The sequence below is a fragment of the Grus americana genome, unplaced genomic scaffold (assembly GCF_028858705.1).
Source record: "Grus americana isolate bGruAme1 unplaced genomic scaffold, bGruAme1.mat H_61, whole genome shotgun sequence".
Taxonomy (NCBI): Eukaryota; Metazoa; Chordata; class Aves; order Gruiformes; family Gruidae; genus Grus; species Grus americana.
The window spans coordinates 1-67,840 of NW_026561384.1; the positions used below are offsets into that span (position 1 = coordinate 1).

The 67,840-nt window shown below is 38.1% G+C and overlaps 1 protein-coding gene and 1 pseudogene across 3 annotated transcripts; one reads left to right on the forward strand and one right to left on the reverse strand.

Annotated features, from left to right (window-relative positions):
- Positions 1 to 236: 236 nt before the first annotated feature.
- Positions 237 to 25,658, forward strand: LOC129200349 (MAP kinase-activating death domain protein-like). 3 transcript variants are annotated; one of them, XM_054811679.1, is made up of 13 exons: positions 237 to 780; positions 2,473 to 2,581; positions 3,134 to 3,196; positions 3,578 to 3,698; positions 4,817 to 4,922; positions 7,357 to 7,467; positions 8,392 to 8,499; positions 8,583 to 8,747; positions 10,034 to 10,106; positions 12,004 to 12,110; positions 17,417 to 17,486; positions 22,381 to 22,427; positions 24,116 to 25,658. In XM_054811679.1, exons 3-13 carry the CDS (start codon positions 3,178 to 3,180, stop codon positions 24,221 to 24,223), a joined length of 1,035 nt encoding a protein of 344 aa, XP_054667654.1. In that variant the 5' UTR covers positions 237 to 780; positions 2,473 to 2,581; positions 3,134 to 3,177; the 3' UTR covers positions 24,224 to 25,658. The 3 variants fall into 3 exon arrangements, with proteins under 3 accessions (XP_054667654.1, XP_054667656.1, XP_054667655.1); XM_054811681.1 differs by lacking the exon at positions 17,417 to 17,486 and having other exon boundaries at positions 24,116 to 24,390; XM_054811680.1 differs by lacking the exon at positions 3,134 to 3,196 and having other exon boundaries at positions 24,116 to 24,390.
- Positions 25,659 to 42,233: 16,575 nt separating this feature from the next.
- On the reverse strand, positions 42,234 to 67,775 carry LOC129200350 (myosin-binding protein C, cardiac-type-like; annotated as a pseudogene).
- Between the last annotated feature and the right edge of the window lie 65 nt (positions 67,776 to 67,840).

Genomic DNA, 67,840 nt, shown 5'->3' on the forward strand with positions numbered 1-67,840 from the left:
AGGGACTGGAGCATCTTTCATGAGAGGAGAGACTGAGAGAGATAGGACTCTTCAGCCTGGAGAAGAGAAGGCTCAGGGCGTATCTTATATCTTCTATGGCTATAAATACCTGATGGGAGGGGATGAAGGCAAGGGAGCCAGACTCTTCTCAGTAGTCCACTGAGCAGGACAGGAGGCAGTCAACACAAAAAATTAAAGCACAGAAAATTCCATCTGAACACAAGAAAACACTTTTTTTCAGTTTGAGGGTGGTCAAACACTGGAGCGATTTGCCCAGAGGGTTTGTGGATTCTCCATCTGTGGAGACTTTAAAAAACTGACTGGACATGGTGCTCAGCAGTGTACTCTAGCTGACCCTGCTTGAGCAAGGGGGCTCATTTATAGGTGATCTTAACGGATCCCTTCCAACCTAAACAGTTTTGTGATTTTTCTGAAGGGCTTTTTGAGTCTCTCTTCATCTTTTTCTGCAGATGAAAAGATAATGTTACTGAAGGAGAAATGGCAAAAGTGTCCTTCAGTTGTACTGCTTCTTATTTTGTGCCTTAAGAAGAAACATTTTACAACTTTTCTCTCTGCGGTGTCTTTCACTGTTGAAGGTAACTGCTTTATTTTTCTCCACAGGTTAGTAACAGTTCCGGAGAGACATTAGGAGCAGACAGTGACTTGAGTAGCAATGCTGGTGATGGTCCAAGTGTGGAAAATGGTGGCAATTTGACAGGATCCAGAGGCACTGTGTCAGACAGTGAAATTGAGACAAACTCTGCTACAAGCTCTATCTTTGTAAGGGCATTGCAGACTTCCTTTTTTTTTTTTTTTTAAATTAAATCTTGTACAGTAATCATGTCAATGTGTGTGCATGTGTGGAAGAGGATCTCTGATTCTGCTCTAAGGGTTAATCAGCAATGACTTACAATATTAAAATATTAAAGATGTAATTTTGTATGGATCCATGTACCTTTCTTCATTTCCTGTGCAATACATGGTTCTTTGGGAACAATAGATTCACATCTTGTACCATGTTACAGGCTCTAGCAAGATTTAATACCCCCTCATTCAGTATTTCTCTCAACCAAATGGACATTTAACTGCACTTCAGAAGCAAAACAACATTGATGGGCATTGTTCAACCTTACCTAAGTAGGAGGAATGGTTTCCCCTGTTTCTTAGGAGCCACTGTTTGACACAGGAAAGGGATGACCCATTGTAGGTTTAGCAGCTGTTCTGTTTCTTTAACACATTACTTTATTCCTATTTGAAGTGTAATCATAACTTTTAAATATACTTTCCTAGTTGGAAGGTCTGTATGCAGTAAAATTCAAATGATCTGAGAGCACTTCTTGTTCATTTTGTATTTTAAAGTCCTTGATTATTTGGTATAACCTCTAATATACATCTTAGCAAGAAAATAATTTTATACTCCATTTGGCTAAATTAAGCTGTATGAAAACAACTTGCAATGCCTTAAGAGTAGTTTCACTGTGTTCATTATTTTATAAACCTGATAAGATTGTAAAAGGATTTTAACCAACAAACGAAATCATTGTGCTTCATTGCAGACTTACTCTAAAAGCATGAAAATGATGTAACCATGTCTGCTTATTTAGCTGCAGGAGGGCGTCTTCTCAGTTACTAAAGTTGGACTCCTTTTTTTTTTTTTTTTAACACTTAGTTTTCTGTGGCTTTCTACTTAATTAATGAAACTAAGTGGAATTTTAAGAACCCTTGCAACATGTTTAGAACACAGATGATCGGTCTACATGATGTATGATGAGTGTCAAGTATCGCACCATAGTTTACCTGGTGGTAGAGAAATAGATGGGCCAGCTTTATTATTACAGTTCCTGCTGGCTGATAGTCCCAGCACAGAGTTCTTCCAACCAATGATTTTTAATTATTTGCTTAATGTCATACCTTTATGAATGGTAAATGAAAGAAAAACCTGTAGTCTGAATATGAGATAGAGCTCAGGTAATCCTATTCTGCTTGTGAATATTAATTTTCTGTGTAGTCCTGAGAAGGCTGCATATTTCTTCCTCTGTTCTTCACAGTCTGTGCAATGACAGTGCTATTCAGCTATTTCCTAAACAAGTAGGAAAGATTTACTATCAGAATTTGGGCAAACTTACTGCATAAGCATGAAATATGGGTGATGACAGAAGAGGTTGAACTGTTCTTTCCTTTAGTCTGGGATTTGCATGTTTTGTTTTGTCTGTTTTCCTTCAGGGAAGCATTTTGCTTCCTCTGTGTTTTGATTTGTCTGTCTCTGTTTTTCTTTTGTCTGACTCTGGACTTTAACGTATATTACCTTGCTCTTTGAACAGAGTAATTTATTTGTTTTGTGAATATTTGTGGGAGAAGTGTCTCTGAAATACAGCTTGCAAACTGCATCTGTTAAGCACAAGAGTGGACTGCAAGAAACAGCCCTGCAGGGAGCAGAGTTAAATTGTCTGACACCTCTTGTATTGCTTTCAGGCGAAGTCTCACAATCTGAAGCAGAGTGTGAAGGATAGCAAAGGCAGTGCTCCAGGGAGAGGCCCAGAGGATGGGAACCAACGTGTCTATCTCTATGAAGGACTTTTGGGTAAACTATTTTTTTTGCAGGGAGGGGATCTTTTAGACTGAAGTTCAGGTGGAGTCATGTCTGTGGCAGACTGGAATTTTTACATTCCCAGAGACTGTTTTTAACCATTTACTGCTGTCTGTACTGGTGGAGTAGGAGGGCGCATCAGGCCATTCAGAGTAAAGCCAAAAATTTGCTGGGGAGATTGAATAAGAGTAAGAGGAGATGGTGTGAGTGGTATTGTTTGCATAAAATATAGTTTTTCCAAGTCTCTTGCTGTTCGTAAGTATGAATGCTTTAAACTGTTGGAAAAAGGGGAGAAGGAACTTACTTAGCTATGCATGGAAGGCTAAAATGTATCACTGATCTTGAAAAAAGATCCTCAGCTTAAGTCATTGAACAAAGGGCTACTAAACTCAGAATACTAATGGCCTTCAAGTGTATCCTTGAATTAGGAGTATATTGGCTTTTTTGAAATGTATTTCATCTGGACTTGCTGTTAATCAAGAGCTCTCTCTTCCTGTGTTTTTCATCCTTTCCATTTATCGTTCCTACCTGCTTGGAATGGTGCAGGTAGGGATAAAGGATCTGTCTGGGACCAGCTAGAGGATGCTGCAATGGAAACCTTCTCTATGAGTAATAATCTTATCTTTCCACTTCTCTGTGTGTTTGCCATTATCTGTGTTTGTGTGAGATACTCCTCTCTCTTTTTGGCAATGGTAACAGTACATGGAAGAAGATAGACTCCTTAAAGAATAGAGATGAGAGGCACTTTTGTGTAAAGGTTTGAAAAGATGCTGTGAATTAGAATGAGAGATATGTCTTGTCTTCTCTTCTACACTTTTCTTTGGTTGCAATATTGCTTGTGGTTTAAAAGTAACCTTTTTTTTTTTAAATATGGATTAATTGTGTGTTGGCTTATGGTATTTTCAAGGAGTGGGAAGGAACAGGAATTAATCTTGAAGTATTTGACAGGAGTAAATGGAATAAATGCTCAATTTTGTATACATTGCATAGGCAAAGAGCGTTCAACTTTGTGGGACCAGATGCAGTTCTGGGAAGATGCTTTTTTGGATGCTGTGATGTTAGAGAGAGAAGGAATGGGGATGGACCAGGGACCTCAGGAGATGATTGACAGGTAAAGTTTTTTAGTACACCTCTTTCCTCCTTATTGCTTCACCTGGGGCTGAAAGAGTAAAAAAAAAAACCAAATTATTTTAATTCTGCTGAGCATGCTATTGTCACTTTGTAAACCTTGTTACTATACCTGATTGTTCCCAAATGAGCCTTTTTGTCTCTGTGCTGGCCAGTATCTCCTGATACTGAGATATTATCTTCAGTTGTGACGTACATTTTTTTAACTGTTGTGGAGAGGTAGTATTTCTAGAGAAATGGGTATTGTAAGCATAATCACAGTATGAATAGATGGAATAGACTAGATTAGTAGCAAAGCAAGAGATTTCAGTGGCAAGACAACTATATTCTGGAATAAAGGAAGATATCAGTGTGTTGAAAAAAATAAATGTTTTCAGAAACTGCATTTTGAGCCTTCTCAAAATGCAAAGTCACTTACAGGTGTTTTTACTTTACTACAGTTTGTAGTTAAAAGAAACAAACAAAAAAACCAGCAGGGAGCCACTCTAGAAATATCTGCGTGGTTGCTTAAAGCTAGACTACTTCTAAGATATCAGTCTTCACTACCTGCTTGCCAGTTTGGTTTTTTTTTTTCCCTCAGCTCTGTTAATATCTGATCATTCTCTGCTCTGTATACCACCTGCAGCTGTACCACCTACACCTGTGCCATCATGTAATGTTGGATCTGGTAGCCAAAATAAGAACTAGTTTGGGGGGTGCTAGTTTGAAAACTGTTTCCTTTTCCACAAACTACCTGGACAAAGGGAGTGCCTGGGCGCTTCCTTCATCAGTTCACTTCTGCCTTGCAGCTACTTTTAAGCTCTAAAGGCGGGTAGCTCTTACACCAAGTTTATGTTCCTCTTTGGGCAGTTGTAATTGTCATGGAGCTGCAACTGCAGAAAAGAGGAAATGGATAAGCCCAGTGGACCACTGAGAACTTTCCCAATGGAAATGTTTAATAGTGATCGCAGTGTTTTACTGGAAAATGCCCATTTGGCTTAGTGGTTTTGGAGGTTTTATTTGCCATACACTTTACAAATAGTGATCTGTCCTTTACCAGTGCTTTAGTGAATGGGATGAAGAATGCCTGTGAATCTGCTTCAGATCTAGCTCTTCTTGCAGGTATCTGTCCCTGGGAGAACATGATCGAAAGCGTTTGGAGGATGATGAGGACCGCTTGTTGGCTACACTGCTGCATAATATGATTGCTTATATGCTTATGATAAAGGTGACTTTTTTTCTTTCTCTTTTTAATAGATGACTGCTCAGATTTAAGCAGTATATTGTTTTGGTGTTGTCTTGAAACCATACTTCTCTGTTCACAGAGCTCAGAATACTGAAGTATAAAAGAATGTTATAAAATGTCTCCTAATTAAAAAAAATGCTTCAGTACCTGGAGATTCTTTGAGATTGTTGTCTGAGTTTACACAGGTCTGTGTGCCATGGGTATGCATATACATTGCCACTTAAAATAATAGAAATTTACTATTTCTACTAATAACTTTAGAGGATATTCTTATTTTTAAGAGTATGGGTTATAAATTAAGTAGAGAGCATCTTCTAATCTGATTTCCTCACAGCTGCAAATTCCGAATGTGGGCAGATTGTGATTATGCATTTCAATAACTTCACATGAAATTTGCCGTTACTAGTAAGCAACCTTTTTGCTCATTCAATGTGCTGTCTGTATGCACCTTAATGCTGTAGGTGGCTACTAGCAATATCGTTCTTTTAGTCTGAATAATTTCTTAGATAATCCAAATCCTCCCTCAAAGTCACTGGAAAATCTGTCTTCTAAAATTTTTGTCATGTTTAGAACCAGCTTAGGTGCATGGTTTTACCTGTAACAGATTTGATGCACTGTGCTGTCCAGTGCAACAGCTTGACAGTAAGAATAGGTGATAGTTTGATAACTTTCACTGTTTAAATGATGAGGTGAGACATCACTCCATAAAGAATGTCTGATACCCAACCAGTGGAAGAAGTTGTTGTATGTAATTTTTTGTCGGGTTTTTTTTTTGGGGGGTGGGGAGGATGAGGGCCGGGGAACTGGTGAGAGAGAAAGAAGGTAATGATTTTTCCTGACATAAATGGAAACTGAAGTTGAGTTTTAAGATGGGATTTGAGTATATTTGGAATGAGTTTATTTCAGAAGACCACTGTGGGATTTGATCATTAGGACATTCATTGCTGCAGTACTTGAAGTAATAATAACCAGTGCAGTTACTCTCATCACAGGATGCAAAAGAGGAGAAATAATATTGGTTCCAAAAGGCTCTCTCATGACAGATGTTGACAGAGTTAGTCCCAGAGGGGAAGAGTGTCTTTTGGTGTGGTGAAAATAATCAGATCCCCAAGAAAACAGTTTTCGGGGGAAATGATATCACTCTGGGCCAATGGGTTACAGATGCAAAGGGAATACAGGGGATCTGAGAGTTGTGATAAAACGATTGTTTCTTTCAGTGCATCTTCAGAGATGCTCGAGAGTGAGGATGGGATGAAGAACTGGGCAAAACAGGGGTTGCATGGTATTGGGTTTTCTTTTGTTGTGGTTGCTTTTTATTCCCCCCTGATTATCAGTTTTGGGATAAAAGGTAGTGGATCTAGAATTTGGTATATATTATTTGTATATAGGATTTTTTCAAGCAGTTAGAGCGAAGACTGTAAGAGACTAAAGAATGTACCAAGGTATCTCATCTTAGGGCAGCTTTCTAGTAGAAACTGCAAAGTTGGAAGGCCTTCTGTTACTAGAGAGGTGAATTATTCTGAGCTGTCAAGGGAAGCATAATCCTCCTAACCCAACACCTTGGTATTTTAATTTATTTTCTTGTTTTGGGAAAGCAGAGGTTAGTAGTTCTTACCTAAAAAAAGTCTTGCTTTCTTTCAAGTGCAAAGAATTTTTGCCAAAGGAAGGAAGCAGGTTGAGTTTGTTTTGTATGCTTCATAGCACTAAGGTTATAATCGCAATATCATTAAAAAGAATGTCCGATCTAGCTTGAAGTCAGTGCTTAAGCATGAGTGTACTGTCTTGAAGCCTTTAGTATCGATGGCTGGCATTCATAACAGCCTTTTGAAATGGCACCTGGGGCAGAAATGATTTGCTTTGCTTCTGAGCTTCCCTGTAGTTAATTTTCAGGAGGAATCTGCTGCTGTTTGAGGACTATCTGGAAATGTTTGTTAGAGCCCTGGCCTAGTGACCAGGAAACAGATCATGAAAGAGTGAGAATTCTGAAAGATATGATGCCTTTATTTTAATATTTCTTGTGTTGAGGGCGCCACAGTTGACTAAACCAACTCTTTGCAGAGGAAAAGGTGGAGAAGCTAGCCTGGCACATGAGACCCATCATCTAAGTGGCAACATGGGGAACTGATGCTTTTGATGTCAGTAGGTGGAAGTGGAGGGTAGTGGAATTGCTGCTTTGTTGTGCAAGAGTAGGCAGAAAATCTGTTGCGCACAGTATCGCTTGCCCAGTACCTGGGAAAAGTGGTGTACGTGCAACTTCTGCTTGTACTGCTGGGCTGAAAAGGCCCTAACATGACTGAGCTGGAGATAAGTTGTTTTGCTTATCGTAGTAATGGAAACCAAGTTATGTTGATTTGGGGAGATAGGAGCTGCTGCCTGTGAATAGAGAAGAGTAACTGTCTTTATATCTGCTTTCTAGGTGAACAAGAATGATATTAGGAAAAAGGTGCGTCGTCTGATGGGAAAATCGCATATTGGACTGGTGCACAGCCAGCAAATAAATGATATTCTAGACAAGCTTGCCAATCTAGTAAGTAAAACAGTGATGAGTGATGTACCTGTGGGAGCTACAGTGGAGGAAAAAAAATCTGAAAATTCTTCTATAAATGCTCTGCAACATTAATTTAAAAATATTAAAAATAATTAAATTTAATTGTTAAATACTGCCTTCACATGTATAGAATAAAGACTGTGATTGTATGACCCTGTTTGATAACTGCATAATATTATAATTAGAACTGCAATACAAATATGTATAAACATGACATTTCAGTACCACAGTTCTATGCAACCCTAATGTTTTCTTAATATCACTTTTGTGGGCAGGAACCTTTATTCTTACTATGACTGTAACAAGTATTTAGTTTTCCACTGGTTTCTATGTCATTACAAGACTTACAGCAATCAGTTTCTATACAAAAATGTTTCCACTATCACCTGCCATGCAGAATAAACCTTACATCCTGTAATGCTCATTAAGAATATAGGTTAACACTTAAGTTAATAAAACTAGCCAGCCTTTAACACAACCATCACCACGGTGGATGCAAGTTAGGCACTTTGAAAGCTAATATTTCAAAGCGTTTTTACATTTGGAACTTAGTTTTATGCACAGAAAGAATACAAAATTATCTTACAATTAATTGGGAAAAAGCAGACCGATTTACTGCAATGTAAATGTTACCTCGCTATCCCATGCTGAGTACAGTACCAACGTGAATGTTGTTGTTTGCTATGATAACTCATAGTCACACTTGTTGAAACTAAACTTACAAGAGTATCTTGCTTAAGGCTTTCTCCAAAATTACCTCCAGTCAGCTGTGTTAAAAATACTTCTTTTTCCTTCATTTGTTGAAGATGTTTCTAGTGTCACCTAATGGACTTTTTTCAATAGATCAGGAGAAATTTGTTTCAAAGTTCATTAATGATTGCTTTTTTTTTTTCCCCCCTCTAGAATGGACGGGAACTCCCTGTGAGACCCAGCGGCAGCCGTCACATCAAGAAGCAGACTTTTGTAGTACATGCTGGGACAGACACAACAGGAGACATATTCTTCATGGAGGTAGAGACAAGAGTAATATTAATGCAACTGGTAGCATTCAGTAAGTAATATTAGAAATCTTATGTAATATTTTGTGCTCCCAGGTATGTGATGATTGCATTGTGCTGAGAAGCAACATTGGAACTGTGTATGAACGTTGGTGGTATGAGAAACTCATCAACATGACTTACTGTCCCAAAACAAAAGTGCTGTGCTTGTGGCGAAGGAATGGGCAGGAGACACAACTGAACAAGTTCTACACAAAGAAGGTACGCATCTTGTTTAATACACACAATACTGAGGGAAAACTGCATAGAACAAACAAATCCTTGGTATGTCATGTTACACGTTTAATCAAAAAATAGCATTCTCTCTTCAGCACTGGTTACTGAACTGCAATAGCTGTTTAACAGCACTGACATCTGAAGCTGGCATTATGCCTTGTCATTTACCCAAAGAAATTACATGTGTATCTTTTACTTGGGTTTTTTTGGTAAGAAGAAGGAAAGCATGACTATTACTAAGTATTGCATGAGCTTGCAGGCTTATAAAGGTAGTAAAAACATTGGGATAGATTTGTGGGGAAAAAGCTAAATAAAACTATGTCTTAGTAATTGAGTTAATTGTGTCATTTTTAATGGCAAACCCAAACTGACAAAATAGATAAAAACTTTTCTCCGTGGGCCCATGTTTGATTTTTATTTAATATATGCCTACATTATCCACTAATATGAAAGCCCTTTTCTTCTCCATATGATTAATTGCAAATACAAAGAAAAAGCTTAAACCTACTAGAAAACTCCAGTAACTCTTAGAACTCTAGTAACTCCTACACAAAGACCAATAAACAAGAGGTAAAGATTTGTAAATGCACATAATGTAATGAAAGGTTATTATCTTTGAGATATATAAAGGGATTTGATTTCTGCTTCAAAAAACTCATTTTACATAGACCAGATCATCATAATGCAGGTGTGAATACAAAGGGAGGGAGGACAAAAGCAGTGTGCTACAGAAATTACTTAGAAAATTAATTGCATGTATCTTGGGATTCAGATAGAAAATTTTCTTAAATTTTACTCTGAGATTATGGCTTAACTATTATTTGATACTAGAGGGGGGAGCTGGAGAAGATGAATAGAAGAAATGGTGTAAGGAAATTGATATGAATAACAAAAAGATAGATCATATGAGTATGACTAGTAACATTGATTGCTGGAAGCGGAAAGAAAGGGAGGGATTGTGATAATTGTTTTGAGGCTTTTTCTACGCTAGGAAGCTTGAGTAAGCTTGGTTAGATTGCTCATGAGCATGTGCCAAGCCATGAACTCTTCAATAGCTTGTGCTATAAAATGATATGAAATCGTTTCTCTGTCAACTTGAAAAATAAATGCAAACACTATCTAGGAAATAGATGTGGTTGAACTTTTGTAGGCTTTTTGTCATTATGCACCACATGGAGTTTGCTATTTTTGTAGAATCTTAGAATTTTGCTGGTTTTTTCCCTTAGTAATTTGCAAAAATAACATTGTATTACTCTTCTTTTATATGTTAGTGCCGGGAATTATACTACTGCGTAAAGGACAGTATGGAGCGAGCAGCAGCAAGACAGCAAAGCATTAAACCAGGTACAAGATTTTGCTTGTTGGGAACATATGATGTTTAATCTGCAATCAACGATTTTTTTTTTTATTAATAACTTATTTGAACATAATCTCCTTTTACTTGGAAATCTGAGGGTAGCTTTGTACATCCGTGTGTATGTAGCAGATTTAGTGTTATCATTAGCTTGCCTCCATATGCCTCACTCTAAGTACAAAACCAAAACACCTACATAAAGAAAATTTACAGGTAAGGAGGACTAACTGCCAGTAGAATGATAACTAGAAAAGACTATGAAACTTCAGCCTCACTTTCTGTTCATGGTTGGCTAGCTCCTCCTTATATTCCTGATTGAGACATAGAACTATGTTGTCCACTTTGTGTCGAGAATGGAGGCTAATAAATATGCTTCTTTGTATTAGTGAATCTACAGTGATGAATCTGGAGCTTTCTGCACTTTCAATGCACAAAACTTTTCTGTATCGGAAAGTCTTGTACTGGTGCAGGTCAAAAGGTGCTGTTGACCCAATATCTTTATATCAGTATAACTTCTACAGTGTAGACATTCTTAGTTTTGCATCATCATCTGGGACAGGATAGTATAATTATACTGGTGAAACTTTTTTTGGCAAACACCCCTTTCCTTTTCCTGTTGAGTCAAAAAAACCCTAGAAGTGAATTTGCAGTTTTGGGAGATTGAGTTCTTGGAAAGGCAATTTTCCATTTTTCTTAGTGCCCAGAGCACAGCAGGTGCTGTACATACCTGGGTAACAAACATGAAGGTGGTTTATTTTATACCTTCATAAGATGGTTGTTTCTCCCTTGCTGGAGCCTGTTTGCAGGCTCAAGGTAACATCACTGTGGTTTTCTGTTTTCAAGTTTGATTTTTGTTGCAACTATTTCTTTTTTTCAAGTGGATGCTAGGACGCTGGGAGCCATGCTTTGAGGTACAAACCTATTTTAGGTGCTTCTTAATGCCATTTCTAAGGGATCTACATTTTAAACTCGTAACTGGCACTAGCATGACTGAGAAAATTACTTGTGTTTAAATCTAGCTTCCTAAGTGTTCAACCCTCAGCTAGCTGTTGGAGCTTGGAAGAGCCACCATTTTCTTCCTCCTACCGTTAGTCCAGTTTAATTTGAGAAGGAGGAAGGACTGGACTTTCACTGAGGGCAGAGGAGGGCAAAAGTGTCTCTGAGAGCTATTTTAAGAAGTGGGCAATAATGTAGTATTAAAAATGTGTTTGAAATCCATTATCCAGAGTTCAGTTGTTCTGCACAAATGATAATTTTAAAAAAAAAAATCACGAGAAAGCATTTTCTAGCTGAACTGAATGATGCAAAAGAAACTAGATGAAAATGCCTAGATTGTCATCTGTTAATGTCCTTTATTAAATTGTCATTGTTGTAACCATGTTGACTTTTTCATTGCTGAAAGCATAAAACAATGCCATACAAAATCATCAAGCTCAGAAATGCAAGCCTAGTTTGTGCTTGCTTATGTGTTTGTACTTAAGACTACGCTGTCTTAGCTATTCTGTGACTGCAGTGTCTTACCATGCAGAAATGAAAGGTGGCATTTAAAACAAACAAACCAACTCCAATATATGAACTACAATAAATACAGACTGAGCTGACATCGATGTCCCTTCATGTAACCAGGATGAAATTTGTTACGATACTTAAAAGTCTAGTTATTCTCAGAAGGCTGTCATTAGTGAGTGGACTTTCCTGAAATGCTGCCTACTATTCTTAGTAGTGTCCTCTTGCTATTCACATCAAATGGAAATTATGTTTTTATCGTTTTATATTTCCCTTCCACATATCACGATTTGGCTGACTGCTTTCTGTTCTTTGTCTCTCTCTCTCTGGATATTTTTGTTTGTTTGTTTTTCTTTGATTTATTTTTTTAAATTGTCACAGGCCCTGAGTTGGGTGGTGAGTTCCCTGTGCAGGATATGAAAACCGGTGAAGGAGGTCTTCTTCAGGTCACACTGGAAGGAATTAACCTGAAATTTATGCACAGTCAGGTATGAGGGAAATCTGTGAGAAGACTGTGAGCATGAAGCTTTTTGCAGCACGCCTGTATATGTGTTTCCTCTTCCCAGAGTATCAACAAGGACAAGGGATAGCATGATGGGGGTAAAAAAAGCATCTGTATATTTACACACAAACACACATGCATCTATAAATATAAATATATGTATATGTAAAAATACACTGAAAATAAATATCCTCAGGAAAACTATAATTAACTGAAGAAAAACATTGATACAGGTTTCAACTTCTTGTTTCTGGTGGTCTGAATTATCTAAGCACAAAAGAAATGGTAGGCAGTATATTAAGGGACAGAAAAAGTGATCATTAGTAATCTAAACTGCCATAATGCATCACACTGTGAACATATCCTGATGGCATAAGCAGTCAACCTTAGAGTGTTTGAATATTGCAGGTACAGAGGGCAACCTTCTGCATCATATTTAATGTCTTGTTTTAAAATTTGAGAAATCATCTGTAGAATTTAGTATGAAAATTAAATGGCAAAAAGTGGCTCTTGCAGTAATTCACAAAAATAAGAAAAAATTACTGATTCTTTTTTCCTTCCAAAAAGCAGATCTTGTGGGCATAGAGGAAACACAACTAGAATTGTCATTTCTTCCTTTCTCTGGATGTTTTTTCTGTTGCTACCTTTGATCCTTGTTTTTTATTTTGCTTTGTGTTTTTTTGTTTTGCATATGATATTAAATGCATGCTATGCTAGAAAGTAGAATCAATTTTTAGGGGGGGGAGAGAGAGAGAGAGAGAGTGTGTGTGTGTGTGAGAGAGAGAGGGAGAGAGAGAAAAGCTTCTGTCAGTCCTCTGTGGAGTGTTGTTTCCTTTCCTCCTGACTAGACTTTTCTCCCCACACAAGCTTTGTCCTTCTTTGAGGATACATCAGTGTAGATCCCACTGGAAGTGCACGTGCATCTCAAACACACATGCTCAAAATCTTTAATACTTCTCCCAAGGTCACAGCAGTACCATGTGCCCCTTTGAGTTCGTATGTGCAACTGTAAGGAGTGGAGAGTTGTGAACCTTCTTCAGTTTTCTTCCTATTACCAGGGTAGAACATGGACTACAGCTGACCTGCTGTAGTATTTCAAACCTACTCTGTGATGGAACAGTCTACCTGACTTAGTTATATATTTTAACTTTTAATTGGATATGCCAAAATAAGAAGAACTGCGAGAGGAACTCATCGGTAGTACAGAATGGATTTTTGTAGTTATTGGAAATGGTAGATCTAAAGCCTTTGAAAATTATACCCTGGAAACAGCTTGATATTATAAAAGGATGTAATAGAAAATACTTTGTCCTAAGGTAAGGACACACCACAGGGAATGTTCTGTTTGCTTCTCCTTTTTCTTCCTCTGCCATAAGTCAAAAACAATGTTAAGCTCAAACTGCTCATCTCTTGAACAGTCTATGGAGATGACTCTATTTCATAAATGGACAGCCAGGCATATATGCATTTGCAGTGAGAAAAGATGTATAAGAAGGTAGACACATCATCATCATCATGGTTTCTTAAGTGTAACAGGCAGTTTTACGAGACAAAGACACTCAATGTTAAGCACCTAGTGAGCACATCTGTCCAAAAGAAAAACTCTAAATCCCAGAATATACCCTTGTCCTTAAATTCAAAGCCTTTTTTTTGGTTTTTTTTCCCCTGAAAGAAACCTTAGGGAAATCTAGTACTGATTGTTACTATACGACTGTCAGGACCATTACCAGTTGAATTTTGTACCACAGACACTGAGTCCTGTGCTACCACTAGCACTCCTGGAATAGTAGCTTTATCATATCCTTCCTTACAGAGAATGGTGTTCTAATTTGCTGTCTGTGAGGAAAATTACTACGTTGTTTCTGGATGACAGTCTGTGCAGGGTAGACCCAGGAAGTATGCCAGCTGTCTCCCCCACCTGAAAGATTTATTCCCCCTCTTCATCACCTTTCCAATGAGGCTGCAGCCAAATGAATTTCCATTACTTAAGGTGGATATTGAAACAAGTACAGTTCTGGAAAATACACTTCATTTATTCAATACATTTAATTCTTAGTCTAATAGATTTACATTACCAGCTGGCAATTGCCATTTGAGAGCCTGTATAGAATGGACAACTGTAGAGGTTATGTAAAGGATTCCTACTGGTTGCACCATACAAAAAAATCCCCTCCAATTTCATAATCTGTGGAGCTCAAGGATGTTTACATTCTTATTCAAACACTCATCAACCAATCTGCATTCTTAATAAAAGGTCTGCTATTCTAGATTAATTGTCCTTTCCAATTTTCATATAAATTGTATGAACTGCTCCTTAAGGCAGTTCATTTCAGAACACGTATATGAGCATGATTTAAATGAGGATCCTACAGCTGTTTCTCTGTCTTGAAAATGGCTTTTTCTGTTTCTATTGAGTTTGGATGGGGATACTGACCAACAGATGCCTACAGAACCTCATCAGGCACAGCTTTCTCTTCATCTTCTTCTCCTTACTCCATATACAGGCCATGTTCTTGGCCCTCTTTCCAAGTACTCTTTTCAGCAATGTGACAATAAAATAAGGGATTTCTGTTGCTCTGCTTGGTTGGATGTCATAGAAATAATTCATTTAGAACACAGGAAGAGGGTTTCCGCTTTTTTAATAAAAAAGATAAATGGAGTCTATTCAGTCCTACCTGAGAAGACTGAACATACTACTTCAGTGTTAGAATGGTGCTTGCTTCCATGAAACCATTTTTGAAGACTCATGATTTGCAGTGTGTAAACTTTCTTCCTGCCTTGTGCATTCCTCAGGAAATGTCTTAGATGCATGGTGGGCCAACCTATTATTGACACAATAGTTGTCTTTAGTGTTCACAAATTGTCTCACCATGCTGGCGGCACACATAAGTTTTAAGAAAAAGTGTTCAAGTCTGTCTGTGCCTAGCAGGTCAGAGGAAGCCCTTTGGAATAGGGAGGAATCAAGCGTACCTGTGGCATTGGCAGATTATTCTGAGTTTACATCTACAAATTATAATACTGGGACTGAGTAACTCTGTCCCCGTTATGAATTCATCTGTGTCAAAAATAGATGGAAGTTTAATAAAATGCAGCAGGCACATGCCCATCTACAGTAGGATCCACACTGAATGCTCTGTCTTGAAGAACCACAGTTTCCTTAGGGTAAGTAACTGTTATTTCCTTTACGCTTGTTTTCTAATTGAGTGAGAGGAGAGCATCTCTGTCCCTTAAACAATATAGCAAGAAATTGCCCATCAACTTGTATGTCTTCTGAAAATGGATAACTTACTGTAATTGTGACAAACTCAATAAATTCACATCTTGCTCATAACTCTTGTGGAAATGCAGCACTCCTTAACATTATACTCAGATCATGATCACATGGGGCAGTCAAGTCTTTTAGGCAGCTTTACTGTTACCAGATAAAACAACCAATGTTTCACCTGAGCGTTTCTATTGAGTTTCTGAATTTTGTACTTTAGACTACTAGCAAAAAATTTTCACAGAAAATATTACAGAAAAAGGAAACTAAGTGCAATAGAGAAAGAGTTCTGTTATTGACTTATTTACTCTGTAGCTATTCTTCAAAAAAATAGAATGTTTTTGACCAACTAAACTGCTATAGAACATGGGTGAAAACAGGCAAACAAAAAAGATGGGATTAAGTCTCCTTTCCCTTGAGTGCTTGAATGTAAACAGAAAGCAAGCTTCAGATTTTCTGATTAAGTAAGTGGTAGGTTTTTTGTATTGAGCAAAAAATACCCTGAGTCTGTTTGTTAGTTCTCTGCTAATCAAAGCAATAACAAAACCCCTTTCACTTGAAAATCACCCTGACTTCTCTGAGATGTACGGTGCATTTACTGATCTCTATTGATACAGATAAGCCTGTTTCTTAAAAAAAAACAAACACAAACCCCACAACAATTTCTGATGCAGACTTCCTTTGCCTTTCTTGGGTAGCATAGCATCTATGATTACATGGGTGTTGCTATTATTGGATTCAAGAAGGTTCCTTTCCCTTCTTTCCAAGACAATGAAGTTTCTCTAGTAACATTTCTAAAAAAAGGTCCTGAGATCATGGTGTCATAAGTGTATAGGCACTGAAAGTATCAATCTAGACTATTGTAATACAGTCTTGCAAGGGTCTCTCTAAGGTGTTGAACATAGACTTACTCTGAATGTTAGAGCAATGTTACTCATAGTGTTTCTCTTGCCTTGAAAGAGGAAGTATATTAGAAACTGGAATATGGAATTGATTCCTTATAGAACTTTCTGCAGCTTCTTATGTCTGTGTACTGACTCTGACCTTTTGGAGGTGTGCATATAAGAAGGGGCTGTTTTGTATCTTGAAATACATTGGATATTGAACAAACTCCTTATGCTCAGAGAACTTGTTTATTCATGCAATCGTGGCATCTTGGTTCTGGACTGAGAGACCTAGTTATGTAGTTCAACTGTTTTGTCTTTTGGGGTTCACGTATGTAAAACATGAGTTTGAAGCAGGTTTGTTTTCTAAGCGAGTGCTCAGCTGGTAGCAGCCATATGTGAAGTGAGCAAATAGAGAAGGGTCCAAACTCTCCCATCCTGCTTAAAGCAGAAAACTGGTACTGACTGTTAAAGGAGGCAGTTCCAAGAGTAAGTATGGCGATAATATATCATAAACTGCAGTAAAATCTTAAATGGCAAGGTAGAAGGAAGATTAGTGGTTCTTCATTGGATTAAATTCAACTACTGGATAGGTTAGGAGGATCAATGTCAGGGTGGGAAGTACAGTGCCCCTTACCTGCCCTCTGTGCTGGAGGAGGATGCATGGAGGGGCAGATACTAATTGGGATGGATCAGAGGCTACAAATCGTGCCAAATTCGGGAGCCAGCTTTTTTCTTGTCCCCCTCTTCTGTTGTATTTCAGGTGTGTTGGTATTCTTTTTGCAATAACTCGTTTGAGTGCCTGAAGGGGTAGCAATGTTGAATATGTCAGAGTTACTAACTCCTTCGTTTCTCTTCCATGCTTTCTCCTCCTGCAAGGAGCGGAAGGTACTTCATCTTCTGCTGTCTTCGCTTCTTAGCACTTTTAAGTTATTTGTTGATTTCTAGCATTGTGGCAAGTTTGTCTTTTGAATATTTATTTCACCCTTTATTTATATATTAAACTGTAAATGAACTGGTAGTGTGTGCTACAAAACTTCAGGTTGTATCTGCTGCGATGATGTTTTTGTTTAATTTTGGTTTTTCATTTAAAAAAAACAAACCAAACCTGACTAACTTTATGTACTTTTCTTCCTGTTTTTGTAGGTTTTCATAGAGCTGAATCACATTAAAAAGTGCAATACTGTGCGAGGAGTCTTTGTCCTGGAGGAATTTGGTAATTACATTATTTTGATATTAGGTCTGTACTCACATGGCAGTAACTCAAATTTCCAGTCTTCAGATTCAGAGTTGCATTGTAGTTTCAAAGATGGGAGAGAAATGTAGACTGCACGTGACAAGTTGCCTGAGATGGGTGACTTTACATAAAAATTTACACATTAATTTTCATCATATTAAGATTTGTAGCCTAGGTGCTCTTTGTTAATAGACAAAGATGATGTTTTGAGTCTTCTGAAGCAAGCAAAATAACAGTTAAACTTGGATGTGTGTACGAATTTTCTTTGGTATGTTCATTTTTCATCTGAGAAGCCATATTTTTAAGCAGGACTTATAGTTGATCTTTCTCAGCACATCATGCTTTCATTACAAAGAATTACTGTTAATTGCAAAGTTTTCTCTTTGCTCTATGTGGAATTCATTTTTGTTGTACGGACCAGAAGATGTTTTGTGAGGTTGCACTTTATTTATCCTGTGGTTTTTGTTTCAGAGCATGACTGGTAAAGAGTGGAAAAGTAAAGCTTAAGGAGAATAGAGAATTTGTGCTATTTTAGTCAGTTATTGTTATTACATATAACCCACCTACAGTCTAGTTCGGGGAAAATTCTGGGCTACTGTTGAGTGTTAGTGTCAGTGACACTATACTTAACTAGTGTCTGAAAAAATGAGTGACTTCAGATGCAGCTCTCCGGAAGAGAGAGCTCTCTTCAAGCTCCTCTTGAAATAGTCTCCAAATCCATATTGGTTTATTCTTTCACCCATCTGTGAGACATTTGTCTAAGTCTTAAGTGTACGTATGAAACATTTAAAAAGAAGATAAAATTTACAACATTCTTTCCATAATAGATCAGCATCCATACTTTGGCCATTAACCAAATCTAAATCAGTAGCTCCCTTTACCAAGACACTTATTGTTCTTTGTTGCTGTGAATAGAATGTTCTGGCTGAAGGATTCTCTCTTACAATATAAAAGACAGTTAATATGAGATTGCTGAAATTAATGTCTTTGTCCATAATAATGCATTGCCTCCTTTCAGTGATACAAAGTTATAAGGTATTCAAATGATAAAGCCTTTCTGACCATTGTGGTTTGCTTGTTGTTTGCAGTAAATTAATCTCCCAGAAGTTGGGATTTGAATTTGTGAACAATTTATTCTCATTTTCTGAAAATGTTCATGGTTCAAATGATCAGATCAGTGTATTTAAACCCTGAAAAATTTCTAATAGTTTAGATGTTCAGAAGTTGTCTGTGCTTTATGGTTACATATTCCTTTGATACCATGTTTTCACCTTGATGGGCTTGATTCATTTTACTACTTATAGAAATTGGTTAAGGCTGTAAAAGATTATTGATGAGTTTTACAAAAATGAAAGTTCAGAAGCCATAAAATTAGCTTAAAGAATGGCTTCAGCTTCTGAAATCTTTAACTTAAAAGAAATTACTTGGATCAGAAATGAATTTTCAATCATTCTTTGAGAGGTTTTAACTCAAAGAATTCCTTTTAATAGTTAATATTGCACAAGAAGAAAGACAGTGTTTGACTTAATTATTTCCAGTTGACTTCCATTGATGACTCTGTAATGCAGTGTTTAGCCCCTAAATAATGACTGTAATAACTGTAAGAAAAAGAGCTTTTTTTTTTTTAACAGAAAATTTTGTAATCCAGGGCCTACTGCAAAAACTAGAATTGTGATACGGAACTTATGAAAGGGTAATTTTAAGAAGCAATTAAAAATAAACTGGGAGTTGGACACTACCAGCAAAACCTGAGAAATTAAACCAATTAAATTAAAAATACCCTTCTCCCAAAATAGAGGTCACAGACAAGAACCAATTTAAATGTACCAAATGAGATTTACAATTTGTCCATCCAGCTAATTAAGAGAAAGAAGAAAGGAAGAAAGCTGTTGCAGGGGAGCTAACCTCTCTTCTTGTGCAGAGATGAGAGACTACCTCTGAGCTGCTTTTTTTAATGGCTAAAAAGATGAGAAGATATGCCAATCTGTCCTGCTCAAGAGAGATTAACATGTTAATTTCTTAATAGTAAACTAACAGCATTCAGCAAAAACTTGTCTGGACTTCTTAAGAATGAAGCTATTTAGCTCTGTTAAACATTGTGAACATTGCAATCAGATTCATTATAGTAAGAGTATAGCGAAGTACTTTCGCCTCTTAGAAAGGTAGAGAGTGGTAAGCATGCATACTCCAGTCTGATGGGAAATACTTCAGTGCAAGATTTGCTTACATGATTTTTGCCAAACACGAGTGCTCCAAGTTTAGTGATATCGCAGCAGGAAATTAAAGGTCTGTTTGTGTTAACGCTGGGCTTAGATGGCAGCGTGAAAGGTGGAATTGTGATTTCAGAACAGTATGCAAGGAGAAGTTCAGGAATTGTTGCCCACAAATGGAAGTGGAGATTTAAGTAAGTGAGGAAAGTAAGGCTCTTCCCTCTGGAATTTGAGTTACTGCTGTGTACTTGTGCTTTACTTTCTTGTGGCCCCTTCACCACCGCTGCTATGAAAACCTTCATTCTCCAGCAGGTAAAGTGATGTCCCCTAAACTCATTCTATGCTAGCGCCATATTTTCATCCACAGGACCAAAGGCTGCAGGATGGTGCTTTTAATAACTTACTCCCTTCATCCACTTAGTTCACAGCATCAGGAATAACCTTTAATGTTAGAAGAAAAGTGCTTCTGCTAATCTCTTAATTTGAGGCTTGGGTCTTTTTTCTTTTTTCTTTTTTTTTTTATTTTTTTTCTTTCTTCTTTTTTCTTTGTATTCTGCAAGGGAGTGTAAATGCAAACCCACTCTTTTTACTCTTCCTAACTCAGTCCTCTCAGGAGAATTTTCCCTATCAGAAGGACTGTGAAGGAGTACTTTACTTAAAGGCAAGGCAATTTACTGACTGTGAAGTGGGGAGACAGTATCTTGCCTAGGGGCTCTCCTGTTCCCTCTCTTCCCATTCTCAGTTATGATACAGGACTTCACAGCTTCCCTTCTCTCCTTCCCTCATGGCACAAGGTCCTTACAGCTTTCCCTTCCTGCTTTTTGAAGAGTATATGAACAGTTGTATGTTATCCAGTGGGCAGTGAGACTTACACAGCTGTAAAAGTCCTACCCTATTTGGCTGTGCACCAGCCTCACTCCCACCTTTATCCCCTGGTGACATGGAGTTAATTTGGAACATCCGGTGCCAACGGGTAAGGTAGCTTGGATGTGCGCCTCCTTTTCTCCCCAACTCTAGTCACTGGTATCACTGGGGCAGTGCAGCCTGGGTGTGCACTTCCCCTGTTTCTCAGTCCTTAACGTAACTGCCAACTCCAAAAAAAAAAAAAAAAAAGAATTGAAAAATTAAACAAAAACATTACTTTTTACTATCATACTCTGTACTTTTCACTAGATTTTTTTTCAAGAATGACAGTATCATGACATAGGAGAATTAGTAGGCACTGGTTTATATTTAGAGTGCTTTCTCAAACCCAGTCTGCACTGCCTAATTTTGGCCCCTTAGAGTGTGATCCGTCTCCCTCTCCAGCGTTTAGCCATGTCATATCATAGTTGAAAAGATGACATCTGCATGTATAGGTATTGTTGTGGACTTTTCCTAGTTATTCATACTGAACTCATCTGCCTCTATTTCTTTTCTTGTCACTAGTACTATGTGTAATAAAACATTTACCCTTCCTTTATGAACCTGGTATGATTTGGTTTTGTGTAATTTCTGTATTGCTGCCTCTAAATTTTTTTGTTGTGACACAAAAATTCCATGGCAAATTTCAGCTATTCTGGAAGGGAAGAATTCAAAGTTGGTCTTGGTATTCCACTGATCTTAACATTTTAAATTTGCCATTTCTATGTTCTTAGTGTGGTCTTTGTTCTCTCCTGGTGATTTCCCATGGTATCTGTTCACAACAATATTTGTAGACAAAGTGTAGGGGAAGGGCACAGTTCAGATGCAGTGCACACTAATGGGATGGTTACAGCTTGCTTTTTTATGCATTCCACAATGCGAACAAAAGGCAAATTTTCTTTAGCTGTATTATGCCTGTTTCCTTTCTGTTAATTTGAGGCAGTGCAAGGCAGCAAGATGAAATTGTCTGGATCATAGATTTTTTTTTTTTTTCCATCAGTGCCCTGATCCTCTTTTTATATATAAAGTCTTCAAGAAATCAACAAGCCTGGTATTTTAAGAATACTTAAATCAGTATTTTAAGGCAACTTGTTCAAAAGCAATGAACATTTTCAGTGAGTATGTCAAGTAAATACCATCACACACATCCTAGAGAGGAGAAAGAATGTCTTGAGAAACTCTTGAAATAGAACTGGGAAACAGTCTTCCAGTTTAGAAAATTTTCTCCCTCAGCTCCTCCTTTTTTTCTGGATTTCACTAACTTACTACAGTGTGTCTAACAGTTCTTCTGAGATCTGTTATTCAGCAGAGAAGGATTCAAGCACCTAAAGGATAAAATCTTTGAGAATCATGTACTGACAAATTCCTATGGAATTGTTGGTTTATGTTTTATTGTAGTAGACTTTAGGCATATTTTGTTATTAATTTTGCTGTCTAGCAGGAATAAGTAGTATGAGAAAAGCCAGAGTCTCAATAAGAACTATCAAGTATCTATTATGGTTTTCCAAACAGAGGCAGTGACATATTTTTGCCAACCTGAGTAATTTATTATTAAATTACCAGTATCTTCAAGGACATATGTAATGTAAATGAAGAGAAGGAAGAGTATCTAGAAGTGAGGGATAGTGAGGTGCCCTGTACCTGCACCTGCTGTCTGTGTGCATCCCTTCCCTTTCCTATGGGAACATTGTGCTATTTCTTTCCCCTTTTCCTCTCGTTTTTTGAACTTTTTGTTTTGTCTCTTGCCCGTCCGGTTTTAGTTCCTGAAACTAAAGAAGTGGTGAGCCACAAGTACAAGACGCCAATGGTGAGTCAACTGCGATGCCTTCTGGTAGTTCTTTAGAGGATGTATCTTTACATTTTCATGTGACAAAAAGAATTAGACTGAGATTGCAGGATTTGCAATGCTAATACAGCAGTGAAACACCAGCTGCTCTTTTATGATAGTTCTTCTTAAGGGAAGACAACAAAACTTGGTACTTGTTTCTATGAAACTAGAGGAACTCACAGGTAGTGCAGAAAGTGTGGTCTCTTTTGTTAAGATAGATAAAGATGCAAGGTAGCTGGTTTGGTGTGAACATTAGCACAGTAAGAGCTAGTGAAACTGTTAAATTTAAGAGAGTGCAGAACACAATCCTTAATCCACAGAACAGATGGAAAGGGAGACTAGTTCCTGGGCATAAAATGATTGTTAAATGAGTTTATGAAAAACTCCCATTTCCTCATGAAAGTGAGCAGTGAGATACAAGAGAACATTCTAAGTATTGATTCCTGCCATATAGGTGAGTTATTGCTGTGGTTCAGTGTTCAGTTTTTTTATAACATTTTTTTGAACACCAGCAGTTGATAATGATACTTAGCACTTTTACACATAATAATTCAATCGTCAGGCTTATGAGGAAGAAATAGAAGCCAATGATTATCAGAACTGAAATTTCTTCAGATACTTTATGTCTGAAGTGCAGTGTGTACATTTGGTGATTGCATGGAAATTCACAGTCCTTCAAGAGGAGAGAGAGGAGAATTACTTGAAGAAGCTAGAAACAAAAGGCTTAGAATATGTATGATTTAAGAAGCAGACAGCTATAACTTTTAATAAGAAAATCCAGTTTAATGAAAATTAATTATATTTTACACAAGTGTTTTAGCTTGTACCATAATAGAACAAAACATGTTGTTATTACCTTTACAAAGATTATAAATGTCAATTTACAGGACAAGAACTTTTAAGGTCACCAGAATAGCCAGTATTAGAACTAGGATGTAAACTAAGTCACTGAATTGTGCTGCCAGTCACATGCTAAAAGAGAATTTTCTGTTAAATAATAGCACACTTAATCACTTGAAAGCAGTAATTATAAATCTTGCTAATGCCACGCTTTAAGGTAGTGGCAAAAAATTGCTTGGTATTCTTCATATGAAACATGCAATGTTGGATTGTGGGGATTTTTTAATTTGAAAAAAAGCTTGTATTATCCATAGATTCTCTAGTGTTGGTTAAAAATTACAAGGATTACCAGTCCTTGTAATTTTGAGCAGAAAAAGATAGTTGTGAATAAGGAAGAATCCTACCATCTCATGAGTCAAGGTACATTATCGGATGTTTAGTTTTAGTCTTTTTAGTTAGCTCTTTCAATCCATCCCAGAAAATTTCTTGTAGCTTCATACAACAGAGCAGATACGTAGGATGTTTCTTCTAAAGCCAGCTGGCCAGCTTTCTAGCTTAGCCTACTGTTCCTAAAAATTATTAGAATTCTACTATCAAGCAACTAATGTTTTTATCCCAAAGGAGGTTTTTTATTTGTTGTAAGGCTTTTCTTCTCTATCCATCTCAGTTAGAAGGTAGCATGGGACACTTTTTCCTGATTTTTGTCTGTAGCCAGAGTAGTTGTCCCATGAAGGAAGACATGCAGCAAAATACAAAATGTGCAGTGGATTTTTTTAAAACAACTGAATCATCTGAATTTCATTATCTCCTTTTCTAAATTCTTGTAGGCTCATGAGATCTGCTACTCCGTGCTGTGTCTCTTCTCTTATGTGGCTGCCATTCGTGGAAAAGAGGCAGAAAACAAAAGCAAACCACCTCGACCAGTTTCCAGTTGATCACAATATCAGGAAAAACCTACCCTTTGGCACGTTGATGTGCAGTACTCCCATTTTTACTGCAGTTCCTGGAGTTCACTTTACTGTCTTCTATGAGAACTTGATTATTTATGTATGACCCTGCAAGTCTTTCCCCATAGAAAAACCTAAGACTTCACTGCTCGGTCTCCTTCTGAATTCATCCTTAATGGAGTTTTTATATGAGCTGTTAATCAGACAGTTTTGAGCATCAGCATCCAGCTATGAGTGACCTACTCTGGCCATTCCTTGGAAGTCCTTTTTTCTTACGATGACTAACAGCTTGAGTTCAGTTGGGTTTTTTTGTTTGTTTCTGGTGGTACTTGTTACAGATTAATCACTTTACAACTGCAGGCTTCTGCTTTCAGATTCTCTGGTATGTGCATAGTGGAAGCAGTCTCGTCCTGCATGTTGTTTGAATGTAGTGGTTTTATTGTTTTCCTTCTGTGTTGTTCATTTTTACCCACCAACATGGAGTTCTTGTCACATAGTTCTTCAGGCCCTTTTGGTAGAGATGAACTATTTAGCTACCATAGTCTTAAAATATCAGGCAACAACTGAAGTTTGGCTGTTAAACCGATCCATCTGTGAAGATGACTGCTTCCTAAGTGGGAAGAAAAGCGGAGAGAGAAACTCTGAAGGCAGTATATTGTGAAAAACCCTGACACCTCATGGATTGTGTGGATTTTCAAATGGGAGTTTAGGTAACATTTGTAGACAACACAGCAGTAGAGTTAACAGATGCATATAAGCACTACCTAAAGCAGTTATTCACAGGGATTAGAAAATGAGTAAGGAAGTTTAAAACTTGGAAACATTATTGGCAGAAGCACGTGGCAGACCCATATTTTTTCAGGTCTGTAACTGTACTCTAGAGAAGGTATTTCTATAGCAATCTGCAGAATATGTTCAGAAGCCCAAAGGATTATGCTGTCTCCAAATTTTTTAAGCTATTGCTTTTTTTCAATCTGTATCTGTATATCAAGGAATCTTGCAAACACTGTGTTAATCTATAATGAAACTCCTGCAGTTAAAACTATCCATCACGTTCCTTATTTTAAGTAGGCCGAATATGAATGTTTTTTGCATCCTGTTTTTGTTCTTGAACTGTACTGCTCTTGTCTGGAAAGCTCTTAGGATGCTGGGAGGAGAGACTGTCTAGAGAAAATAATGTTACATGTAAAATATCTGGAAAAAATGCTCTGATACAAACTGATGTATTGTATGTTTTGACATAGAATTCTGAGTAAATGTGCCCAGAAATAACCCTGTTTTGGCTTGGTCAGGGTATCTACCATTTTGACTGGAATACACTAGTAATGGGTGAGGAAATGATGTAAATATTATAGTACCACATCTATTTATAGAAACTGTACAGCTGTGTGAATGTGAAAATAAAATGTCATTCAACCAGCAACTGGTTTTCATCCTCCTGTGCTTTTCTATTGATGCAACTTAGTACTTATAAGTAGTAATAATAATTGGTTATTACAAGTAATAATAATTACTTATTAATGTACTTATATACAAAGTACATCATACACATATATTAAATAATGAAAAAAAGAAGAATATAAATGGAAAACCTACATTTCTTTCCACATAAGCAGTTGAAAGTTGGTCGGTTGTCTTCTATCATAACATCCATGTAATTTGTGTTTTTTAAAAAAAGTATCTGAAAAAGATAAATAGGGAAAACAGACACATCTAAAATATTGAATATTTTTTTTGCACACATGCAGAGAAGCAACATGTAAAGGATTTTTCATCCTTTCCTAATACAAAGGCAAAGTTGAAATTGGCAACCCTGAAATTAGCTTGTTTTGTATTTATTTTCTTTCATCCTCTGAGACTGTAAATTTTCTTATAGCAATATCTGAACTTTTAGTAATTGCAATATTCTTGATACTACTATATTACAAGTACAGTTAAGACTGAAATCACTTTGCCTTACAATAGATGTTCTGTTTACTGCAATACTGGGTCCCACTTGGGTAGGCAATATTAATTTTTAAATTGTAAATACTATGTTAGCAGGCCTACTAACATATTCAAACCAGTTTAAATTATAAGGGGAAGACTAGAGTTTAAAATAAACGTGCAGCATCACTTACTACGTACAGTTACTTTTTTTTCCCTGTAGAAGCTGTATTTTTGCAAGTGTATTTTTCTGTGACTTAAAAATCATAAATTACATAAAGTGCTGTACGCTCTAAACAGCTGAGAAACTTAAGTCCAGAATAAGACTTTTAAAGTGCCTGATAATAAAAAATGGTCCTCTGTCTCTTTGACAGATTTTTTTTTTTTTTTAAGAACAGGCGTGACTAACAAGTTGTAGTGCTTGCTGTTCAGTGGCAAGGAAGAATCAGTAACCACCTCAGCAAGTGGACTGACAATGGGCTTCCGCTCTTTAGTGAGAGCAACTGACTTGGCTTCAAAACGTGAGAAATTTTTGAAATGTACAAAATCTTTCTTGTACTTCATGATGGTGACTTGGCAGGTGTTCTATTAACTGTGGAAATGTGGCATATTCATCTGAGACAAAGGCATGCCGTGCAGTGTTGCCACTACCAAATACACAGTGCTGTTTTCTGGATGCCAAATGCAGATCTGGAGGTTGGATTTAAAATTGCTATAAAAACATAAGTCTTTTGGAATGCAGTCTTACATCCTTTCCACCTTCACTTTATCGCTCCTAAACATTGAGAGGTACATAAACTTTACTTTGGAGAAAAAAAATTAGTGATTTGCATGTGTTTTGTCATGTCCCACTTATTTTGATTTTTAGTTATGAATTCCTTAGCTGCAGTAAGAACTTAGAGGCTTCTACACCTTTCAGAACCAAATGAAAGACTAACTGACAATAATTGGTAATAATAAATAGTGCTAGAAAATTCTCAGAACAAAATGAATAATCCATTTTTACCACTAGGAGGAGCCTGTGTCTTTTTAATTATTCCAAAGTGACAACCTTTTTATTTTAACACTTGTGATACTTCCAAGGCATTTACACAAATGTGAGAGAGATTCATGAACTTGCCTTAAAACTTAAGGTATTTGCTTATCCTGAACAAGTTTCTTTTTCTGCTACAATTCCTTGCTTGTGGAATTTGGTTTTCAAAATGACTATTAAGTGTTCTCCACAAACACTGGGGTTTGTGACTAGTCTTCCTGGCAGTTTTCAAAGTGGAACCAAGATTACTAATTTATCTGTCTTCTGGATTGCAGATCTTCATTGTGATGTTCCAAAAAAAAAAAAAAAAAAAGCCCTTGCTTTGTTTGTGAATGCAGTGTCAGTTTTTAATATGTGAGCCCACATTTTAACAGTTAAAGGTTTTGACATCAGCGAGTGTCACAATAATGGTACTTATTAAGTGATATTTATTAAAGATATCTCTGGAAAAAACTTTGAAGATGTCTGTTGAAGGAAAGAGTTAATTACTTTAAGAAAACCATTGTAAAAATTTCCTACACCCTGATTCCTAGCTTTAGAGAATCCCTACCCTCCTACTTTGACACTTTCAGGATAGCAGAGTAAGATAAAATGTTCATCGAGCATTCAAAAGCTAAATTCCTAGTAAATGTAAATCAAGAATTTTGATTCCAACTAAAGTTCTTAGTAATCAAAGTGGATTAAAAAACGTGGCTATGATTCTGCACCTTCTTAGGAAGAAAGATATTGAAGGTATTTCTAGAATCATGCTGCTTGTGCCAGAGGAGGGCTTTAGATTCCCACTGAATGTATCATTAAGAAGGAAGCAGTTGCCTAGAAGGGGAACAAACCAGTTGCTTGCCCCTGTGTCAGGCATAGGCTCCTGTTACCACTGAACTCGGAACTAAACAGAAAATAGAAGCTAAGCTTCTCAAAGAGCAGTATTTACATCCCAGTTCCTCTTGATTGCCAAATGGATGAAAGCCAGAAGATATTGCCTCTGAGGTGAGAGATTCCTTCTGTGAGAAAAATGGTTTCTACTCAAGTCTGAGTCCAGTGGTATTTAGGAACTCCAAGTCACTGCTCTTAGACAAGCCAGGTTTTGGTGAAAGACAACATCTAGCTCCTAAAGGAGTGGGAATTAGGACCAAGAAGCAGCAGCTTTGCGCAAAGGACCTTGCCAGACAAAAGGCAATGCCGAAGAGCCTCTTGCTCTACCAGAAGCTGCAATTCAGCCAGAGGCATCTGCTTCTCATGAGGGCAAGACATTTCCAAACAGCTGAGTGGGACTACTTTGCTTCTCCTAGCAGCAATGGCTTCATATACAGTCCTACCCTGTAGCGCTCTTGTAAGATGCTCAGTGTGAACAACAGCTTTGAGTTCCTACAGCCGTTCCCAGTGTGGCTATTTCACTAAAATAGTAGAAATGTGATGATGCTTTAAATAATAGCGGGTATGTGACCCCTCTTTCCAGCACTGTATCTAAAGGTTTAAAAGCTTGATGTTGGTGACAAATGAGGTTTGAGTGCAGGTGAGTACAAACCAGACTTAGGACCTGGTTTTGATTCTGTGCTCAGATGTGATAAAAATCAGCTCAACACTTACACCGAGGTTAGTAAAATAGCAAGTTAATTTTCTGTTTACATGTGTACAATGTTTTGAAAGTTCTGCAGCATAGTAGTTCTAGCACTGACTAATTTTGTTTTAAAGCATCAATCCAACAAAGAATCATATATACAACAGCCAAGGGCAAACAGTCCTGCTTCTATTTGCAAGTTACTATAGTGATAAATGTGGTTTAGGAACCTACATAGAAATAGAAATCCCCTACTCCCAAAATAGTTACACATAAAAAGGAACAAACGGTGGCAGGAAAAACACCAGTAAAACTCTATAAACAGTTGCTTCCTTCAAGTATCCAAAACCTCTAGTTCTGTATTTCCATTCCTTCCACTCTTTTTTGCCTTTTCAGTTTCTCTTATTAACTCCAGTGACTGCCAGTCTATCCACAGTGCTCCGGGTATCAATGGGCTCTTTTCCCTTTTTACCTGTCTTACTGCTTGGATTCCTCAATGTTTCCTCATAATTTCTTGGCCTACACTCTCTTTAGCCAGTCAGGCTCAGTTCCGCACCTCAATTTCTCATCAGATGTCTCCATCTGTTTTCCTTAGTGTTTTTTTCATACATTCTTCTTACCTCTCTGACCATCATCATCTTCCAGCCTCTTTGCCCCAACAGTTCAGACCTATGCTCTTCCCTGTTCTACTGCTCAACCAGTCTCTACCCCTTTCCAGCTTCCATTCATAGTCATCTTCCTCTCTCCTGTTCTTACCAAGGTCTCTGTCATCTTTCATCCCTCAGCCTCGTTCCACTCTTAACTCCTTTTGCATTTAAATCAAATTATTTTTGGTGGAGTGCTGAAGAGTGCTATAGAGGGAACAGAAAAGATTTCCAGTCTTACTTCTGTTGTTCTGTGATAGCTCCCAGCAGCAGCTCTTCCCTATACTCCTTAGAAATGGCTCAAGCATTTAATCTGATATTAAAATTAAAATTGTCTAAAACAGACTTTTAACCTAACAAATTGTCTAAATTGTTATAGTTTTTCAGTACTGTAGGAAGCAAAAGAGCATAAGAGGAAATATCATGCTTTGAAATATGTAGTACTGTTAGCCTCCCTTATACCAGCGAGGAAGAACAAGTCCTATTTCCAGGTAGAAATTTTTGAGGACTTTCCAATGATCAAAATCTACTGTACTTGGGTTTTTTTAAGGCAACATACACATGAACTCACCTAGAAAGCAGAAGAAGAGCCTGGAATTTTGGTCATTTTTTTTCCTGGGTTTGGTATATGAAAACCAGCAGTAAACAACAAAACTGTATTTGAGAGTTATATCAGTAATTAGTCTTTTCATGATCATACTTTCCTGGAGTAGATCTGGATTACTGTGACAATTATTAGCATTATGACAGATACCAAGCAAATGCAACCTTACTGAAGGTTAAATTTCATCCCGATCCTGGGTTCATATATTTTGGTCCTACAATTTATACTTTGAAGCAAAACAATGTAAACTATGTATGATATGCTTTATGCTTGTTAAATAAACCATAATGAATATAAAATCAAGTTCAGAAGATTGTCCATGGTGAAGAAGAAAATGGGGGCACACTTACCACTTTTTTTTTTTCCACCTTATGTCAATTTCCATACATTTTCATATCCACTGGTATTTTATATATATTGGATTAGTCACTTTTTTGATTATTTGTCTTCTGTAAAGCTATCCTAATACAGAATTATGACTGAGACGCATTCATGTCTATGACAGTTATCTGTGGGTTTAGGGCTGCTTATTGTCAACATTTCTGTCTGGCACATAAAGCAGACTATTTTTTCCATATCAGGACCTAATAAATGAAGCTGCTGTTATCTGTTTCTTTTAAACTTTCACCAGTTCAACTTGTTTTAAGATGTGTTGCTTATACAGACTGCTGTGGGGACCCTGCCCAAAGACAAGTAAAGGATATCTCACTGACAGCTTTTGTTTTCCTAAAATAGAGTTCTGTGGTTGGGAAGCACTTGAAAGGTATCAGTGGGGCTAATTTTAATCTCAGAAGACTGTTCTTAGAAAATTCATTCGTAAGGATACAGGAATGGCTTGTGTAATAAGTAATTGGAGGTAATTTGGTGATCAAATTGGGTTGGACGAGAAAAGGCAATCTTTCTGCACCATTCTGCACCAGAGAACATCCTGTTTGGTGAGGTTTAACCAAAATGTTGCAAATTGCAGTGCTATGCTACTATGACAACTCGTATCTCTGTAACAAACTACCCAGACTTGGAGGAGCCACGATAACCGAAAAAGCCGAAAGGCGCGAAAATCAACCTATAAAGGGGGCTGTTTAGCTTGTTTGAATTCGCGAGCCTTTGGTGGAGCTGCGACTCCCCGGCCGCCCAGCGCTGCTTTTGCTTTCCTACCTTAATAAATACAGATTGGATTTACTTTGGACTCTATTTGTCTCAATTCAACTATAACAAATTTGGTGCCGTGACTCGGATCCAGACAGCCGACTCGGACTTCAACTCTGGGAGGGCGCCCCATCCTCGGATGGTCCCGGAGGAGATTCCGACTTAGCTCACCTGGATTTTCCGAACTGAGATAGGAAAGCAAAAAAAAAAAAAAAAAAAAAAAAAAGAAAAGAAAAGAAAAGAGATACTGCATTTCCCGTAATTTTTGTGCACGAAGAGCCGGATGAAGACTCGGGAGTGAGTAAGTATATTGCGGTTCCGTTCGGTCGGGTTTGGGTACCCGGAGTGCGAGTGACTGAGACGTCCACTGGGCTTAGTAGTCCGCCGGGCGAAGCGAGTGTGGACCTCCTAATAGTGCGGTTCCCATTGTCCGCGAGGGCGTGGGCCACGAACGGAGGGAAGCGAGTGAATTTCGAGTGAGAGAAGGCACTTTCGGAAGATGGGACAGGAGGAAAGTAAGGCTTCTGTTTCCATGCAGGAGATACGGGGTGGGGGTGGGCTCCCTGACATACCCCAAGATAGCCCTTTAGGTCAAATGATTCAATATTGGGATGATACCCCTTACCGAGAAGGGAAGTCTAAGGAGAAAATGGTCCATTATTGTATGAAAATATGGGGAGGAAAACAAATAAGAAAAGATTTATATTGGCCAATTTATGGATCTTTGGAGGATTGGATATGTCAACAATTAAATATATGTTAACAACAAACAACCATTTAATAAGGAGGAGACTGAATATGCCTTTTTATGGATTCTGGGCACGGCTCAGAACACTAATTTGTTTCCATTGAAAGAAAAGAAAAATGATAAGAAAAAAAAGTGGGATATAGACGAACCTCCAGCGTCTCCCCCACCCTATGTTCCCCCTCCTCCGCTACCACAAGAATTTGAGCAGGATCTCCCTCCAACAGCACCCCCAGACCCTGGGGAAGATGCTCCTCCTTCTAATCGAATAATAACTAGAAGTCAAACTAGAGAGAGAAGAGAGGAAAATTTATTGTATCCGTTAAGGGAAACCGCTATGGGGGGGGCACAACCCGGAGTCGGATTTGTATCTGTACCTCTCAGCTCCGGGGATGTGAGGGAATTTAAGAAAGAAATGGGACACTTGTTAGAGGACCCATTAGGCGTAGCAGAACATTTTGATCAATTCCTCGGACCCAACATTTACACTTGGGACGAGATGGAGTCTATTTTGAAGATCTTGTTCACAAATGAAGAGCGTGGGATGATTAGAACAGCAGGCATGAGACATTGGGATCAGAGGCATCAGCATGGTCCCGCCGGAGATGTAAAATGGCCCCTACAGCGGCCCCATTGGGACAATCAAGACCCTGCACATAGAAATAACATGGTTGATCTCCGGGATATGATAATTCAGGGGATTAGAGATTCTGTACCTAGAGGGAAAAGTATTAATAAGGCCTTTAATGAACAACAGAGGAAAGATGAAACCCCCACTGAATGGCTGGAGAGATTGAGAAAGAGTTTGCAGCTATATTCTGGGTTAGACCCCGATAGCCAAGTGGGTCAAGTCCTGCTGAAAACTCAATTTGTAGCTAAATCTTGGATGGATATAAGGAAGAAGTTAGAGAAAATAGAAGATTGGCAGGAAAGAGGGTTAGATGAATTATTACGAGAAGCTCAGAAGGTGTATGTGAGAAGGGAAGAAGAAAATCAGAAGAAACATGCCAGAATCTTGATGGCTGCTGTAAGGGAAGGGCAAAATCAGGGCAGAAGAGGAGAAAGTCCCCGGAAGGGCCCAATAGAACTGAAACAGAAGAGACTTGGTCTACAGGACATGGAATGTTTTTATTGTCACAGGAAGGGACATCTGCAGAGGAATTGTCGGAAAAGAATACAGGATGAGGAGATTTTTAAGGAAGATTAGGGGGGTCAGGGGCTCTATTTGCTGGGGACCCCTAAGGTTACCGAGCCCTTGATAAAATTGAAATTAGGTCCTCAGCATGAAGTGTTCGAGTTCCTCGTGGACTCAGGCGCTGAAAGATCAACCGTCCAAAAATTACCATTTGGATGTGTTGAATCAAAGGATAAACTCCAAGTAATTGGCGCGAAGGGGGAACCTTTCAAGGTGCCCCTAATAAGAAATGTAGCAATAGAAGCCCCCAATAAATATGGAATGGGAACATTTTTACTGGTCCCAGAAGCTGAGTATAATCTTTTGGGACGAGATCTGATGGTGGAATTAGGAATTAATTTGGAAGTAGATCAGGAGAAATTAAAAGTAAGATTATGCTTATTAACTGCAGAAGATAAAGCCAAGATTAATCCAGAAACTTGGTATAGCCCAGGATTGGTGGGAAAATTAAATATCGAACCGATCACGATCTCTATAAAAGACCCAGACCAGCCAATTAGGATAAAACAGTATCCCATGTCCAGAGAAGGGAGAGAAGGGTTACAGCCAATAATTGAGAGGCTTTTGGCCCAAGGGCTTTTAGAACCCTGTATGTCTCCTCACAATATTGCCCATAAAGAAGCCAGATGGGTCCTATCGCTTAGTACAAGATCTGAGAGCTATAAACAAACGTACCATTACCCGGTTTCCTGTGGTAGCTAACCCACACACTATACTTAATCGGTTAAGTCCAGACTATAAATGGTATAGTGTTATAGATTTAAAGGATGCTTTTTGGGCCTGTCCCTTAGAGAAAGAATGTAGGGACTATTTTGCTTTCGAGTGGGAGGACCCCAAGACCCATGGAAAACAACAATTACGGTGGACCGTTTTGCCTCAGGGATTCACAGAATCCCCGAACTTGTTTGGACAAGCTTTGGAACAGTTATTGGAATCTTATGAATTAAGCCAGGGACTAATCCTGATACAATATGTGGACGATTTATTGATTGCTGGAAAAACCCAAGAAGAGGTCAGAGATGAAAGCATCAAATTATTGAACTTTTTAGGCCTTAAGGGATTGAAGGTCTCTAAGTCCAAATTGCAGTTTACTGAAGAAGAGGTAAAATATTTGGGGCATTGGCTCACAAAGGGACACAAGAAATTAGACCCTGAAAGAGTGAAAGGAATTTTGTCTCTAACAGCGCCCACTAATAAAAGACAGATAAGACAGTTATTGGGATTATTAGGGTATTGTCGACAGTGGATAGAAAATTACAGCAGTAAAGTAAAATTTTTGTATGAAAAACTAACTAAGAACGGGTTAGTAAAATGGACCCTTGAAGATGAGGAGCGTTGGGAAAACATGAAAAGAGACCTGGTAGAGGCACCTGTCCTCAGTTTACCAGATATCCGTAAACCCTTTCAACTTTTTATCAATGTGGAAAACGGGACAGCCTATGGGGTCCTGACCCAAGGGTGGGCAGGACAGAGAAAGCCTGTAGGATATTATTCTAAAATACTAGATCCTGTAAGCCGCGGGTGGCCCACTTGTTTACAAGCAATAGTGGCCACTGCGTTACTGGTAGAAGAGGTTGGAAAGGTCACCTTGGGAGGTGAACTAAAGGTATACACCCCCCACAACATTCGAGGAGTATTGCAACAACGAGCTGATAAGTGGCTTACGGACAGTCGATTACTAAAATATGAGGGAATTTTGATTAACTCCCCTAGGTTAGAAATGGAAACAACCTCTATTCAGAATCCTGCCCAATTTTTATACGGAGAACCTAGAGAAGATTTGACACATGATTGTCTCCAACTAATAAATTTGCAGACTAAGATAAGGGAGGATTTGGAGGAGGATGAATTAGATGATGGAGAAAAATTATTTGTGGATGGCTCCTCACGAGTGGTTGAAGGACAACGGAAATCGGGATATGCTATTGTGGATGGGTGCACCTTTCAGATAAAAGAATCAGGACCATTAAGTAAATCTTGGTCCGCACAAGCGTGTGAGTTATATGCCATACTGAGAGCATTAAAACTTTTGGAGAATAAAATTGGAACCATTTATACCGATTCAAAATATGCCTTTGGGGTAGTACATACTTTTGGAAAAATTTGGGAGGAGAGAGGCTTAATTAACACCCAGGGGAAGGGATTAGTCCATGAAAAACTAATCCAAGAGGTATTAAAGGCTTTAAGGGGTCCACTAAAGATAGCCATAGTCCATGTAAAAGGACATCAGAAGGGACTAACCCACACAGTAAGAGGAAACAATCTAGCCGATGCAGAGGCAAAAAGGGCTGCATTATTAATGGTTCAGACCTTGAGGGAAGAGCCAGAAAAGCTAAAAATAGATAAGGCTTTTACTCTCCAGGAATTGGATAAACTAAAACAAATTGGAGCAAAAAGAGATGGTGATAAATGGCTGCTACCAGATGGCAGAGAAATTCTTCCAAAGGGATTAGCTAGGGGAATACTGAATAAATTACACCATAAAACCCATTGGGGAATTCAGGCTTTAGTAGACCAGTTCGAAACAAACTATGCCTGTGTTGGAGTATATGGTCTAGCTAAAAAGATTTTAGAGGGATGTTTAACCTGTCACAAAGTGAATAAACGACAACTTAGGGAAAAGGTTCAGGGAGGTCGCGAACTGGCTAAAAGACCCTTTGAGAAAATACAGGTGGATTTTACTGAATTGCCGAAGGTTGGGAGATATCAGTATTTATTAGTCTTGGTTGATCATCTTACGCACTTTGTAGAAGCCTTTCCAGTGGTAAGGGCTACTGCAAAGACAGTTATTACAATTCTCTTGGAAGAAATTATTCCAAGGTATGGAACTATTGCGGTAATTGACTCAGACCGAGGCCCACATTTTACGTCCAAAATAATTAAAGAAACAACTGAATTGTTTGGTACAAAATGGGAATACCATACTCCCTGGCACCCACAGAGTTCCGGGAAAGTAGAAAGAATGAATGGGGAAATAAAGAAACACCTAACCAAGCTTATGGTGGAAACAAAATTGAATTGGGTTAAATGTCTATCGCTGACCTTGCTTTACATTAGAACTCAACCAAGGACAGATACTGGTATATCCCCCTTTGAAATGTTGTATGGGATGCCTTATGACTTTGGATTATTAGTAGAGCACCCGAAGGTCGAAGATAAAATTTTAACAGAATATATTTTAGAACTGACAAAAAGGAGACAAGAACTAAGAAAGAAAGGTTTGGTAGTACAAAGACCTCCCTTGGACATTTCCATACACCGAATCCAGCCTGGAGACCAGGTACTAATCAAAACCTGGAAAGAAGCCTCCCTGACGCCTCGTTGGGAAGGACCCTTTGTTGTTCTACTTACCACAGATACAGCTGTACGAACAGCGGAAAAAGGGTGGACTCATGCCAGCAGAATTAAGGGACCTATCTTCCCAGAAAGGTGGACTGTAACGTCGGAACCAGGAGACCTCCGAATGAAGATAAGAAAAAACGAGACCGGTAAATGAATCACTCCAGATCAGTGGTTCCAAATACACTACGAGTCACCTTGAAGTGAAGAAAGGATACCTGACCAAATGGGGGGGTGGACTATACAAACTAATAGGAATCCCTCAGGTTTTTCCCTTTTGTTGTGAAAATAGATTTCCGGGGAATACCCTGCTTGAAACCCGGGCATTTATGTTGGGTTGTTTGCCAATGTTTAAATTGTAAATGGTCCTGTCTTTCATTTAAGAGACAGTGTTTCATTTAAGAGACAACTTTATTGTACAGTGTGCTATAAGATTTGCCTAGAAATGGGCCCAACAACCAAACAGGTGGAAATATATTTGAGAGATAACTCACTCTAAATTATTAACAGGATAACAGCTAAATTCCCCTGAAGACTACCTGCTGCTGCCGAGAAGATATTAATATCCCGTTGCTCTCTGCTAAAGAGTAGACGAGGAAGGCAGAGAGGTACCGAACCGTGGGGACAAGAAAAGTTGTTATCCTATTGATAGTCAGAATTGGAGCCTGAATTGGACGCGGCCTGTGAAGTGTTGTCTAGATTTGATCAACAAATTACTTATAAAAAAAAAAAAGGGGGGGGATTGTAATAAGTAATTGGAGGTAATTTGGTGATCAAATTGGGTTGGACGAGAAAAGGCAATCTTTCTGCACCATTCTGCACCAGAGAACATCCTGTTTGGTGAGGTTTAACCAAAATGTTGCAAATTGCAGTGCTATGTTACTACGACAACTCGTATCTCTGTAACAAACTACCCAGACTTGGAGGAGCCACGATAACCGAAAAAGCCGAAAGGCGCGAAAATCAACCTATAAAGGGGGCTGTTTAGCTTGTTTGAATTCGCGAGCCTTTGGTGGAGCTGCGACTCCCCGGCCGCCCAGCGCTGCTTTTGCTTTCCTACCTTAATAAATACAGATTGGATTTACTTTGGACTCTATTTGTCTCAATTCAACTATAACAGCTTGTATTTCTAAACATGCTCCAACATGATATGTGATAAACCTCTCTCCTAAACACATACAAGGATTTTATTTCTAAGAAATTCTGTGATAAAAGCAACATAAATGACTAAGACATTTCCAGAAATGTCTTTTCCCTAGCTGCTCTCATTTGAATGGCTATTGTATGACTAAATTAAGGAAAAAATTCTATCAAGTAGTACTGTGTTTTTACTCATTCTACTCAATTGTGTATCTCCCTTGGAATAGCTAGCACAATAATCCTTTTGTAGAAGGAATGAAACCTGCCGGTGATGTGCGCTGAAGCTGTCTTAAGTATCTGTCTTGCCCTGCATTGAGAAGCTCTGTGACAATAACATATGGGAACCTCCTGATGTCTCACTGTAATTTTCAACAAAAAAAAATTCAATTTTTATATATAATTTTATATAAGCCTAGACAAATCTGAAAAAATAAAGATAACTGTTCCCTCTTGTAGAGCGAACAGTAAGATAAACTCATGACAGGTAAGGCACTTTGTGCCATTTTAAACATTCTGGTGAGACAGTTTGAGCTCAATCCATTTAATTTGCAATTCACCCCACTGTATCACTTAAGTATTAACTTAAGCAGCAAAACAGGAGCACGGAACTTCAGCTTGTGCTAAAATCAGGTCAAGCATTGACTGAAGTGCTTAACCCTACTGAAACAATCCATCAAGGACAATGTTTAGAGTTTACAAGCTACTAAGGAAAGCAAGATTTTTCTAAACATGTTACTGAATGCAAGCAGTTTTCTTTGTGTTACTTTGATTTCTGCCTAACATTAGGATGATCTTCCAAGCAATGAGTTATTAGCAAACGTGAATGTGTGAAAATTTAGGATTTTTTTTTTTTCATTTTAGGAAATTTTCATCAGCAGAACCTATGCTAGTGCACCTTCAATTACAACAATAAGTATTGATTGGTATAGTTAATCCTAATTTGAATATCTAAATAAAATGCATCAGCACCTAGTCTGCAAGAACACACTCACATTGATGGAAACATAGCTTCTTATTACACAGGTTACCCTTTCTTGTGTGACCAAGGATCTACCCACACTGAGGATATTACAAAAATATATTTAGTAGTTGGCACCCTTTCTACAAGAATAGTTCTAGTCCTAGAGCATATACCAGGATTTACAGTGGCTTGGGGATGAAATACTACATGCATTTTTATTAACCAGTCAGAAATCTAATGCTCAGGAAAGAAACAATGAGCATGTTTATTCTGCAGCCGCTACGTCACATTAGTTTTAAACTAAGTCATGGTTTTACAATAGCAGAATACAAAACAGGCTGCAACCTGAGAAGCTCCACCAAATGCAGTCACTGTCATGACTTCAGTATGGACATATATCTTATTCCCTTCTTCAGCTTCGATTGATCCATTCCTCATTTGTTAATAGGAATAATTACTTATCTCCATGGGGGACCATCAGTTAAGTCACACACAGCCTTTGACAGCTTCTGTATGTGCCCCCTGAGTTAAAACTGGAAGAGGAACAGAATGAAACCCAGCACGCTTTACCTTAATTCTCTCTGCTCACACCATAATTTGAAGTGATTTCCTTCAGGCTTTATAGACCCGGGCAAAAACCTCTCAGAGCAAGAGCTCCCGGCCCTGAGGTGAGCTGCTGCCGCGGCACGAGCCGACTGTTTGGAACGCCCCAACGGCCGCGGGCCTGGCGCGCGGCAGCCGCATCCCCTTCGGACGGGAAGCACCGTGCCGGGGCGCCGCCGCCGGCTGCGCCCCCACCTCAGCAGTCGAGGCCGGCCCCAGCGGTAACGGGCTCCGGGGGGTCCCCCGTTACACCTCCACGTGCGCTACCCTGAGCCCTGACGGGGCAAAACTAGGTAGCCTCGGGAGCGAGGAAGCTGCAACACGGGGTGGGAATACTGCACCAACTGGCTGGTAGTGGGAGGGCATCCTGTCAGCTCCTATCTGCGACCCTGCAGGGAAGTAGGTTTTAAATCCTCCTCAAACCCTGCTACAGCCACTATTCAAAACTCAGGTGTTGGCATTTAAGGCAAACTTCCCCTCCCCCCCAAAAACTAATCCCACATCACTGTTCTGAAGTTCAGTCTGTGAGTATCCTGAAGAGAAGCTCAATTTTGTGCCTTTTAAGTAAGATTTGGGTGATGATGTTAAATCAGATTAGTAAGTAAGAAAATAGTTGATACAGGCTTGAAGGAGCCCATCTTTCATCTTTGAGAAGTTTACTCAATTTTAGAATTATGCTTGAAGAAGACGACGGTTTTCTTAATGTAAATTATGCTTTGGCTCTTGAATTTTTTTTCCTGGGTTTCGTACACTTTTTTCTTTATATTGTTGTTTTATGAAGTATCATTCAGCCATTAACTCATTTTGCTATTATTTTTTGCTCATAAAATAATGGTCAGGATTTGAGCACTAAGGCAATCTCAAGTAACTAAAGGAAATGAGGAGTTCTGGTAAGGTTTGCTTGCATTTGACAGTTTAATTCTATCTTGTGGCTTTTATAAAGAGTATTAAGTGAAGCTTCCTATTGCCAGGAGCAAGTAAACATTATTCATTTGCAATATTTATGCAACAGTGCTGAAATACAGGATGAAACACAAAAGAATTGATGCTGTGGTGTGAAATGTGTGTTATCCTGGGCTGTTAGCGTCAGCTAAAGGTTTATTTGACTGGCAGGTAATGCCACGCTGTGAGAACTGAGCTAGTAGGAGTACCAGGAGTGTTATTTGTTGTCTTTGTTTGGGTTAGTTGATGTTTCTTGTAAGTGGTATCTTAGCTCAAGTGAAGCACTGGGCTGACTTGACTATTTCGGTGCTGCATGATACTGTGGTTTTGGTAACCCTCCACATCCCTGTGCTTCAGCAAAGTCTTATGTACGTTAATTCAAAGCATCTAAGTATCTTCATTCCTGGTATATAGTTAGTAGTAATTCCTTTGAAGGAAAGCCAGGTACACTGAACTGGCAGCAAGCAGGCTGAATTGATAGGTTTTAAATTGAAATTGTGGTAGCATCAAAAGTTAAGGTAAATTTCACATCCAACTGGGTAGAAATAGCAGGCCTGAAGAAGTTATGTTTGTCTAAGTTATATATACTTTTCACATGGAAGGATCTTTTACTTGAACAATAACAGAGTTTTTTGCCTCAGGAAAACTACTGAAAGGGCTTCAATAGGACTGTTGGTTTTGATAGTAGTTGCTGTCAACTGTGAAAGGCACTTAAGCTAAAAGAGAATGCTGGTAGACAAGAATTTTTTAACTTTATGGCCTATGTTAATATTTTTTTTACTATTGATCTTACCTTGCACACTTCTTTCTAGGAGTACTTAACAACTACAAGGTGAGAATATTTGCCATGACATTTAGAGATAAATCCATCTGATTTTTGCATCTGAGGAGATCCCACACAGGAAAAGAGAGTTAAAACCATCTTTTGTCACGTAGTCTTTCAGGTGTAATGGGGAAAAATTGTGAGATACTTTATTGTTCTTAGCCAGTTAGGTTTGGGAGAAACTGTTCAGTTCATGTAGTTTTAATCAGATTGGGATGAAAGTAATTTATTAACAACATAGAATTAATGGGTAATGAGTGAACTGTACATCCAGGATCGATATCAGCCATGGAACAGATAAATGGCAATTCTATGTGCTTGCAAAACATCAATAAACACCTACAATTTTCTAAAGACCCTTCTAGAACTAATAACAGAAAGTTCAGATTTGTGGGTGCACCTTCCCCCTTTTCCTCTTTTCAGTGTGTGAGGAGTGGTTAGCATTTTGAATTTTCAAAATTCACATTTTTAGGAATAATTTTTAGAAACCTAACTAGAGTGTGCTTCGTCTTTTATAACTATTCAGATTTAGATTTGGTTCACTCCTTGTCATTGAAAGTTTTGGAAGTGAAAAATAATTTGTGTTTTTCATGTGGAAACACAGCATTATATTAGAAGGCCCTATAGAATTTGATTTTAACTCTTTGGCACTACCCTGCAGGAAGTACTTCCAGAAGTGTCTCAGCCAGGTTTTTTCAAGGAGTCATTTCTTGGATTGTTATTAGTTTGAGGACTTCAAAACAGTAGAAAGTAAATCTGCGAGCACTGGAAATTTATTTTATATGTATGGTAGAATTTCATACTTGAAGACCATTTGAACAGTGAAATTTCATGAAAAAATGATTGACTAACATCTAGTGAAAGCCTCAGTATACTGCTTTTCACAGCCCAGAGGTGGAATAAATGTTCACTTGTGAAAGCACTGCTCTTCCCCAAAACATTATACTCATGTTGAATAGCTAAGAATTGAGCAGAAAATGCCATTTTCTTAGCGGCTCTTGATTTGGTTTTGTACTCTTTCGGTATTTTACCTTATTACAGTATGAAAGTCTACTCTCTTCGTGAAACACTTTTCTGATAATAGAATGTATTTGGTATAGCACCTAAGTCTCCTTAAGGTAAACTGTCCTTTGTAATCTAAGCTCTTGCAATTCAGTCTCTGCTTTCAGTAGACGTTGTCCCACAGGTGCTGGGATGATCCTCTCAGTCCACTGCATTTTGGTCATAGGTTCTTTACAATATAGAATGTCTCTGATTTTTATGTGTCAGAGATATAAGGTATGTGCCTTATTTTTTAAATAATAGTGTTGCTCAGAAAATGAAAGTACAAAACAATGTAAACTTGTTTGCATATTTTCCATCTTTTTTTATTTATTTGTTGAATAATAACAATGTGCAACAGACAAATGTTAACCTTGCTTAAGTTGACTTTGGTTTTAGAGGAGTACCCTTCTTTTATTCTTAAAATAATCAAAATACACATTTCATTATCATCAGTGTTTCTATTATGAAGACATATTTGCTCATTTAGTGCAACTAACATACTGTCTCAGACATACTTTCCCATCTCAACTGGCATTTTGAATGCAGGGGAGTAGTGTTACTTTAGTTCCATTGTGTCTATTCTTCCAAAAGGCAATGCTTCCTGGATTAATCTAATCTTCCCACCTTTTCTTGTACTGTGATCATGAAAAAGTACTTTCCAGCCAGAAACTACTAACGGCTATTGCAGGTCTAAAAACCCCCACCCCAAATACTATTCAAACTAGTAGGTGAGAAGCCAGAAATGCTCCAGTGTCATTTGATTAGACAAAATTATCTGCAAAAATACATGCACACCATTCATAGACTTTGAAAAGCCTTCAGTGATATTTGATGACAGTAAGTTTATTGCATTCATCAAAAGCTTTGTGTTTTGAAATTTTTTATTTACATGTAAATAATCTTCCTTGCTACATCTTTCACTGATGTCTGATGTACAAAATTATCTCTGTAGATTAGTATGATGTCTATGATTGGTTGCAGAAACATCTAATAACTGGAATTCTGTGCTGGTGTCTTTTAAAAAGCTAGAACACCAGTAGTGAGTAATTATCAAAGTAACTATTTTCTCTCTAAAGCAGGAAAGTAGCTTTAGCCAGAGGGTCCCAAGTGGTGTGTTTTGGATGTGGTTCTGCAAAGATCTGCTCAAGAGCACAGAAGTGGATCTTTCAAGCCAAGCCCTGACAGTAAAAGCAGTAGGAATGAAAGTTACTTTCTATTGTACAGAGATTCGGATAATGAAAGTTGATTAAATATTACAAATACTTGTTAGTGTTTCATTATTCTGAGCTACTTGTTTCTTATGAACAATGTCAGAATGCTAAGAAGAGCAAATGGAGAGAACTGTAGAAGTGGGGAATTCATATTCATTTCAGACATTAGGAATGGACTGGGATTGCATGTAATTGCAATACTTGGGTTTTTTCAGACATAACTTATTTATGTAATGGGGGGAAATTTTTATCTTTATTTCCCTGAATTTCTTCACATGGAGATGAGGCCAATGTAACTAAAACAGATGTATGAAAAGAGGAAATATTGTCTGAAAGTATGCTGAGTAAGCAGGACACTACGAGACACTGCTGCTTCCTAGTACACATATATTAAATGACTCATAAGGTGAGTAGGACCCCTAAATGTAATTGAAATTATCCTTCATTAATTTCTTCAATTTTCTTCTTTTCAAATTCAATTCCAATGCTGAGACAGAGAATGGGAGGATTTATTGTCAAATATATTACATGATTGTTTATTATAGCTATTGCATTTTTTTAAGTCTAAAATGTACATTACACTTCTAAATGCATTGTAATTTTAACTCTCCTGGCTTGGTTAAAGTAATGCACACAGATTATTGATGCTAGTTAGCTCTATATTAAGAAATAACAGTCTCCTAGAGAGAGTGCTTGTAGTGAGTTAAGGAAAAAAGTCAACTAACTAATCTGTTATTCTTACAGATTTTTACAGTGGCACAGCATATTAAAGGTTGAGACCCATGAAATCCTGACTTTAAAATAAACCAAATCCATTACCTTGCAGAAATGTGATCTTAATATGATTATTGAAAAAACAAATAGGAAATAAAAACAAGCACACGCCCCCCACCAGCATTCTAAAAATTCCATAGTCTCTAATGTGAATATCTAATGACTGTTTAATCTTATATCTAATCAAACAGCCATTGCTCCGTTATCCAGCTGAATTATTTTGATTCATACCTTGACTTGCAGATGAACTGAGATTCAGAGTTTTACTGAGGAGCTGGAGAATGGAAAAAAAAAAGATGTTATCAAACATTAAAGGATGCTGATTTTAAATTGAGACTTGCTGCTGAAGGTGAAATACAGAAGCTTTATAATAGTTGCTTTTATCTGATGATTCCAAGGAGATTTAATGTTCCTAAAGCAAACTTCAGAAGATGATAATATTAAGCTTTGAGCCATGTCTACACTGTACAGTACAGCACTGAACAGAAATACTTGAGCTAGCCATTGATTTGAAAGCAGTGCAAGTGTCTCAATAAACTGCTGCATAGATTAGCTAAACATTTCAGAATTCTTAGTCTGAGTTCATCATCGTACTAATGCAGCTAAATTGCTTGCTGCCAAGACTCCCAATGAGGATATCGGTGCCCAGCACTGCAAGGTGTACTGTGTACACGTTCCTAACTCAGCACTGAGTAAAAGATTGCTGCGTAGAAATACCTTCAGGCTTGCTGTGCTGAAGACGGATGTCCATCAATGGCTGTTATGCAGGTCACTTTCACCAGCTTTTTCTGGTTTTGATGAGCATTTAAAGGGATGCTATATAGGTTCATATTGACAAATAGATACATTAGTGGCAGCTTTACCAAAAATATTTAGTCGGTATTTCTTACTGTGTTATAAACATGTGACTTTTTTTTTCCCTGGCCCTTTTGACAAACAAAATAAATTATCAATGTTCGAAAAATATTTGTGAGGTAGCATGCACTACCCTTTACATATGTCTAACAGTTAATGACTTAATTTAAAACTTTCAGTTACAGAGTATGGCACAAAGGATAATAACATGATCCACAATGCAGTGTTTGTAGATAGACTTCCACTCCAGTGCTAAGTATCTTCTCTTGAAGTATTAAGTCACAAGTATAATAATTGTCCACCTGCAGACCTGTATTACCTAGCAAGTAACCTAATTCTGTCATTAACAGTTTAGAATGAAAACCACAATCTTGCTGGTGTGTGTAATTAACACGTTTATATACCACCAAAGAAGTCAGAGTTAGATAAAAGGGAACTATGGTGGTGGGGTTTTTTAGCTATCCATTACTCTTTCTTCATTGCAGTATTAGTGTTATTCATAAGATTCATCTGCTTACCTCTGACGTCCAGTCTGCACTCTATTTCAGCTTCACCACACTCATTAACGGCTTTACAGGTATAACAGCCGCCATCAAATGGAGTGGGTTTCCGGATCTCCAGGGTCAACACACCTTGTTTACTGAACATGCGGTATTTGGCATCCCCAGAGAGATCCATCTTGTTTTTGTACCAGAATATCTTTGGCTGAAAAACACAAAATGAGAATTTTAAAATAGAAGGTAGAAAATGGAAGACATATGGCTGATCTTACAGCTTTAATTTAGCCATCAAAGGTTTATGCATTATGAGGGCTATATATTATACAGTGGTGCTAATGATTTTTCAAGGAACCTCTCCTCATTCAGTACAAAGTCATGAAACTAATGAGTCAAATGTTCAATGTTTTTTTTAACTCTCAAATAGCATGTAGAGAATGTAGGTCTGTACCCTATTTTATTGCAATGTTTAAAAAAAACCCCTGCAAACTGGCTACAAATTCAGTCCTTCAGGAGTTATTTAATTGTGCTTATTAAAATATATTTGAATGCTTCAAGTATCTTACGGAAAAGGAATTAAAATGCTCAGGTTATTGTAGCAGAAATGTCATAAAGGTCCGCGGATGTTGGGTAACCAACTTGGGATGCCAGGGTTTGGGCTGGCAAAGGATTTTCCAAACCCTTTAGCATATCTTTAACAACTTCAGGAATTTCAAAATAAAGTTCCTGTTGGCTTCAGCTGAGCAATAAAAATGGTTGGCTCTGTACCAATTTGAGCCATTGTGTTTTGTTTCCAGTACCTGAAAATGTGCCTTTTATAAATGAAATTTTGGAAATGAAAAAACCTGATATAAAGCAAACTGCTTTTGTTTATTTCAAGCTTGTTAGAACATATAGTGAGGAAATAGGCTTCAAAGAGTAGAAAACCAAGCTCAGAATTCATCTGTTTACTTTCAGAATTAACATAATCTGTTTCTTCACCCATAAAAAATTAAAACTACTGCACTGTTTTATAGAGTGCATTCAAATCTACTGAATCACTTGTGTCTTTGACCTGTGATATACATTTCAGTGCATCCTAGTTGCCATGCTTCATCTTCTTTAAAGATATCAGCTGGATTTTTTTTCCTGCCTCAAAATGTTTTACTTCTTTTTCTATAGCCTCTTTATCTTTCTGGGTATACATCTTTTATTTCAACACTGCTACCAGGGCATTAATATTGGCTCTGCTTGAAGTGGTAAGTTTTTCATGTCATACAGATCATATCTGAGGTATTCTTGATAATCTATAGTTATTTAAAATTGGAAAACTCTATCAACATAAGCTACTCTCTGTGAAAACGACCTGTTGCAGAGTTCTGCAGTAGGTACAGAAACTTTTTGTTAAGGTTAATTTGGGCAATACTCTTAAGTATTAGGTGTACTGAAGGATGAGGACTACTTGTATCCTTCAGGCTAATGTGAAGGAAGAGCTACCATGCTCACATTCAAAAGCCTGTGACTACTGTATTTAACAGTTGTAAAATAGGAAGTTTTTCTTAGAATCTTCTTAAAACCATGGAAACGGAATGAAATGGATACAGATGCACAAAAAAGTCAGTTAACCATGAGAAAATATTACTAACACTGTCATTTGATGATGAATCTAAGCTGAGGCAGCTACTGGAGGAGGGATTTTGCCTACAGTGGCTGGTATTTCTTCTATCGTGTTCTTCTGCAGCCATTTATGTGGGTATGCTTCCTTTTCATATCTGACATTTGTCTGGAGCTCCTTTGGGTTGGAAGAGACCTTAAAGATCATCTAGTTCCAACCCCCCTGCCACAGGCAGGGACACCTCCACTAGACCACGTTGCCCAAAGCCCCATCCAACTTGGCCTTAAACACTTCCAGGGATGGGGCCTCCACAACCTCTCTGGGCAACCTGTTCCAGGGCCTCACCACTCTAACAGTAAAGAATTTCTTTCTAACATCTAATCTAAATTGACCCTCCTTCAGCTTAAACCCATTACCCCTTGTCCTGTCACTACACTCCCTGATAAACAGTCCCTGACCATCTTTCCTGTAGGCCCCCTTTAGGTACTGGTAAGCCGCAATTAGATCTCCCTGGAGCCGCCTTTTCTCCAGGCTGAACAATCCCAACTCTCTCAGCCTGTCCTCATAGGAGAGGTGCTCCAGCCCTCTGAGCAGCTTCATGGCCCTCCTCTGGACTCGCCCCAACAGCTCGATGTGTCTCCTGTACTGGGGCCCCCAGAGCTGGACACAGTACTCCAGGTGGGGTCTCACCAGAGCGGAGTAGAGGGGCAGGATCACCTCCCTCGACCTGCTGGTCACGCTTCTTTTGATGCAGCCCAGGACACAGTTGGCTTTCTGGGCTGCAAGCGCACACTGCCGGCTCATGTTGAGCTTCTCATCAATCAATACCCCCAAGTCCTTCTCCTCGGGGCTGCTTTCAATCCATTCCTCGCCCAGCCTATAGCTGTGCTTGGGATTGCACTGACCCACGTGCAGGACCTTGCACTTGGCCTTGTTGAACTTCATGCGGTTCGCACAGGCCCACCTCTCCAGCCTGCCAAGGTCCCTCTGGATGGCATCCCCTCCCTCCAGCGTGTCAACCACACCACACAGCTTGGTGTCGTTGTCAAACTTGCTGAGGGTGCACTTGATCCCACTGTCCATGTCACCGACAAAGGTGTTGAACAGTGCCGGTCCCAGTACCGACCCCTGAGGGGCGCCACTCATCACTGTGCTCCACTTGGACATTGAGCTGTTGACCACAACTCTTTGAGTGCGACCACGCAGCCAATTCCTTATCCACCCAGTCGTCCATCCATCGAATCCATGTCTCTCCAATTTAGACACAAGGATGTCGTGCAGGACAGTGTCAAATGCCTTGCACAAGTCCAGGCAGATGATGTCAGTTGCCCTTCCCTTATCCACCAATGCTGTAACCTCTTCACAGAAGGCCGCCAAATTTGTCAGGCATGATTTGCCCTTAGTGAAGCCGTGTTGGCTGCCACCAATCACCTCCTTGTCTTCCATGTGCCTTCTTCATCCTTTGAACTGCAGCGAATGATTCCATTAAGAGTATCTTATTTATTTATTATTTTTTTAATTTTTGAGTTAATTTGAACTTTGAGCAATTATATTACATGTTTTGCTGTGTAACTATCAGATTCTTGTGCAGGCATGAGGAAGGGAGAGGAGCTGGAAATATACAGCCAGAAGGGAAAGGAAAAGGGTACTGCAAATTTTATGTTTGTACTAATTTAAATTTATGACAAGATTATGTCATAATATGGTAAATTCCTTCACTGCAGACAAAAAGCCTATTTCCCTTTTTTGAGAAACATAAATTTAGCTCCTAGCTGATACAGTTTTTACTTTGTTCCTTTCCCTGCTTGTTTGACTCTAACAAAAAATGTGCATCTTTTTGTACTCTTTGAAGAGACTTATATTTACAACTATATTTAGACTGAGAAAATATTCCTGTGAGATTTTTTTAAAAAAAAAAAAGCCCCCAAGCATCACACATGACAGCAGGTCTCATTCCAGTTAATTTTGCAAAATAACTCAGATTCTCAAAAAGTTATGTGAATGTATTGACATAACAGAAAATCTGGTGTTCCTGTGTATCATTTAGGTTAAATGAATGGTATAGTACATTAGCTGCTGTTTTCTTGAAAGACTGAGGAGAACAAAACATATGTTGTGAGAAGATACTTTTTGTTGTTGTTGTTTACCTTCTTCAGTGAGTAGATTTTTATGTACGCATGGTACATTTTCAATGGCATGGTGTTACCATGAGCAATGACTGTCCTTACCTCTGTCTCCTTTACTGTATTGCCTCACTGGTTCTGTGCCCAACCACACAAACGCTTGCACCAGGCATTCTGGTTAAGCATCAGTTATGGGTGAGGTGGGAGATAATTAGGTGACCTTTTCTTAATATAGTCATTTACAGTCCAGTCACTGAACTGGCATGAATTCTAAGGCAGTATCTTGTCTTTTTGCAACAGTATCAATGACAGTTGATGTAATCTGTACCTTGGGGATTCCTCTTACAGCACAGCTGAGTGTGGTGTTGTATCCTGCAATCACAGAACGGTTTGCTAAAGGATGAGTGAATTTAGGAGGTTCAGAGAAGTCATGTTCTTTGTAACTAGGTGGCTTGTAAGTGGTGCCTGCAATTCAAAGAAACAAAACACTAAGAACGGTGTTTTTAATTCTGTTGACTTGTGTACAATCTACTTGTCATTTAATTTGTCTGTATGATTTAGAGAAGCTTCAAAGCTATGGCATTTAGGATATAACAAATCTTTAAATTCACTTCACTCTAAACCACATCTCATTTTTAATGCTTTAGTTAAAGTAAAAGGTCCTGGCAATCATGGGTTTTCAGCTTCTGTTAAAAATATCAAAGCCATATGTCTGCAGGGGAAGTCTTCACCACAGACATCTTAAACTTTTAACCCCAGAATGTACATATAACCCCCCTAGTTGTATTTTTTTTCTTAAAATAATATAGTTTAGGAAGACTATGTGATTAAATATTTTTGAACAGATGTTTGTGTTAGTACAGGAGATCTGCCTAGATACGGGTTCTTGATGCTAAAACACTTTATAAGTGCTGGTTACTAAGTAATGAAAATGTCTCTACTGGTGCATCTAGTAATACTGTATTTTCCATTTACCAATGTATTCCTTCTGGTACTTAGCGGCTTTTATGATCTTTGTTTTGAAGAATATCTTACCTGTTTTTTGGATATAGGCTGGTTTTTTGGTGGTTGCAGCAGTTTCACTCAATCCGCACAAATTTTCACTGAAGATTCGGAAAAAATACTCATTTCCCATAATCAGGTCTGAGACTATGCAGTTTGTGCGACGATAGTGATCAAAAACAGTATACCATTCCTGTAACAAGACTATACTGTTTAGAAAGATGCTATGAGAGGTCAGATGGTCAGACATGGTGCTAGTTTTGATATGGAGAGATCCTTCTTGCTACAAGGAAAAGACAAGTAGACAAGTATTTAACACTAATCTGCGAAATTAATATTGTGTTGCTTCCCATGAAGATCAGCTGATCTGTTTTCTTACTTTTATTTTCTGGCTGGTGTGATAGATGTATGAATACTTGCATTTTGAGGGAAAAAACACAAAACCTCTGCATCTTAGCCCTACTTATATCTGGGGAATCTGATACAGGATGCGTCCTTAGAACATGACTACTTGATGGGGACTTCCATGAGAAAGACGTTTTCCAGTTTGACTGGCATACATATGTCTCCCAGTATACAGCCTAGTCTGCCCAGCATCTCAGTTCAAGTCTAACTTCCTCCCTCCTCTTCAGTTTTACCCTGCATTTATGAAAAATACAATTCCAAATAAAAAATATAATTCTACCTTCTGAGTAGAGCTGTCTGTCCAGTTACCACCAAAGATGGGACAGGCTAGGTCTCTTTTTACATTTTCTATTGGGCATTTTATACAGTTTTATACTTAGCCATTTGGTTCTTTTTTAGGTTCTATTCTTCAGTGTTTAACTGCCTCTGATGTGCCATAGGACACCTTGGACACACAACTGAGAGTCATGAATTCAGCTGTTTTCCTCAAGTCGCTGTGTTCCCAGAGCAGGTAGTAGTTTAAACTCCATACAAAGTCACTGACTCACTGCAATTTCTTACCATTGTCTTTTTGTCAGCTTTCTGGACTGTGTAGCCCAAGATCTGTGCATTGCCATCATCTTGTGGAGGTGTCCACTCCAGGGCTGCATTAAATCCCCAAACATCTACAAGCTTTATATTTTGAGGAGGACCAGGCTTGTCTGCAGAGGAGACATGAAAAAAACCCCTTTTGGTTCAAGATCTAAGAGCTTTGTCATTTCCTCCCATGCAGGGAAAAAATAGAACTTGATAGCAATCTATAATTGTTCCATAGCAATACACTTCATTTATGTGAAGTTGAAACTATAAACAGGAAAGTTGGGAAATTTTAAAATACCCTCTTAATATTCTTCTGAGAGGCCTGAAACCTACTGAGACATAGACAATACAGTAGAATTAGTAACACAGGAACCAGACAAACTATTCCTTAGAATGGAATGAGAAGTTTGTGTTGTTTGGATGAGTGTGATTAACTCTTTTACTACAGTTTTATTACTTACTTTGTAACCCCATCATAAAAGGCCACCAAATTTGTCAGGCATGATTTGCCCTTAGTGAAGCCGTGTTGGCTGCCACCAATCACCTTATCTTCCATGTGCCTGAGCATAGTCTCCAGGAGGGTCTGTTCCATAATCTTGCCAGGCATGGAGGTGAGACTGACTGGCCTGTAGTTCCCTGGGTCTTCCTTTTTACCCTTCTTAAAGATGGGGGTTGTGTTCCCCCTCTTCCAGTCGGCGGGAACTTTGCTGGACTGCCAGGACTTCTCAAATATGATGGAGAGTGGCCTGGCCACTTCATCTGCCAGTTCCCTCAAGACCTGTGGATGCAACTAATCAGGTCCCATGGACTTGTGCACCTTCAGGTTCCTTAGATATTCTCGAACCTGATCTTCTCCTACAGTGGGCGGTTCTTCACTCTCCCAGTCCCTGCCTTCTGTGACCTGGGCAGTGTGGCTCAAGGATTTGCCAGTGAAGACTGAGGCAAAGAAGTCATTGAGTACCTCAGCCTTCTCCATATCCTGGGTAACCAGGTCACCCGTTTCATTCCAGAGGGGACCCACATTTTCCCTCACCCTCCTTTTATCACTGACATACCTATAGAAACTTTTCTTGTTGTCCTTAACATCCCTGCCCAGACTAATTTCTATCAGGGCTTTGGCTTTCCTAACCTGATCCCTGGCTGCTTGGACAGTTTCTTTGCATTTCTCCCAGGCTACCTGCCCTTGCTTCCACCCTCTGTAGGCTTCCTTTTTTTGTTTGATTTTGCCCAGGAGCTCCTTGTTCATCCACGGGGGCCTCTTGGTGGTTTTGCTTGACTTCCTCTTTGTTGGGATGCATCGCTCCTGAGCTTGGAGGAGGTGACCCTCGAATATTAGCCAGCCTCCTTGGGCCCCTCTTCCTTCTAGGGCTTTGTCCCATGGTATTCTACCAAGCAGATCCCTGAAGAGGCCAAAGTCTGCCCTCCTGAAGTCCAGGGTAGCGAGCTTGCTGCGTGCCCTCCTCGCTGCCCTGAGGATCCTGAATTCCACCATTTCGTGGTCACTGCAGCCAGGGCTACCCTTGAGCTTGACGTCCTCTACCAGGCCCTCCTTATTGGTGAGAATAAGGTACAGCATGGCACCTCTCCTCGTGGGCTCCTCTATCACTTGGAGGAGAAAGTTGTCATTGACACATTCCAGGAACTTCCTGGATTGCTTGCACTCAGCTGCGTTGTTCCTCCAGCAGATGTCAGGGTGGTTGAAGTCCCCCATAAGGACCAGGGCTTGTGAGCGTGAGGCTGCTCCTATCTGCCTATAGAGGGCTTTATCTGCTCGGTCCCCCTGGTCAGGTGGCCTGTAGCAGACCCGCACTATGGTGTCCCCTGCCCCAGCCCTCCCTTTAATCCTGACCCATAGGCTCTTGGTGGGCTCCTCATCCATCCCCAGGTGGAGATCCATGCACTCCAGCTGGTCATTGATGTAGAGGACAACGCCCCCCCTCCTTGCCTGCCCTGCCTGTCCTTCCTAAAGAGCCTGTACCCTTCCATCCCAACACTCCAGTCATAGCAGCTATCCCACCACATGTCTGTAATGCCAATAAGGTCATAGCCTTGCAGGCACACACACGTCTCCAGCTCCTTTTGTTTATTCCCCATGCTCTGTGCATTCGCGTAGAGGCATTTCAGTTGTGCCCATGATGAGGCTGACTTATCGGCTGGGGTGGCAGGAATTCTTTTGATGTATCTTCCCAGTGTTACCCTGTTGGTTCCTGTTGCACCTGGAGCCCCTGGCTCATCTCCTCTAGGCTTTGAGCATGCTGTAGTGCATCCAGCACATCTCTGAGCAGTAGGCCGAGGGCTCTCACCAGTGCCCTGTCCCTCCAACCTGGGCACATCATCCCACAACATGTCACTGGCCGCCTGATGTCAAAGCGTAATGTGCTAATTCTCTTTTCACTGGCATACTCTGGAATCAAAGACTGCTTTATAATTAGCTATAACCCTTTTTGTCCTCCTTCAAATTGCTGAACACTGGAGCCAGCTAGAACACAGCATGAAGTTCAATAAGGAATATGGAATGCGTTGCTCTCATTCCATTTATTGTCCTCTTTCTTCCTCTCTTACACTAACATTTCGGAGAAAAAGCTGCCATCTTCTATGTTTCTCAACAGCTACCAACTTCAGGTAAAGCCTTCTTTCTTTTTCTTCCCTGTTTCTCAAGTAGGGAATAGTAATGTGTTGTTAAATGAATAACATTGCTTATGAAGATGTGGAAATGTTCTTGTCATTATCTTGAATCACAACTTAAAAGAAAAAATTTAGATATATTTCTAGATGTGTATCTTCATTATGCAGAAATCAATTAATCTATCCTGATTTGAAGAGTTCTGGATACTACATATCAATGCCTGTGTGGGTATAAAAACTGCAACAGTCTCAGTGGGCAAAGCTCTACAAGCCCTGAATAAGTGTATGATAATCTAGTAGTAGACAGATGTTGTGATATGTAGCAATTTATTAATTATTCTAAAGTCTACCTACTGTTATAACCCTCCACAGTATCTGCCTAGTTTTACAAGTATTTTTCCTGTGTACAGATATATCTACTCAACAGTTGTTTTTTGTTTTAAAGGGATGCTTATTCAATGCTTTGTCAAAAACTGTGGAGATCTTGGTGTTAGTAGCTGGTTTAAATACTGTAGGAAGAGATTGATAAATGGAAGAAAAAGTCCTAAGACTGTATTGAATGGAAAAAGAACACTTTTCTGGGAGGCCTCACTGGACAGATAGATTTTGAAGCTTGTGCCTTATTTCTTCTAGTTACCTGAAAGCAATTATCTGGGAACCTCCTTTCAAAACTAAAAACAATGGGATGGCAGGTCATTTGTTAATTCAGTAATCTGTTGGAAGAGTTAGACTTCAGGAATGTGTGTGTATAGATATTTAAGACATTCTTATGTATGTGTTTATGTACATAGATATAGATATGATTTTAAGGGGAAACAATTTCCGAGTATGATTTTTATTAAGAACAGAAAAACACTTTAAGCCTTAACCTGCTATTAGATTAATGTGATAACAACTCAATCATGTATTAAATGATCCCTTTTTAATTTTTAATAAATTATTACATCTACCCATGGTGGTATAGATGGAATAAAGAAAAAGAGTGTACTGAAAGCCTCAATACTTATAAGGCTTTGTAAAGGGCAATTTTACAAAAGGTAGAGATGGATAAATTTGCTAAATGGATTTTTATATTCTTGATCTTTGTGGTTTGATAAGATAATCCAATCTGCAAGAATATCTATTCATAATTCCTTTGTAGACTTGTAGAATATTCCTTTCTCAGTACTAACCAGTAATCTCTAGCTGGTAATTTGCATCTCTAGCAAATTATTTTCCTCTGCAGGACACTGTGTGGCGTGGGGATTTATATTCTGGGGAAATATTCTGCTACCCTCAGCACAAGCTCATCTGAGGATTTTTGCGTATCACTGAATTTTACAGAATGGCAAGAAGAGAGAAAGTGTGAATTATATTTCGAAAAGAATGATAATTTACATTTTCAAAATATAAATAATGAGAACAAGAAATAATTCCAGTTTAAAAAAAATTAAAAATATAGAACTGAGGTTTGCTTTGGTCAATAGAAGGCATAATGGAAGGCATAATTTATTGATTCATGTAGAGGGGGAAAAAAGTTGAGGGCACTGTATTTTTCAGAGGTTGGAGATATTGTCATTGTCTAAGACCTATCTATAAGTATTTGGAATGTACTGTATGTGCATAGTAAGAGTCCATATTTTGTAGGTCTCTAGAGTAAATCACAGGAATTATTTTGGCAATAAGGGCAGGTGATGGCAACAATAGAAGTGCTTCCTCTTGTTTGGAACTGACAGGTGACTCCTCATAGCAGCAGAGCTTTTGTTTCACTGCATTCTTGCCTTACTCCAAAAGAGATAAGGGCTGAAGCTATAAGCGTTGCTCCTTCATCAAGCAGACATTTGCCAAGGGAAGCTAGCTGATGAACAGACACCTCAAAAGCTCAACGACTAATTTATTATATCTTTGAAAGCTGCCATTATAGCTTTTCAGCATGCCATTCCACAGCACCTAAAGCATTCTTAGTAGTATAGAAAGAATGCCTGAATCACCCATACTTCTTTCCTGCCAAGAGAACATAAAATCTGGAGAGCAAAAAGTGCTTTTGACAGAATTGAAAAGAGGTAGTTCTGATGAGTGAGTGACAGAATCAAGTATCAGAGTAGATTCCTTGGTTGCAGAAGAATCTATGTATATTACAAGTCCTTTCTCTTCTTGTCCGGGAATTAAATGAAGTTTATTCCCTTTCAGTTGAGCAAGCTGCCCAAGAAGTAAAAAGTTTAATAACCTGTCCTCCAACTCTGACATGTACTAATCTGTGTGGTAAGATTAGTTGCCTTTTTTTCAGCCATTCATTTTCTATATGAAACAACTCTTTGTCAATGATACATGTATGTGTTTTTACGCCTTTTTACAGTACCAAGCAATGGGTGGAAGATACGTGGTACTATGCTGTAAGAGCAATGTGCTAGAATATTGAGTCCCTAACCAGTTTTAGAAAAGTATTTTGGTGTGTAGGGTGCACTACTCCCCTTTATCCGAGTCCCTTGGACTTGGACTTTGTTTTAGCTGCCATTTACTTATTTTGCTGTTGCAGAGCTGCAGCCATGCTCTTGAGCAGAAGCAGCTGGTGGTATTAAGACATATTTGCTCCAATTTGTTATGCCTTTCTTGTTTGCTGTTGGCACCACTGCATACCCATTCTGCCAACATTATTTCATAAAACTTTAAGCAGAATGCAGTCAGCATTATATCTTTAATTCCAAAGCATTAGGAGTTATGGTTAAATACTCTTTTTTTGTGCCAAAATACATATTCTAAAAATGTATTGGTATATTGGAAGAGATTTGGGATGACAGTGTGAAAGTGTGGGGAAAGAGAAATAAAAACAATGATCAAGACTGATGCATAGAGCTGTAATGAGGAGAAATAGAAGAGCTCTGGCTAAACATTAATGGAATCTGAGTAGGCAAGATCTCAGAATATATCTCACAAAATCCCAAGGGAAGTTACTGAAACTTTGGCAGTGCATTCCTTTAAAATGTCACTAGAAAAGTGACTAGAAATTGTATAATAGAGGATAAGCCTCTACTAAGCCTCAAGCTAAGTAGACACTCTTAACAGAGTAAGGCATTAAATGTAAATTTTCCAAATTAACAGGACTGTGTCTTCTTGTCATTTCTAATTCTCAGAACAGTAAAGGTATATTTTTACAATGATCTTCACTGTCCTTATCTGCTGAAGAAACCCAATAAGAGTATATCCATTCCAGGATTCATATTTCCTTCCTTGAGGACAATATGGCTATTCGCAAGAACACCAGAACTCTCAAATTCTTTCTATCACTCTCAAAGTGGTAGAAAGAAGGGTGATGAAGATGATCAAAGATATGGAATAGCATCTTTTTTGAAAATAAACAGAGTCTAAAACTTGAGAAAGCTAACTGAGATTGTGACTGAAAGCTATAAAGTCATGAATAGCATGGAAAAGGTGAATAAATGATTATTCATGTTTTTTCTGATACAAAACTGTAATGGACATCAAGTGAGATTATCAGGAGAGACACTTAAAGCAAATCAAATAGGTAGTTGTACATGCACTTAAATTGAAATTCCTTACAAAAGGATATTTGGATTCTGAAACTGGACCTGGATTAAAAAAATGACTGGATAAAATCATGCAAGAAAAAATCCCTCAAGAGCTATGGGACACACAGATAATCCCTCTCCCTCCAAAAGTCTCTAGCACACGGATCATTGCTATCTGGGAAAATACACTAGGAAAATAAAGTGACATGCTAGCCCTGCTCTGAGCTTTGTCCTAGTCATCTGCTATCAACCATTGCCAGAGGAGGGGGTCTGAGGTAGTTGGATCTTGGATTGCCTCAGTATGGCCACTATTTTGTTTTGTATAATATGCTTAATTTTGATGTTTTCAGATTCTTACCTATGATTTGCATTGTTATTGCAACTTTATCAGTCATGTTTTCTATCTGAAGAGTGACTTCATATGCTCCTGAGTGATGAAGCTCTGCCTTTCTGATGAAAAGGATTGTGTCTGTGTTGCTGTTCCGAATTCCCACATCTTTGGAATCTAGAGTTTGACCATCCTTCATCCAAACGATTTTGGGTCTTGGTTTACCCTGAAGAGAAAAAAAAAAGGATTTTTCTTTCTTTTTCTAGGCTGTAATAGATTTCCATTTTTCATTTTTTGATTTTTTTAGTGATCTATAAGTCTGGAAAGCCTAATTTAATATGCAGAGTTGAGATAGTAAACCCTCTAAATACTTTCCAATTTCTGTTTTCTTGCAGGCAAATATTTGCTCCCATCTGTGTGGTTTAGTGGCACCATGCCCCGAGGATGCCATTTAGTTATAGTTAGAGACTGAAAATGTATTGAGAACAATTCCAGAAAAAATATAATTGTGCTGGTCCAGCACTCTTTCCCAGGCATCTGTGAAGCCAACAGTTGATCTGGCTTGCTCTGATTCTTATTAAGTAACAGAAGTCTTTAATATCTGAGGAGCTTATTAGCTTTTTCCCCTTCTCCTCCCTTTCTTAAAACATTTGATTCTCTATCTCCAGGCATTTTTAAGATCTTTCAAAAAATTGTTATAATCTTGATGTCTTGGTATGCAAAACTTACTGTATAATTCTTTCTGCATTGCAAAAGTTGTTTTGGTGACTCTGAACTTGATCAGTCACGGTGTTGCTACACCGATGGAAGATGATGTTGTGGAATCAGTAAGATATCTGTGGTTTACATCACTGTCAACCATTTCCAGGAAAACTGGTAGATAATATTTAGTTCTTCAAAAGTTGTCTGAGGGCCATATCATATTTATTAACTGTATTTATGGTCAATCTAGCAGAAAATAACTTGGTAGGGTTTCTTTTTTTAAGTTTCTGCCAGATTAACATGGTGAAACAGTGCAGCACAGGGCTAGATGAATGCCAGGAATAGCTCAAATAAGTGGGGAGGGAAAGTGAGACCATCCAAGCCAGCAGTCAGATCTGCTTAGGCTGCCTTGGAAGTGAAGTCTAAGGCACTGAAATTAGGACACATACTGTCCTCCGCCCCTAGTAAACAGCAGAGAAAGCACCTCTAGAAGGCTCTTTAATTCACTGGGTGTGGAAAATGCTTTGTAAGACTATGTCTTTTTCCTTAGGCTACAGAGGGAGATTAGGATACTCAGACTCTTGGTTTAGGTGTCTAAAGGTAGGCAGAATAAAAATGAATCTTTGCGCTTTGCTGCACCTTTGTCTCAGGTTTTTCTGGTACTTGATCAGGAATTCTGTGCGGCATCATTTTATTTTTCTTTGGTATTAGAAAAAAAAATTCTTCTGTAAGAGTCAGGCCAAGATCCGTCCAAAATTACACTTAAAGGACTTCTAAAACACCTAGAAATTGCTATTCTTTAATAAATGCTCTTTTCTCTGGCATCTAAATCATCAAATGTATTGTAATGGATTTTTACATGGGGGCTGATAATAAACCTTGAATGAGCAATGGTTTTGGATTATCCATTTTCCCTACCTGGTAACTGATTTTCTTACTGCTTTCTGCCAAGGACTATAATCACTTCAGGCCTGTAGCTCTGAAATATCAGACACAAGATTAATTTGTCCAGTTCTAGTGTACCTTCACCCTGGTCTCATTTCACAGAACCCTTACAAAAACCTATCAGAGGAAGACATGGCTTCCTTCCTTCAGCTGGAAGGTATAGTAGAGATTATTGAACAAGTAAAAGGATGTGGTGGTGGTGGGTTTTCCATAGCCATATCTGATTATTGAACTTGACTTGACTAGAATTGACTCTATTTTACTTTCCACATACATGTATGTTTTAACATGATATGAGGATTCTGCTTGAAAAATTTGGCTCGGGGAATGCTTTCAAAATAAAACCAATCTACTTAAAATGGTATAGTTATATGGAAATTTTATTTAAATTTCTTATTTGTCAAGACTAATACTTGGCTAGGTTTTCAGACTGATTACAAGATTTAATAGATCTGGATGGATTGATTAATGAGGGGAATTGAGGATCTGGCCCTAAATATCTTGGCAAAAATGGGCATGAGAAACCATAGCGTTATCTTTATCATAAGAAATGTCTTGACTATGAATCAAGCTTTGCTACTGATGGTGTTCTAGTGTGGTTGATCAGATATGTTCACTCACAACACCTTCTTTTTTGAGGTGCTATGACTGCCCATGAAAGACTGCAAGTGTTCAAAGTGTTGGTTTTCATAGACTTTTATATTTATAGACTGTGAAAAGCATAAACAGATAGAAAGCATGTTCCTAATACATATCTCAGAGGATTGGGTTTCTGCAATGTGTAATAGGTAATCTGAGAGAGAACAGTGACTGGGTAAATAGCACACCAGAGAAACTTCAGGGAGTTTACTGCCAGGGAAGAATAAATTTAAATGCTTTTAGATGTTTATATTCACACATATACGATGGGCAAGAAGACGGCTCAATAATACTGTGATTTTTATCCACTAATAGCACATAATATCCCTTCAATCATGTGCCCATGTAGTTAATTTTGAAACAAGAATGTATTGATTTCCTTCCTTTCAGCAGAATGTCCCACCTGCTTAATACTCTCAACAGAAAAAGAGGTAGTAATAATCTTGTACTTGTTCTTTTTTGTACATTTTAATCTAAAGATTTGAATAGATTTGCAAATAGTATTTAGCCCAAGATACCTTGACAAGGAATTTAATAGAATTTCAGTGTTAAATGACATAGCAGTGACCACAGAGGATGCTGGCACAGAAACTGTTAACAGTAGAGGACACTGACTTACACTTTAGTTAGATAATATTCTGCCTGCTTGTGTTCCCTAGCTCAGGGTTCGCAGTAATTCCAGTATTTATGTATTTTCTCCCATATCCTTTTTGTAATTTGAAGATTGCAATCATATCTAGAGTCCTTTTCTTCAATAGAAATGGTCAGTGATTTAAACTTTTTCAAAATAGAAAATGAAATGTTCTTTTTGTTTTGCTTTTTTTGAAAGATCCCCAGTTTTGCATACTCTAAATAGCTTTTGCAGTATTAAGAATTGTAGCTATAGCTGCATTTCAACAATATTACAAATTGAACTCACTCAAAAATACCTCTTGAATTAAAATCCTCTGGTTTTGTTCTCTGGCTAAAATTTGGTGTTGATGGATAGATATTAGGTTATTTTGTTAGCCTTACCTTTTAGGAGAGTAGAATTTATACCAACACATGATTTGTCTGTTAGTCAGCTCCTCAAATAACTTTTGAATCAGTTGGTTCATTTCAGCTAAATTTGGCAGTGCACTAGAAATCTCTAAGATTAGCTTAGCACAGTTTTGGAAAACTGATGTCAGGGTGAAACACCCAAACCTCACTTAGTGTTCCCACTGAGGAAAAGTTGAGGAAGACTTAGTCTTGATCCATTTTGTTTGGCAACAGCTGAATGATCAGGCAGGATAAATGAAGCTCTGGGTTAGTTGCTACATGTACTTTCTCTGGCCTGGGGAACTGAGGACATGTCAGCTAGGACTACCTCAGGGAGTAGGGCAAAGAATTGGCAAATCTCTGGGAATATTGCAGTGAAGCTGCTCTAAGCAAAAGAGGTGGGTTGTTATGCTGGGAAGATGGTGATATAGGGGACATAAAATACAAATCTATAAACCGCCAAACCTTATCAGCTACTCTGCTTATGGGACAGCTTGTCAATTTTGTGCAAATTTTCTTCAACTCAGAAATCAAAGCAGCAAAAATACCTGTTTAATTTAATTTTTTCAAGACTTACATAACTCAAAAATATCATGTAAAGTCTTGCATTTTGCATGTGGCTAGACCTCAGTGAAGGGGCCATTTTAGCAATTTTGGAGATAAGAAACATGAAAGAAAAAAATAAGCATGTGATTATGTCGAAGTAGTGCAAGCATGCAATTCAAGGCAGTTACTCCATGTATTGGTTTGCAACTATTTACTGATTAGATATATCTTTGTGAAAAAGCAACTTTTCATGTAACCCCGTAACCACAGGGCAAAAGACATGTATATCTTATTTTAAATAGATTTTACTCTTATATAGATTCTGGCACCCACTGCTGGTACTGCCCAAACAAAAGAATATAGGTAATGTGTGCATGTATGTTTCCCTTGCTGAAAAAATGTTTTGCATATCTCCAGCATCTTTTACAGGAGAATTTCAAAACTCTTCACCAATAACAGTGATGACATTTTCATAAATGTCAACCCTGAACAGCAGAGAAATTTTAGTTTCTTCAAGTTATAAATGAAGACTAGATTAAATGATTTATCTATTAATATGGAGGATATCTCTGTCAGAGCCAGAATCTGCAATTTACAATTTCTTTTCCTGTGTCTCGCTCAGAAAACCTTTTCCTTTCACACACTAATTCTCGTACTGTATTGATATTATAGTCTTTCATCTGAAAAAATGCATGTGGTGTTTTACAAATAGTCTTTATAGTTGCTTATGCAGCTGTAGAAAATGCAAAGACAGGGTAACTGGTTAGGTCAGTCTGTGTGTATATTTTAGCAATTTTGTGCATGCCTTAGCAGCATGCGTAGTTATATGCATGCACTCCTGATAGTCCTTGGCATAGTGTGGTTTTTACACCCTTGAGCTCATGTACAGTGATACCCAAGCTATTCTTTATATATACACATATTCTAAATATGGCCAATTGTGGTATTCTGTTTATGTACAAACTATAATTTTTGTAGTCAGCCTTAGAGAAATGAACATACACGTTTTTGGCAAAGAAGTTGCTCAGTAATATTGTGTTTCTTGGCTCCAGAAGAGTAGCTGGTTGAATTCTTACACTTCTGTGTACTTCTCTTTTTAAGAGGCATCCTATGGTCAATAAGCAAGAACGGTCTTGCCTTACTTTTTCTTCTTCTCCATAGGGAGGGATTATTGAAAAAATTGTGACTGTAAAAAAAAATTGTGACTGAAAGAAGAATGATTTTTTTTTTCTTTTTTTTCCCTTTCTTTAAGGTTTGAGAGGGTTTTTTAAATCATCAGCCATACTTTATGTAATACTGCTTAAGCAGTGAAGCAATGGGAACTTGCATAAGGGAAACTACTTTAGGTAAGTAATGATAAATAACCACGACAAAATAGAAACCGATACATACCTGAAAAGGGATCACAATATTGATTGTCTCGCCCACTTTCTTCACTAGGGTCTGTCTGAGATGACGTGGCAACCAGATTTTGGGACGCTCTGCAGTTAAGCATTAGTACATTAAATACAAAGCTTTTGATAATTTGAAATATTACTTATAGCTCAAATAAGACAAAATACTAAAGAGGAGAGGTTTGGATACTGGTAAGCACAAGAAAATTGTGCAAACACTGTTTATACAGTTAGGGAGTAGTTAATTCTTTAAGTACTTTCAAATGTATTTGACTACTGGATACAAATTTAGTAGCAAATCTCAGTTATATATTTACAACTGAGCAGGTTTCAATGCCATCAGGATTTATGAAACTGTTTCATCTGAAGCACCAGATTTGGGTGACTTCTGCTGGATGTGAGCCTTCTATGTGGACTTTGTTTCTTTGGAGAACTTTATCAGTTCAGTAGAAGAGATGGGACAAAGGGTGAATTGCAGTAAAAGAGTGATTATGATTAATCTATTGCTATATTTACACTGCAGCTCCTTGTAAATTGCCATTTGGAGATATTTATGGACTTATTCAGAAAGCAGAGTAATCAATGGATTTCTTTTACCTTTTCTACAGTCATTCAGTTATAGTTCTTTGAGGTGAAAGGAGTGGAGCCTCATTGTAGCAGCTTACTCTTCACTAACAAAAAGAGGACCTTATTCGTTTCCTAGTAATTGACTGAAAGAATTTCTTAACAAACAGTTGGAGTATCTGTCCTCATTTGGATTTGAGATGCATTAGAACTTTGTTTCGTTTACACAGAGTCATTTTACTGTCAGTGAGACTCTGGCAGACACTTTGTGTGAGTCAAAGTTGACGAATTGGCTATTAGCAGCTCTTGATATTTTTTGGACTCCGGTCAAATGAATTATAATCTACTGTTGTTGGGTGATATGCAGGGTGTTAATTAATAACCTAGGACAATGAAGAACAGATAACTCCTTTTTATTTAAATAGATCTCTTGCCATAGCCAATGCAGTCATTTTGCAGTAATATAACAGCTTTTCCAGCAGAGAGCTAAATATTAAAAAATGTGTCTCTTAAATGCTGACAGTGCCATTACAAGAGGTGAAATGTCCATATTTTGAAAATAAGAAGTAGGATTTTGTTTCAAGAGCTATGCTTTAGAAATATAGGACCTGGACAGTACAGTAATGTTCTCAGAATCAGAAGATACTGGGTGCCTAGTCAAAGTGAAAGAGCTGTTTGGGTGTTATTCTCAGAAGGCAGCACCGGCTTGTCAGTCCCAGAATTTTTCTGCATGCGTACATGTTTAGAATTTTGACCAGAGGGAAATAGATTAGTAAGATTTATTTAGTCTAGATACTCACGCAGGATCTCTTGAACAGTGACAGGCTCTTTGATTATTGCTGCTCCACTCTCACCAGCCAAGTTTATAGCCTTTATACGGAAATGAAGTTTGTCCCCTGTGACCAAGTCTTTAATTAGTGCAGATGTGCGCTCAGTGAGACCAGGAAGGGCTGGAATCCATTCTGTAGCTGCAAGTACAGGATTTGCATATTGTAATAATATATTATTTTTCCAGACTGATACCTTTTCTACAATTGAAAGTAAATTTGTGTTTGGGTAAAATGAATTTAATATGCAACACCACACTTAGGAGGGAATAAACTAAGCTGGTAAAAGAACTCTGGATCTAGAAGGTGTGTTTACACATGTATGTACTTTGTTTATTCAAAACAGCTAAGGGTAAGGGAATCATTTTTGGGTAGTTCCTTTGGCATTCTATTTTATAAAGCTTAGAGCTGTGGGGCTTCTCTATATTTATTTTCATTAGCAAAAGAAGGGGGAGAGAATTTTGGAAGTATTTTTAGCAAGAAAGTGAAGCCTTAATTTAATTTTTTCTTGGAATATCTCCTGTGGGTGTCCAAACAGATTGGTGAGAGCCACATATGCTGAACACAATAATAGAATACATAACTGTTGGAATTTATTATTAACTTCTCAGTTGACACTGTAGAACAGAATTCTTAGGGCTTCCTTTGTTATTCTAATAACACAGAAGTACGATTGATAAAATCATTCTATGATGATGACATATAGATTCTGGTAATTTCATGATGATATCTCATTAAAGGCTATGAATTATTTCTGGATAAATTATACCCTGTAAAACCCATAGTTTAGGTTATATGGCAGTCGAGCTTAGTGTCAGAGAAAATGTTGTGATTGAAGTGATTATAAATTTGTTTGATTTTTATGACATAAATGTTATGTTATAGCATCACAGTAAATTGCATGTTGTAGATATGGTGCACTTATACTCTATTATCAGACCACAAGTAGTAAAGGAGGTAAAGTGACAGTTTCTTGAAAGTTGGACTGATGTTGTTACAGTCATGTTGTTATATTGGTTTTAAGGAATACGCAATTTGTGAATACTGCAAAAGCATAGTAGTGACGATAGAACAGCACTGGTATTGTTGTAGTATTTTTCTGTATTAAAGTTTATGATGATTATGAAGATGATGTTATGGTTGATGTGGCTTTCATGGTTTTACAGTTAAGTCATGGTAAGTCTGGTGATGGTTGGCAAGGATGTTAGTCATAGATTAGAATGCTACTGAATATGGTTAATTTATTGGGATATTGCAGTGAAGCCATTGCAATTGTAGTATTTTAATAATGTTCAGTTGCTGCTGCCTAATACTCGTGCTTACTTACATCCATCTTTGCGGTATTCCACAATATAACCATCTAATCCCCCAGCTCCAATCCGCTCAGGGGTCTCCACTTCAAGGCAACAGTGCTGTCAGAAACATCTTCCACTGTAAAGTGGGTTGGTTCACTTGGAGGAGCTAAAAGGAAACATGTAGAAGTAAATTCTGAGAAACAGCAATACAACTGTGAGAATTCAAAAGCTATAGAAGGAGTAATTAGCAGCTGAATTATATACCACTATCTGTTTTAATAAAATGAAGCTGAGCTGTAAAATGTAACACCTAAAACTTCATTTATAGAAGTGCAGCATAAGATTCCTCTAATAGGGAGGGGAAGAAGAGGTTAAGATAGTAGTTCCTATTCATATCTCCTCCCTTATGAGTAAAAGCCAATGAAAAAAGAAGAGTTGTAGAAGGGAGTCAAATTGTCAGCAGAAATCTGCAGAAAAGTTTAGAAAGAAAAATGCATACAATTTGTATGCTGTACTTAACACTCTGATTATAATTAGACAAAGTTCACATAGGCAGAGAACCAAATTCATTAGTGACTAAATTTGACTTCACTCATTTTCCTCTAACAGTGGAGAAAATGACCAAAAGTTATGACTACATGTTTACAGAAACACTAGTTCTGATTTGTGCATTTGTAACAGACTTGCATGAGAAAAATACTTTGGGCTGAAAATTTTTCACTTTAGTTACGTATAGCTATTTCATTTCTTTTCAGAACAGGAGTGTCATGGCTTTTTTTAAATCCATAGTTCAGAAAGACCACTAGCTAAATTCAGTCTTTTTAAGCATGACTGTTGTCTACTAATTAAAAAAACAATCAAGAAAAGACCTTACTGGAGAATCCCAAATACACACAAATGTTACTGTGAAACCATTGATTCCAAAAAGCAAACAGAAAGATAACTTTTTCAAAATAACATTTAGATTGCTGGAACATAAAATTTAGTATACATGGCATAAAAGCAATCATGTTAAAGAAATGTATGTTTAGCATACTCCATGTATATGTGTTATAAACTCAACATCTTTTGAATATACATAACAGATTTTACATATTAGAAATATTTCATATTTAAAGTAAGTTAAATACAGGTTTATAAATTGTGCAACTGATTGAACTTGATCTTAGTTCCCAAAGTTAATGTAAAAAAAATTTTAAAAAATAATATCACCCAGTTTCCTTTCTGTAGCTGTGTCAAAATTTTTCATATTCAAATAGCAGCAAGGAATAGTACACAGGATGCAAAGGCAGTTGGGAGCATACACAACCACACAGTACACGATCAAAACCCCAAATCTCTTCTCTGAAGCAGTAAGTGTGAACTTTATCCTTAATCAAATAAAACTCTGCCTATCCCATGAAAACTTTGGACCTTTTTTTTCAGTAGCTCCACTTGATGGTTTTCTTTTGCCCTCTTCTGTTGCAGACCAGTCACTGTGTGTTTGAAATCCAGAATTAAGAGATGCTTCTTGCAGTTCATCCTTTCCTTCTGACCCCTTCACTGCATCATCTGCTTTTACACTATCCCCTTCAGCAGGCTGTCCCCCTTCACTGATATTTGTAGATTTAGCAACTCTAGTCATTTTAATCTCCAGCTATTTGTATTTTTGTTGGGTCTTCTTTCTAAAGCTTTTAGCAGGCAGGCTTCCTGAGGACTCTTTGCTCAGGGACTGCAGAAGACACTGCACTTCTGTGTTGGGAAGGCTTATTTATAGAAAATCATTCCTCAAATATTTTCTTAATCAGCTATCCTTTTAGCTGTGGACAGGGCCAGGATTAAGGGAGTACTGGATGGGATACTGTGATATTTGCACCCATAAAGGAATGGGAGAAGCTGAGAGGGACAGGGAAATTTCTGTCAATTAGTTTTCCTCCTTTCTAGATCCAGCTTGACTCTCACACTTCTAATTATAACAACTAAAAATTCATCAGCGATTTCATGAAACTAGAACCTCTGTGCTTCTCAGGAAGGGGAACAAGAGACAGAGAAGAGGAAGTTTACAAAGGAAAAGGCTGATTAAATGTAGAATATAGAGATGGTTGATAACCTCTTTCCTAACACATTCTTTTTAGGTATAAGGGCACTTGAAGAGAAGACGTGAAAATTGTGCTGTCTTGGTTTTGTCCTAGAAATAATATAGAGTGTGGTAAAACTCACCAATTGGCATGAAGGGTTGCGAGGCAGGGCTTGGACGGACATGCCAATAGAATTCACAGCATAAATCCGCATCTCATAAACTACTCCTCCTTCAATCATTCGCTTGGCTTCATAGGTTAGGTCTTTTAAAAGGTCAAAGTTCAGTCGCATCCATCGATAGCTTTTCTTCTTCTTTCTCTCTAAGATATGCCTGGAAAGGATAGCTTTCATGAGGTAAAAGAACTGCAAATTATTCTCTCAATTCAGGAAAAAGAAAATCACTTTATTTTTTTTTT

Bases quoted from the DNA above. Each gene is read 5' to 3' on its own strand.
- LOC129200349 (XM_054811679.1), top strand. The intron at 4,923-7,356 runs GTGACTTTTTTT...TCTGCTTTCTAG, and splicing joins CTTATATGCTTATGATAAAG to GTGAACAAGAATGATATTAG. The intron at 17,487-22,380 runs GTAATTACATTA...GTCCGGTTTTAG, and splicing joins CTTTGTCCTGGAGGAATTTG to TTCCTGAAACTAAAGAAGTG.